Below are 70,208 nucleotides of genomic sequence, written 5' to 3' on the forward strand. Positions count from 1 at the left end.
TGATTCCAAAAGTGTTCTATCATCTTATTCGACATATGATGATCCCACTGCCTCTATTGTCTTGTCACAACCAAAGAGGTTAAATACCATTTAGTTTTCTTAGACATAATTCACGGTACCTTGTCGTAGTGGGAGAGTTTCTAGGAACTCACCTTCTCATGACTTGGGAGACACTAGTGATTAAAATCCATTGTGAGTTTAAACAAGTAATGGATTGTCAAGATAAGAAACTAAGAAGAAAAGCCAATAGAACTATGGTTTAATCCATTCACATGGAATAACCTAAAGTTTTCTATTACAAGGACATAAAAGGAAATTTTCGTTTATAAGTCCATTCAATGGACTTAACAAAACTTCCTGTTCCTAGTATTATAGGTTTGAGTTTATCTAAACCTATGGCTTGTGGTATACCTGGTAATTACTTACTCTAATGCAAGCAACTTACTTTAGTGAGATGCTGAAGCATTTTCTTTCTAATGACAATCTATAGAAGCTTCACAACTTCTTAAACATAGATTTTATTTATCTAAGGAAAAGTTTCAACTATTCCAGAAAAGATAAAGCCATGAAAGAATTTCTTACATCAACAGTGAAAGGTCTCAGATATGCTTTTGTATGCTTTAGACCAGACACCTGCTGTTGAGTGGGAGTAATGAGTAGGTATCAGATTAATCCAGGAGAAGAACATTGGACGACAATCAAGTAAATCTTAAGATAAAGAAGAGGAACTATATGTTAGTCTATAAGGGTGTGTTTAAAACTCTTAGACTACACCACATCAGATTTCGAAATTTTCCTTTGTGCTAGAAAATCTTTCTGATAAGATGGTGATTACTCTGGGGGTGGAATAGTGATTTTGGAGAAGTGTAAAAACCTATCTGAACTCTCTAGGTCTACCAGAAAGGGACTGAATGTTAAAGTTGCAGGAAAGGTACTTATTCAGTCTAAGGAAAGTTCTATACATTTTTGGCACCATTCCAAATTGCCTAAACTACTAGTTTTAATTTTCTGATTAACCAAAAGTATATCCCAAAGGTATGTATAGAATCCAGTATCCCAAGAGAGTAGACATATAGAGAGGAATTTCACATTATCAATAATTTTGTGATTAAGGAAGAGTAATGGTGGAGAAAAGGTTGTGGTTAATTCAACCTTTCAGATCCTATTACGAGGAGTTTACTACTACTACACTTAATTTGTATATCGAGGTGTTGAGATTATTTGAAACACGCTTTTTGTTTTATATTAGTGCAAGTGGGAGTTTTTTGGGTTTTATGCCCTAAATAAAACTCATTTCAATATAATCAGATTTACTTATTAATATAGATCAGAAATAACATTTAATGTTGCATGGTTCACATGATTTATTTCATGATTATATGTACATAATGTATAAATTTATCTGAAACCCTTTTCACATACTTGATCCTGTTTATTGTGCCGTCAACACATTGGAAAGTAAACATGACTATGTGAATAAAGTTTCCTAGATTTATCAGACATTGGGTTTTAATGATATGATAATCTACAACAGGGTTTACTTGCATTTGGAGAAATGCTATGTTCTTTCCAGAGCATTGGTTAAAGTAAAGCTCAGGTTGGATGCATGGAGTATGCATCGGAAGGGACCGATATTAAACTTTGACTTAGATTTATTAAACTTACCGTAATATCTATTCAAGTCAATATCGCCTAGTTGATCCTAGATTAAATGATCTTAATCCTGATATGATTAGGCTCAATCTCGAGAGGCTATTCGTGTTCTTTGATTTGTTAGTTAAGCCTACTTTTAGGTCAGGGTGATACGTACATTTTGGGAACACGGTAGTGCAATTGAGTGGGAGCGCTATCATAAACATGGAATCTATAGCTTCTATCTGGCGAATAGTAAGCAAAGGATGATCTCCTTCGAGCTTGACCAAACAAACATAAATGGTGGAGTACTCATTTCACATAAACTGAAATATCATTTATACGGGGTCAAGTGTTTTAAGGATAAAATACATTGTAGGGTGTAACGGTAATTTAATCCCTTTACAGTGTAGATCATTCATATAGAGGATCATTGATCAAATTAGGATTTAACAATGGATAACTAATGATGTGTCTATATGGTGGAACATATAGAGCATTCTATATACTGAGAGTGCAATTCTAAGTTCTATGCGTGGATTCAACGAAGAATTAATAAGTTTGTGAATTTTAGTGCTAAATTCTTGATCTACTTATTGGAAGCTCGGTTATATAGACCCATGGTCCCCCCACTAGTTGAGATAATATTGCTTGTAAGACTCATGTAATTGGTTTTGATTAATCAATTATAATTCTCAAATTAGACTATGTCTATTTGTGAATTTTTCACTAAGTAAGGGCGAAATTGTAAAGAAAGAGTTTTATAGGGGCATATTTGTTAATTATGATACTTTGTATGGTTCAATTAATAAATATGATAAATCACAATATTATTTATAGTTATTAAATAGTTAGAATTGGCATTTAAATGGTTGAATTAGAAAATTGGCGTTTTTGAGAAAATCAGATGCAGAAAAGATAAAACTGCAAAATTGTAAAAAGTGAGGCCCAAATCCACTTGTATAGGGCCAGCCACTTTTGTAGGAAATTTAAACTGATTTTTTCATTATTTTAATGCCAAATAATTCAAACCTAACCCTAGTGGAATGCTATAAATAGATAGTGAGGCTTTAGGAAATTTACACTTAAATTTTCTACTTTTTCATCCAGAAAAAACTGAGCCTTCTCTCTCCCTATCTTTGGCCGAACCCACACTCTCTCTCTTCCTCATTGAGATTTCGAAATCCTTAGTGTATGAGTAGTGCCCACACACAGCAAGTGATACCTCAATCATAGTGAGGAAGATCGTGAAGAAAGACTTTTAGCAAGAAGGAGGTTTCAGCATCAAAGATTCAGAGAAAGAGATCCAGGTTCAGATATTGATAATGCTCTGCTACAGAAAGGAATCAAGGGCTAGATATCTGAACGGAAGGAGTCATTTATATTCCGCTGCACCCAATGTAAGGTTTCTTTAACTTTATATGTGTTTATTTCATCGTTTTAGAAAGTTCATATTTAGGGTGTTAATCAACATACTTGTGAGTAGATCTAAGATCCTGGTAAAATAATTTCCAACAATGTCAACTTTCGACTATCTTTGCTGATTGAAAATTAGAATCAATACATCTAGTATGATTTTATTCTCCACCAAAATATACAAGCATGAGATCTCTCATTCTCTAAAGATACTTGAGAATGTGCTTTACAGTAATCCAGTGTTTCAAACCTAGATTAGATTGATAACGACCAATAATCTCTACATCGTAGCATATGTCAGGCCTTGTATATAACATTGCATACATCAAGCTCCTAACTACATATGCATAAGGGTACTTTCTCATGTCTCTTCCTCTTGAGGAGTCTTTGGATATTGATCATTGTATAGAGTAATTCCATGTCTAGACGGTAATTGTCCTTTCTTAGAATTCTCCTTTGAGAATCTTTCTTGCACCTTATCGATATAAGTTGCTTAAGAAAGTGCTAATGTTCTCTGTTTTCTATCTCTATAGATTTTGATCCCACGAACGTAGCTTGTTTATCCCAAATCCTTCATTTTGGAATTTTTCGGCTAACCATTTCTTTACATCTGATAATCGTTCTACATTGATTCCAATAAGTAGAATGTCATCAACATAATGAACTAGGAATACAATTGTATTACCTTTAATGTATTTGTATACACATGCTTTTTTTTTATTTTGTTCGAAGTCGTACTCTTTAATAGTCTTATTAAAAGAGATATTCCAAGATCTAGAGGCTTGATTCAATCCATAAATAAATTTAAGCAACTTGCACACCTTTCGATCTTTTCCTGGTAAAACATGCCCTTTCGGTTGTTCCATATAAAAGAATTCATCAAGATCGCCACTTAAAAAACGGTCTTGACATCCATGTACCATATCTCATAATCATATGCGGCAACTATGGAAAGAAGAATACAAATAGATTTAAGCATTGCCACAGAAGAGAAAGTTTCATCATAGTCGATGTCTTCTCACTATGTAAAGCCTTTGGCCACAAGCCTAGCTTTAAAGGTCTCTACCTTCCCATCAACATAATTCTTCTTCTTGAAAATCTATTTACACCCTATGGGCGTAATATCCTCGGGTGGAGTTTTATATTCCCAAACTTTATTGGTACTCATGGAATCTATTTTTGAATCCATGGCATTGCTCCACTTGTCTGACTTAGGGTAATCCATTGCTTCTTTATAAGTCAATGAATCGTCCTTGTCTGTCTCACAGATAAGAACATGTGTTTCATGTTCATAGCAGACAGGTGTTCTTATAATCCTCCCACTACGATGATGTATTGGGTTTCCTTTTTCAGGAACTGTAGTAACCGCTGTCGGTCGTTCAACTAATGGTGCTGAAATCCTTAGTTTAGAAATCTCATTTCTGATTTCCTTGATAACCACTTGATTGCGTGGCTTATGACTTTTCATATAGTTATGTTCAAGAAAAATAGTATTTGTTAATACAAATACTTTATTGTTTTGATGACTATAGAAATAGGCATCTCGATTCTCATCTGAATATTCTACAAATATACACACTTTAGTCTTGGGAGTAAGCTTCACAAACTTTGGTTTAAGAACATGAGCAGGACAGCCCTAAATACAGAATTATTTCAAACTGGGTTTTGTACCATTCTATAATTCCATTGGAGTATTGATTATGCTCTTTGAGGGTACTACATTCGAAATGTAAGTAGTTTCCAAAAGTGTGTATCCCCAGAAGTTTAGCGACAGTGATGAGTAATACATCATCGATCTGACCATGTCTAACAAGGTTCAGTTTCTTCTTTCTGCAACACCGTTATGTTGAGGTGTTATAGGTACTATGAGTTGGGACAAGATCCCTTCTTCCAAAAAATAGTCTTTGAATTCGAAATCCAAATACTTACCACCACGATCTGATCAAAGTATCTTTAATGATTTACCTAATGGCTTTTTCAACCATAGCCTTGAATTCTTTGAACTTTCTGAAAGTTTCAGACTTCTTGGCCATTAGGTAAGTATGACTGTATCTAAAATAATCGTCAATAAAAGTGACAAAGTATTCATAGCCATTTTGAGTTTGAATATTAATAGGTCCACACACATTAGTGTGTATAAGCTTAAGTTATTCTTTAGCTCTATTACATTTTACAGAAAAAGGTCTTTTGCCATCTTGCCTTCTAAACAAGACTCAAACATCGGAAGAGTTCCAACTTTTAGTTTTCTCAAAGGACCAATCCTTTGTTAATCGATTTATTCTGCTAGGCCAATATGGCCTAAACGTAGATGTTATAGATACGTTTCATCATTATCAGAAACTTTTTGCCTCTTATTTGATTGAGGCAATGCTACTCTAAACAATTTATTATTTAAAATTAATTGATCACTTGGATTGAGCACATAAAGTTTGTTACTCTATTTGAAGAATAAATAGGCGCACCATTCTTAGAAATAATAATCTCATTATTAATAAAACCAACATTGAAAAATTATTCATGCAAAAGAGATAAAGAACTAATATTCTTGGTACATTCAAGAATAAAATTAACATTTTTCAATAACAAAAATTTATTATTACCCTTGGCAGACACTTATGCTCCATTATCCACGCGCATAGTCACTTCCCCATCGGCCAGTTCCCTTAACGATTCAAGTATCTGCAGAGAAGAACAAATATGATTAGTGGCTCCAGAATCAATAATACATAAGGATTTTGTTGGAACTTATTTTACCAGGATCTTAGATCTACTCACAAGTATGTTGTTTAACACCCTAAATATGAACTTTCTAAAACGATAAATTAAACACATATAAAGTTAAGAAAACCTTACATTGATGCATCGGAATTAATGTCTCCTTCCACTCAGATCTCTAACCCTTGTATCCTTTCTGTCGCAGAGTATAATAAAGATTTGAGCCCGAATGTCCTTCTTCTTTGAGTTTGATCCTTCACAGTCTTCCAATCTATGATTGAGTTACTGCTTGCTGTGTGTGGGCACTTACTCTTTCACTAGGGTCAAAATTTAGGAAGAGGGAAAGAGAAGAGGGATTTCGGCCAAGGTATAGAAAATAAGGAAGGCTCAGTTTTTCTGAAGAGAGAAATTTCTGTCAGATAACTAATGAATGTGTTGTTTTGACTGAGCCATCACTTTCTATTTATAGGCAACTAATAGGCTTAGGTTAGGAATTATTTGGCATTAAAATAATGAAAATATCAATTTGAATTTCCACAAATAGTGGCCGGCCATGGTGTGATAATGGACCCCACTTGATTTTGCAGTTTTAACAGATTTTATTTCTATTTTCTCAAAAAATGCCAATTTTCCAATTCTAACCATTTAAATGCCAAAAGTAATTATTTAATAACTAAAATAGATTATTAAATAATATTCTCATTTAATTTAATTATTAACTAGACATATAAAGTCCATTAATAAATAAATAAACCTAGAATCTCTTTTCTTTACAATTTCACCCCTGCTTAGTGAAAATTCATAAATTAGACATAGTCTAACTTTAGAATTATAATTGATCAATCACGAATCATTTAATGAGTCTTACAAGCAGAATGTTCTCAACTAGAATGGGGACCATGGATCTATATGCTGAGCTTCCAATAAGTGAACCAAATTTACCAAGTAAATTCCTACTTATTAATTCTTCGTTGAATCCACTCTTAGAACTTAGAATTGCACTCTCAGACTTATATAGAGCATATTATATGTTCCACGATATCAATATGCTATCTCATTTAACCATTGTTATAATCTTATTGTGATTTAAAGATCCTCTATATAGATGATCTACATCGAGATGGGATAATTTCACTGTTCTCACCCCTCAATGTATTTTGCTCCTTAAAACACTTAGCTACCTGTAAATGGTGTTTAGTGATCTTATAATTAGTCAGTTAAACAAGAGCTCATCCATTTACTTCTATTTGCTAAGCTCGAAGGGAATCATCACTTGACTTCTATACACCAGTAGAAGCTATAGATTCCATATTTATGTTCAGCACTCCCACTCAATCATACTATCATGTTCCCAAAATATACGTATCACCCTGACCCAAAAGTAGGATTAACTAATAAACCAAAGAACATGAATAATACTCCTGAGTTGAGCCTAAACATATCAGGATTTAGATTCTTTTAATCTTAAGATCAACTACTGATATTGACTTGGAAAGATATATAACGGTAAGTTTGTTATATCTTAACTTAGTTGCAATATCGGTCCAGTCCAATGTATACTCTATACATTCGAATTAGTATACTTTACTAATGTCCTGGAAAGAACATAACACTTACTCCAAGTGTAAGTACACATCATCGCTGATTATCACATTAGTGTAAATCCAAAACACTGATGAAACAGGGACCTATTCTTTTAATTCATATGATCACAAACACATTCCACTGTGTTGACGATACTGTAATTGTGAATAAACATATGATCTGGATTTAACTGATTTTGTGTGTAAAAGTAGTAAACATATTTAAACCATTAGCATGTAAAATTCATGCAAACATTAATCACTTCAAATTTCTTATATTGATAACTAATCAGATTGTAAAGAGTTTTATTTAGGGCATAAAACCCAACAGATTTATCATCTTCCACTAAGTTAGCTTCAAGAAAAAATAAATCATATTTATGAAATTAAGTTCGGAGAGATACTTGTTACAGTTTCTCTTCTAGTGTCCCATTAGGCCACACTGGAAATAGTTGCCTTTAGCCTACTTGTTCTTGGACTTGGGGCTAGCTTTGTTCTTCTTGGCCTTAGGTGATTTCTTGCCTTTGGGCTTGCCACCATTGTTGTCCTTAGTGTTCTTCTTCTTTTGCTTACCAGAAGAGAAATGAGAGTTGGATTTTGCTTCAACGATGTTTGATTCCCCTTCTTTGGACTTATCCTTGTTAAGGTTCTCAAATACGGTAAACTTGTTCAATAATTGGGTCATGTTAAACTCGAGCATGTTCATCACATAATTTGTGGTGAAAGCCTTGAAGTAAGGAGATAGCGACTCAAGTATCATAGTCACTTGAGTCCTCTCGTCAATGATAGCTTCATGTGTCTATGCCTCATGCATTAGCTCAATCATGTGCATTACATGAGATCATACAAGGACACCTTCTTCATCTTACAATTCATATAGCTACGAGTAGCATCATATCGTGTTTGATTAGATTGCTGCCCAAACATGGCTTGTAGAGAATTCATTATTTGAGATGCACTCTACATGTTCTCATGCGTCTTGCACAGAACATCATCCATGCTTACAAGTATGAAACATTTGGCCTTATTTTTTTGGATTGAATCTAAGTATCATATTTATCTTGAATATTTTTTGGGGCATTGGCACCGAGCTCCTTAGGACGCTCCTCAGTTAGGAAAAATTTGTGATTCTCACAAACTACCATTAAATGCAGATTCAATTTCCATTAATAAAAGTTATCACCATTCATTTTTTTCAAGTGCTAGTAAAGTAGTAAGGGGATTTGGCATATAGACATGACTTAAATAAATAAAGTAATAACATAATGATTATGCATGAATAATAAATATCATTTTAAAATTACTGTAAACGTGATGCATGAGCGCATACAAGTAAAATACATAAAAAAAAAATTTAAGTTATTCCACGATAAAATTCTTTGACAATTGATTGTTGCCTTAGGGTCAGTATCGAGTCAATTTCATTGAGCCTATGAGACAACTGTAATATTCAGTTTATACACATATATTGGTATTCGGTATATGAAGTGTGATACAATTGTATTGTTATTATTATTATTATTATTATTATTATTATTATTATTATTATTATTATCATTATTAATAATATTTTTATTGTTGTTGTTGTTGTTGTGCGTGTGTGTGACTGGAAAAAAAAAGAAAAAAAATGATATATATATTAAATAGTGAGATAAATAAATAGTGAAGCATTAGATTAATGAGTTTAATATTTAAAATTTAAATTTAAATCATCATAATTTTATCTGATTAGTTAGATTTTTATTTTTAAATTTAAACCTATTATACGATATGTTATATACGTATATACTCTAGAACCCTAGCAGCCAGATAGTATCATATTCCTTTATTCTCATCATCTCTCAAATTTTTTTATCCTCTCTATTGCACCAAATCAATTGTTTTAATCTTAAGAGCTTCGGGGTCAGCAATCAACTGATCATCGTTCCGTGTCTTCGAAATCTTCAGGTAAAATTCGTAGTTGTTTTTATTTTCGTTTTCAGAGAAATAGGCTTTCATAAAACTATCATATCTCTCTCCCCATAGGTCTGTTTTCAGTGATCTAGGTACCGTTTTAAAGATAATTTAATGATATATATTTTTTATGAAGAAACTCTTTCCTAATTTTGATTATTTCGATGTCAAAAAATTCATGTTTTACACTAACTGTCGATTTACAGTTTTTTAAAATTTCTTTCCGATATTGCCTTAGTAAAAGTGTGATATCTCTTTCGATATCTATTATTTTACAGCGATTCTTATACTGTTAGAAATATAATTCAATAATCCATATTTTCTTTGAAGAAATCTTTTCCTAGTTCGGAGTTCTTACCAGTCAAAAGTTAGGATCTTTACTCGGTTATGGTATTTCGTTTTAAGTTTTGTTTCAGAAAAAGTGTCTTCAGTAAAAATTCAATATCTCTCTCACTTTTGATCTATTTTAAAAGATCTTTATCGCGTTTTAAAGCTTAGGAAAATAGCTACATTTGTTATGAAGAAATTATTATCTAGATCGGGGTGTAACTATTTTTAAAACTTTTATTTTTGGGCTGTATTCAGAAATCGGCATGATCCAGGATTTTAAAGAAACTGTTTTGAGCAAACATGCATAACTCCTAGGTTAAAGCTCCGATTTTGATGATCTTTATACCGTTAGAAAGGTCTTTCAATTAACTAAAACTTTGTGAACAGTAGGACTTCTAATTCAAACGTTTTATAAGTCAAATTCTAGGCTAAAGTTGCTGTACAGTAAGAGTAATAAATATATTGAGTTTATCGGTGGACTAAGGGTTTCGTTAAATGTTATAGGGCCTAGAAGGTATCTTAGGAGTTAATTACAGCGGAGTTGAGGTAAGAAAAAATAATTATACTTTATACTTGCTTTTTATATGGTTTGAGTACCTAGTATGACTGCTTGAATAAATTGTATTGAAACTGTAGAATGTGATAGTTTCGGTGAAATATTAGTGTTTTGTCGATGGATTGTATATGGGTGTTTAATCATATTCCAGGTACTTGGAAGTGGTTGGAAACCACACATGTATGGTGATGTGGTAAGTGAGGCAGTGTACGTAAGGGTGCACTGGTTATTGGTACTGCGTTCTGGTTAAGAACGTAAGACACTCCAGATTTGTATGGAAACTGGAGTGTGAGTGTGTGGTATTTCAGTATTTGTGTGGCTGCCTCTATTTATACTTTATGATTAGTTTGTTGTATGTTTGATGTATATGTTTGTGCTATGATGTGTGAATGCTGGTACATAGTATTTTGTTTTTCCTTACTGGGCTTTGCAGCTCACCCCTTATTTACCCCCTATGTGCAGATAAGTAAGCCTGTAAGCTTTCGGTGACAAGTTGAGTCTGGACAGCATGGGGTGTATCTCGTGTGATCATGTAACTGCGTGTGGTCTTGGCCATCTTCCACTGAAAGTTTTTTTTTTTTTAATTTATTAAACTTATCTAGGATGTTGTCGTTTAAATTTTCTATTACTTTTCCCTAAGTGGTAATACTTTATTTTCAACTGGGTACCCATGTTTTGAAAATTGTTATTTTTTTAATAAAGGCAACATTAGTATCTTAACGCCAATTTATTTATGGCATCTTATTTTACATAAGTAAGGGCGTTACAAATGGTACCAGAGCCACAGTTACATTGATCTTGAATTCACGCGACATACACACCATCGCTGCAAAGGATCAACTTGTCATCAAGTATGTATGCTTTATATATGTTATGTCTTATATGTTAAATTTGGTTTAGTCTTTATCTTTTGATTTTACTTTAGTTAGCTAGAAGTTTAGGGTATGGTTAATCAAAACAATTAACTGATTCTTCGGAGTTAGAATTTTAGTATAACTCAAACAATTTTCTTATTAGTGTAATTTTTTTATGAGTGAAGATTATTTATTTATTTATTTATTTTACATGGTGAATTGTTGCTTGATGATTTACGTTTTTTTTAAGTTTATATAATTTAGTGTATAGATATTTCCTTTTTGAGCGAGATACATCTTTGGTTATTTTTCTTACCGCAACCATCTCCTTTCTTTTGAAGAACAAGTTAAGGGATTCGATGGAAAACGGTGAACCCAGAAGATCAACCCGGTTGAATGAAAGAGCGGTTGTAAGAGACCGAGCTAGAGGTCGGGGGCGAGGAGGTGCTCGCGGTCGAGGTCGCGGTCGAGGCAGGGGAAACCAGCATGTCCCTGCCGAGGCGGTGATCCAGGAGAATCAAAATGCCTCTGTAAATGGACAACAACCAGGTCAAGGTGGGGGCAACCACGAAGTCCCTACTGGGGTAGTTGGTCAAGAACACCAAAACACCCTTGTAGTGGTGCCACCACAATAAGAAGATTTGGCGCAAGAAGTTGCTCGTCTCAGGGAAGAAATTAGGAAGCGAGATGAAGAGGCTCACAACCGTCAGGAATAACCCAATCAAGGACAGCATCGATTTTTGCCGGTGCAATACATGCCTGTGCCGGAGGGTCGATGGGAACCAATATATGAAAGGTTCCACAAGCAACACCCACCAAATTTTGAAGGGGGCTCAGATCCAATGGAAGCTGAGGAATGGTTAAGAACAGTGGAAGGTATTGTTGAGTACATGCGGCTCGGTAACGGAGATAGTGTAGCTTGTGCTGCTAGTTTATTGAAAAAGGATGCCCGCATCTGGTGGGATGTTATTAAACAAACACGGGATGTGGCCGCAATGACCTGGGCTCACTTTGTACAAGTTTTTAACAAAAAATACTACAGTGAAGCAATACACTCAGCTAGAGTTAATGAGTTCACGAACCTGAGGCAGGGTAAGTCTACAGTTACAGAGTATGCTCGCCAATTTGACAGATTAGCAAAGTTTGCCACAGATCTGGTTCCTACTGAGTTTCTGAGGATCGTTTTACTGAAGGGCTCAACTCCCGAATAAGTCGGGACATAGCGATGTCATGAGTAAGGGAAACCACGTATGCTGAGGTACTGGAAAAAGCCCTAGAAGCTGAGTTGTGTGAAAGTCGTATACAGAAAGACAATATAGCAAGGTGGGAGGCCAGAAAGGCCAGTAATGGAGGTGGTGATAACAAAAGGAAACTGCCAAGTAACCAACACAACGAAGCCGACAAGAGAAACAAGATAGGGTCCAATAACTACAAAGGGAAGAAGCCATATGTGGAGTACCCCCTATGCCCAACATGTGGTCGTAAGCATCCGGGAGAATGTCGACTAAAAGGCAAGACTTGTTACAAGTGTGGGCAACCAGGCCACTATAAGAAGGACTGTCCGTAAAAAGGTGATTAACTCAAGGATGACAAACTTGTCCCAGCTCGAGTATTTGCACTAACTAGAGGGAAGGCTGAGACTAGTAACACTGTGGTTGCAGGTCAGATTTCTATCTCTGGAAAACTATGTACTGTTTTATTTGATTTTGGAGCTACGCACTCATTTATTGCTTTAAAGATGATAGATACGTTAGAACTATCGTATGTAAACTTTAGTTATAAGTTCATGACGGAGTTGCCCTCGGGCGAGGTTATGATATCATCTAGAGGAGTGCGGGATGTGCCAATAACGATTGCAGACAAGGAACTTAGTGGAGATCTGATAGAGCTGGAGATGAGGGATTACGATCTTATCTTGGGTATGGATTGGCTATCACGACATGGAGCAACAATAGATTGCCGAAAGAGGACAGTGACTTTCACCCCTGAATCTGGAGAGGCATTCATATTTGAAGGAATCAAAGTCAAGTCAAGCTTACCGCTAGTTACAGCCCTGAAGGCACGAAGGATGATACGTGCGGGATGTCAAGCATACTTGGCCAGCATAGTAGACAAGTTGAGAGAAACCACCCTCAAGCCAGAGAATGTCCACATAATATGTGAATTCCAAGAAATTTTTCCAGAAGACCTACCAGGGCTACCCCCAAATAGAGAGATAGAATTTGTGATTGAGTTAGCACCAGGCACAGCACCAATCTCGAGGGCTCCATACCGCATGGCTCCCAATGAATTGGAGGAATTGAAGGCTCAACTACAAGATCTTTTAGACAAGGGGTTCATTAGACCAAGTTACTCACCTTGGGGTGTGCCAGTGTTGTTCGTCAAGAAGAAGGACGATAGTATGCGGATGTGTATAGACTATCGAGAGCTGAACAAAGTGACTATAAAGAACAAGTATCCCTTGCCTCGCATCGATGATTTTTTTGATCAGTTACAAGGGGCGATTGTCTTTTCAAAGATCGACTTGAGATCTGGGTACCACCAATTGAAAGTCTGAGAGGAAGATATAGCAAAGACGACATTTCGAACACGGTATGGGCATTATGAATTTCTAGTGATGTCATTTGGGTTAACCAATGCCCCAGCAGCCTTCATGGATTTAATGAATAGAGTATTCAAGGAATATCTTGACAAGTTTGTGGTGGTATTCATTGATGACATACTCATTTATTCAAGGACAATGGAAGAGCACGAGGAGAACTTAAGGCTAACTCTAAGTAGACTCAAAGAGCACCAATTGTACGCCAAATTCAAAAAGTGTGAGTTCTGGTTGGAGAAAGTGGCATTTCTAAGCCATATAGTGTCCAAAGATGGGGTAGAGGTGGACCCTGCAAAAATTGAAGCAGTGAAGAGCTGACCAAAACCAAAAACCGCAAGTGAGGTTCGGAGTTTTCTCGGACTAGTTGGATATTATAGGAGATTCATTGAAGGGTTCTCAAAAATAGCCACACCGTTGACGAATCTGACTCGAAAGCAACAAAAATTTGCATGGACAGATAAATGTGATGAAAGCTTTCAGACATTGAAAGATAAACTCATAACAGCACCCGTCCTGTGTGTTCCAACTAACAAAGATAAATTTGTAGTATATTGCGACGCATCAAAGCAAGGGCTCGGTTGTGTGTACCTAATAAAGCGGAGTTGCAATCAAAAATCTTGCAAGAGGCGCACACTACACCCTATTCTTTACACCCAGGATCAGCCAAAATGTACAATGATCTGAAAGGTAGGTATTGGTGGCCGGGTATGAAAAATGATGTAGCAGAATTTGTAGCGAAATGCCTTACATGCCAGCAAGTTAAGGCCGAACACCAGAGACCTGCAGGGTTGTTGCAATCTCTTGATATTCCTCAGTGGAAATGGGAAGATATTGCTATGGATTTTGTGACGGGATTACCGAAGAACAGCAAACAACAGGATTCTATCTGGGTGATTATTGACAGACTAACTAAATCAGCACATGTTCTGCCTGTGGGCACTAATTACAACGCAGAGCAATATGCTGAACTGTATGTAAAAGAAATTGTAAGGCTACATGGAGTCCCAAAGACCATTGTATCTGATAGAGGTTCAGTTTTTACCTCTAAGTTTTGGGAAAGTGTGCAAAGTGCTTTGGGCACAAAACTGAAGTTGAGTACAGCATTCCATCCTCAAACTGATGGACAATCAGAATGAACTATTCAAATACTAGAAGACATGCTACGAGCTTGTGCGTTGGATTTCCCAGGTATCTGGAGTAACTATTTGCCACTAATGGAGTTCTCGTACAACAATAGCTATCAATCTACAATAGGGATGGCACCCTATGAAATGTTGTATGGGAGGAAGTGTCGATCACCACTACACTGGGATGAGGTTGGCGAAAAGCGATACTTAGGCCCAGACCTAGTAAGAGAGGCCACTGAAGCAGTAGAAAAGATTCGAAATAGAATGGCAACTGCACAAAGCCGCCAGAAAAGTTATGCCGACGCAAAGAGACGGAATGTGAAATTTGCAGTGGGTGATAAAGTGTTCCTTCGAGTGTCACCTATGAAAGGGGTTATGCGTTTTGGAAAGCGAGGAAAGCTAAGTCCAAGATTTATAGGTCCTTTTGAGATATTGGACAGAGTGGGACAAGTAGCTTATCGACTGGCATTGCCACCAGTATTAGCTGAGACGCATAATGTGTTCCATATTTCTATGCTACGAAATTACGTGTCGGATCCATCACACGTGCCGAACTATGAAAGAATGGATCTAAAGCAGGACTTGAGTTATGAAGTGCGACCAGTTCGCATTATAGAGAGAGGAACGAAGGAGTTAAGGTCCAAAAGTATTCCTATAGTAAAAGTTCTATGGAGCAACCGTTCAGAAAGGAAGGCAACGTGGGAAATGGAGGGAGACATGAAAGAACAGTACCCCGAACTTTTTGGTAAGTCTAATTTCGAGGACGAAATTTCCTTTAAGGAGGGTAGAATGTAATATCCAGTTTATATACATATATTGGTATTTGGTATATTAAGTGTGATACAATTATATTGTTATTATTATTATTATTATTATTATTATTATTATTATTATTATTATTATTATTATCATTATTAATAATATTTTTATTGTTGTTGTTGTTGTGCGTGCGTGTGACTGGGAAAAAAATGATATATATATTAAATAGTGAGATAAATAAATAGTGAAGCATTAGATTAGTTAGTTTAAAATTTAAAATTTAAATTTAAATCATCATAATTTTATCTGATTAGTTAGATTTTTATTTTTAAATTTAAACCTATTATACGATATGTTATATACGTATATACTCTAGAACCCTAGCAGCCAGATACTATCGTATTCCTTTATTCTCACCACCTCTCAATTTTTTTTTATCCTCTCTATTGCACCAAATCATTTGTTTTAATCTTAAGAGCTTCAGGGTCAGCAATCAACCGATCATCATTCCGTGTCTTCGAAATCTTCAGGTAAAATTCGTAGTTGTTTTTATTTTCGTTTTCAGAGAAATAGGCTTTCATAAAACTATCATATCTCTCTCCCCATAGGTCCGTTTTCAGTGATCTAGGTACCGTTTTAAAGATAATTTAATGATCTATATTTTTTAATACTCTTTCCTAATTCTGATTATTTCGATGTCAAAAAATTCATGTTTTACACTGACTGTCGATTTACAGTTTTTTTAAAATTTCTTTCCGATATTTCCTTAGTAAAAGTGTGATATCTCTCTCGATATCTATTATTTTATAGCGATTCTTATACTGTTAGAAAGATAATTCAATAATCCATATTTTCTTTGAAGAAACCTTTCCCTAGTTCGGAGTTCTTACCAGTCAAAAGTTACGATCTTTACTCAGTTATGGTATTTCGTTTTAAGTTTTGTTTCAGAAAAAGTGTCTTCAGTAAAAATTCAATATCTCTCTCACTTTTGATCCATTTTAAAAGATCTTTATCTCGTTTTAAAGCTAAGGAAAATAGCTACAGTTTTTATGAAGAAATTATTGTCTAGATCGGGGTGTAACTGTTTTTAAAACTTTTATTTTTGGGCTGTATTCAGAAATCGGCATGATCCAGGATTTTAAAGAAACTTTTTTGAGAAAACATGCATAACTCCTAGGTTATAGCTCCGATTTTGATGATCTTTATACCGTTAGAAAGGTCTTTCAATTAACTAAAAACTTTGTGAACAGTAGGACTTCTAATTCAAACGTTTTATAAGTCAAATTCTAGGCTAAAGTTGCTGTACAGTAAGAGTAATAAATATATTGAGTTTATCGGTGGACTAAGGGTTTCGTTAAATGTTATAGGGCCTAGAAGGTATCGTAGGATTTAATTACAGCGGAGTTGAGGGTAGGAAAAATAATTATACTTTATACTTGCTTTTTATATGGTTTGATTACCTAGTATGACTGCTTGAATAAATTGTATTGAAACTGTGGAATGTGATAGTTTCGGTGAAATATTAGTGTTTTGTCGATGGATTGTATATGGGTGTTTAATCATGTTCCAGGTGCTTGGAAGTGGTTGGAAACCACACATGTATGGTGATGTGGTAAGTGAGGCAGTGTACGTAAGGGTGCACTGGTTATTGGTACTGCGTTCTGGTTAAGAACGTAAGACACTCCAGATTTGTATGGAAGCTGGAGTGTGAGTGTGTGGTATTTCAGTATTTGTGTGGCTGCCTCTATTTATACTTATGATTAGTTTGTTGTATGTTTGATGTATATGTTTGTGCTATGATGTGTGAATGCTGGTACATAGTATTTTGTTTTTCCTTACTGGGCTTTGCAGCTCACCCCTTATTTACCCCCTATGTGCAGATAAGTAAGCCTGTAAGCTTTCGGTGACAAGTTGAGTCTGGGCAGCATGGGATGTATCTCGTGTGATCATGTAACTGCGTGTGGTCTTGGCCATCTTCCGCTGAAAGTTTTTTTTTTTTAATTTATTAAACTTATCGAGGATGTTGTCGTTTAAATTTTCTATTACTTTTCCCTAAGTGGTAATACTTTATTTTCAACTGGGTACCCATGTTTTGAAAATTAACGCCAGTTTATTTATGGCATCTTATTTTACATAAGTAAGGGCGTTACAACAACTCTCATTTTTATTATTTTAAAACTTAAATATCTCATATTTTCTTTTCAAAATATAATGTACTGCTTTTTTACCAAGTTAACAACTAACCACTATGAAGTTTAGTTGCACTTTGTGAGTGTAACTCATTATTTTAGATTTCATGATTTAACTTAGTGTATCGCCTTAAGGGTCGATGCCACACTAAAATACATCATTTCCTCTTATTTTAGTTAAGAGATCAACATTGAGCAATAATATAGACACATACCTTCCTTAGGGGGACTAAAACAAAGTCGTCTCGATGCCAGTCTATACCCCCTCAGTGTTGACCAATAATGTTGGTCATAGATTATATTGACATGTACTCCTTCTCCCGCTCAATATTTTAGGTTGTTGTGTTTGTTTTATTAATTCTAAGAATTAATACACAAACCACGTTAATAATTATAATTAATTTATTTATAATAAAAGCCTCAAATTATAAATAAATTTCACGTCATAATCATTAAATCTGAATTAACTCTTTAATTCATAATTTAAAACTCTTTAAAATTAAGAAGTTAATTTTAAATTACCAAGTTAATTTTAAATTAATCTAGCCAGTTTACATGATTTAATTTCAAAAATGATAAACACATAAATACATAAGACAATTCTTATATCATATCTCTACTATGAGATAGAACTGTTCAAAAAAATTTACAAACCGCCCAAACCAAACCAAATAAACTGACAAAAATATAACCCGAATAACTTTACGAAAAATTCAAATCACCCAATGAATATATTGGTATTTTAACCCGCCCAAATAATCCAAATTAATTGGACAAACCGATTTACATATTTTTTACTTAAATTATTTATAATAAAATTTATAAATTATGTTTAGTAGCTAAACTATTTTACATTTAAAGATTGTATTTTTATAGTGTTTAATTTAAAATTTAGAATTTATAGTTGATAATTTTAATTGCATTTGAATATTGAAGTTGAAATTTAGAATTTACATGAGTATAATTTTTTTATTCTATTTTTTGAAAAATATTGTTTAATACTTTAATGTTTATTCAATTTATATTTATTTTTTAACATTAATTTAAACTATAACCCTTTAATCTTAAAAGGCTTATACTATACATTTATTTTGTCAAATCAATTATTTGATCACCAAAAACTAACAATAATGAAAAAAAAAAAGATCAGTTTAAACGGGTTAACCCGACCAAACTGACGAAAATCATTGAGCGAGTTACACTTTTTTATTTTTTTCATTAGATAGGTTATAATTAGATATTTCCAACCCGATATTGATATTTGGTTGATAAAAATATACTATAATCTGACCAAACCGATCGATGTACACCCTTACTATGAGATGCATGATAATATAATTGTGTGAGATTTTTATATATGATATGTAATTTACTAATGCATGAGCATGTTATTAATCAACTATTAATGAATATTTATTTAAAAGTAATAAATAAACAATGATGATGAATCGATTAATAATTAGATATTTCTAATTTTACAACCTTTAAAATTAGAAAATAAATTACAAAATTAATCTCCATTGCAGCAAGGGCGATTTTGTAATTTTGTAAGATCGTTGTAAGCCTCAAAATTAATTAAAACAATTTTAATTAATTATTATTAAATTAACTATTAATTTAATATACCTTTTAAACTATTTTAGATGATTAAAACAATTTTAATCAATTAATTGTTAAATAAACTCTTTATTTACGACAATATAATTATCTTTAAGTTTTGTCTTAAAATAATAATATATATTATTTATTTTTGGGTTAAAACAACTTTAATCTTAATTGGTTTTAGGGTTGAATTTAAATTTCAAATCTAAAATCAATTATATTTATTTTGATTCAAATATAAATTTTAAAAAATAAAAATCCCACAAAACTTTATTATTTTGACTTAATTATTAAAAGTAGTAAAACTGTTTTATTATTTATAAATTAATAATTAGGTAGTTATTTTTTTGAATTTGAAATTAAATAATAACTAACATATTTATTTGGAATCAAATCTAAATAGATATCCTAAAATAATCTCAATTATTTATATTATATAATTAATATATAATATATAGTGTATATATGGGGACTAGTAAGGTTAGAACTATATTTTACCAATGAATAGGTATAACAATTCTAGTTATTGATGTAATCAAATAATTCAAAATAAACTTTGAACTCTATTTATAATTAATAAATATTTTAAACTCTATTTATAAATATTTTGTTTATTTATAATTAATTTTAAACTCTATTTATTATATTCAAGTAACAAAAATTTCTAATCTAATTTTTATTTTATTTACTTATTTGATTTTATGACTAACTAAAATTTTATTTTTTTATTTAATTTTGAATATATAAGATAATATTTTTTTATTTAATTTCTTTTTCAAAATAATAATTATACCTAAAAAATACAACTTTTATTAACTTATGTTTATCTATATAATTTTATAATAATCATTACAATTAATAAAATAATTATAGTATAATTAGTAAGTATTCTTATCTTAATGATGAAAGGGCATGAGTTCAATCCTTGGCAATAGCATGTTTTTTTTATAAATTTTTATATATGCATATATATTTTAAGTATGACAATATAGAATTTAATTATTAATCTAAACTAAATCAAAATAATAATTAATTTGACTGGATGTTGGATGTATTGAATTTTTGGACATCTCATCCAACATCCTATCCGATCCAATTGAATATTCAAAAATAACACTCATTCTGATCCAATCACAATTAGATATTCAATGTTTGGCGGTAGATTGTAATTGGATCGGTAAGTTGTAATTGAATTGGATTAATTTATGCACACCCCTGCTCGCGACTAAGCTAAACATGTGGTTCTGAAAGGCAATCACACATTTAGTTGAAAATGTTAGCTAATTAAATAATTTTAAAATTTTTCAATGCACAAAATAAAAAAAATAATAAAAAAAAAAGATAAAAAAATGTGTATTATAACCTCACAAAAAATTATTCAAATAAAATAAAACAAAACTATAAAAATAATATGTAAAGGATTGAACTAATGTCACTTAACTAGAATTAGGAGAACTTACCAAATGTGCTACAATAACTTAGCTATATAAATAGATTCTTTTAAATTTATATTTTATTGTGTATGATATATAAATACCAATTATGAATAATTTAAAAAGAAAAAAAAAAGAATTTAAATAAAAAAAATGAATTATGTGTTGTCAGAATGTGATAGTTTATGACAAATTTAGATATTTATGAATAAAAAAAATACATACATTGTTAAGTTTTGTTGATAGGGTGATCCAAAAATATATTTGTTGATTGGTGAGAAGAAGATATAATTATATTAAGAATGTGTACAATTTTACTAGTTTACACATGATTTATATAGATAGTGTAATTGAAGTAAATAATTAATTCTATATCTACAAAATTTAAATACATTAAACATTATAATCGTGAAAAATAAAATTAATTTATAAGTAGACGTAGCTCCATTACTGTCACGATACAGGGAGTGAAGTACTATAAATTTGTTGTGTCTCTCTTATAATTACTTATAACTATTTTTTTATTCTTGCCAATCTAGCGAGAGCGTGTGACTTAGAAGTATTGTCCAAATTTTTGAGTCAACAAGCCACAACTTTTATGATTAGATAAAATTATGTAGTATTCATTTTGTGTTACTTTTATCTATAAGGTTTGTAAATTCAAACCAACATCTGTAAAATGATTTAAAATGAGAATAAATTTAGAATATTCATTTGCTTCTATTTTCAAAAGCCAAATGTATGCCTAAGAATTTGCATAAGAATTAACACTGTATTTTTTTTAGGAAAGTAAAGTAGTATCAAAATAACTTAAGTTTAGACCACTTTATAATTTTATACAACATGATGAAATATCTTTTTGAGATACATTTATTGAAATAAATTGACATTCTAGAAATATAGTTAACTACGTACTTACATTCCAACTTCAGTATTTATAGTATTCACGTAAATAAAAATTTGATTACGTCCTTTTTTTTTAAAAATAATTTTATTAAGGAATAACTTCAACCATTACAATGTTCTTTAAAAAGATAGGAGCATTCCGCTCATTAAACAGACAACCTGACAAAGAACAAGACGCCCGAGCAAGAGAATGGGCAGCCTTGTTAGCAGATCGATACACAAATAAAATAAAAACATTCTTTAAAGAGGACAAAATCAAACGACAATCCTCCACCAATAAGCTAAAGTAAGAAGGCATATGAACAGTATTGTTCATTGCTTGAACAACCATGAGCGAATCCGTCTCAATGAACACATCCTCCCATCCTTTCCTCTTAATCCAGCTTAGTGCTTCTTTCATACCAACAACTTCTGCAATTTCGGGCAGCACCCCTCCAATTCTTGAATCCGAGATTGCTTCTAAAAGCTGTCCTGTATGATCACGCGCTACACAACCAAAACCAAACATTCGTTGAGATTCAAAGATAGCACCGTCGACATTTACCTTGATCTTCCCACACAATGGTTTGCGCCAAATGTTGCTGTTAGAAAGTACACCAGTAGCAAATGTAGCTGCTGTGTTCTTGTTTGCAACGCGCCATTGATCAAGAGCCTTCCTTGCCGACTGAACCACTCCCAACGCTGTACAGTTTTTGTTCTGCCAGAAGACTTCATTTCGAGTCTTCCATATACTCCAAGAAATCATTGCTGCATCGACTATAACCTCCGGTTGCTTGCTGTCCAAAATAATGAAAAACCAGGTGATGAATTCGTCCACACCAGTAGCAGCAGTAGTTGCCGAGAGGTTCCAACAAGCTTCGACAAACCGACAACCAACAAGCACATGGAAAATCGTCTCATAAAAGACATAACAAAGAGGGCAAATAAGATCGACATTCACATGCTTAGTGCTAAGTTGAACCTTCGTTGGTAGAGAACCCGAACAAGCCTTCCACAAGAAATGAAGAACCTTCGAAGGAACATCAATTTTCCAAAGCCTTTTCCAGTAACTATCATCATCAAAATGAAGCCAATTACCGCTTGAAGATTGAAGATAATTATAGGCACTTTTGACGGTATAAAACCCAGATTGTTCCATCATCCAATGCCATGAGTCTGCTGTTGTTGAATCACTCAGCTGTATACTCAGAATCAGCTGAGCATCTCGAGCTTCAAACATGTCTTCAATAATCTCAGCATCCCACCCCTTCTCTTCCATCAACATCAGGTTGGAAACCAAAGTGCCTTCAAGACCTTGGTTGACCGTGAGAACATAAGGCCAACTATCATGAGGCAGCCATGGATCATGTAATACACTCACAGAGGAGCCATCTCCAATAGACCTTCTAGCACCCTGCCGAACAAGGGATTGAGCCTCCCAAATACTGCGCCAAATAAAACTAGGATTTTGTCCTAATTCAGCATTAAGGTAAGAGCCTCTCGGGTAGTATCTAGCCTTATAAATCCTTCCAACAAGTGAGTCTTCCTTTGTGAGTAATCTCCACCCTTGTTTACCCAAGAAAGAAAGATTATACTTCCTAAGGTCTCTAAATCCCAAGCCCCCAACATGTTTGTGTTGACATAACTTCTTCCAACTGACCCAACTAATCCCTTTATGAGAAGAGTTAGCTTGAGTATTCCACCAAAATTTAGCCATTAAACCCTCAAGACTAGAGCAAATTTCCTTGGTTAAGAGAAACACACTCATAGCATAACTTGGAAGAGCCTGAGCCACAAACTTAATCAACACCTTTTTTCCCGCTTTGGAGAGGAATTTGTTTTCCAACTGAAAATCTTCTTTTTCATCTTTTCCTTCAAAAAACCAAGAATAGCATTCTTGTTTCTTCCCATAATACAAGGAAGGCCAAGATAAAAACTATTTTCACTAGCCTCATTCAATCTCATCAGACTACAAAGCCTATCCTTGACGTCCACCGCCGTATTCCTACTAAAAAACACTGAAGACTTCTCAAAATTGATTTTTTGACCAGAAGCAAGCTCATAAGCATTGAGAAGACGAATCACATGTTGAGCTTCTCGTGTATTAGCCTTACAATAAACATAACTGTCATCAGCAAACAGCATATGAGAAACCGCAGGAGCCCCACGAGCCACTCTACAACCAGTGATAAGTTGAAGCCTCTCATAATTTTTCAAAAGGGCCGTCAGGCCTTCAGCACAAATCAAAAACAAGTATGGTGACAATGGATCTCCCTGACGTAAGCCCCTACCAGGCGTGATAGGTCCAATAGAATGTCCACCATGTACCACATTATATGACACCGTAGAGACACAACGCATTATCAATGCCACAAACCGACTACAGAAACCCATATGAAGCATCAAGTTTTCAATAAATTTCCACTCCACTCGATCATAAGCCTTGCTCATATCTAGTTTAAGGGTCATGTAGCCTTCTTTCCCTCTTCTTTTTCGCTTCAGGTAATGCATTATCTCAAATGAAACCATGATATTGTCTGAAATCAACCGCCCAGGGAGAAACGCACTCTATGTATCAGAAATTACCAAAGGCAAAATCCCTTTTAATCTATTCGCCAACACCTTAGAAATTATTTTGTACAGGACATTACATAAAGATATTGGCCGAACATCAGTCATCACCTCAGGTTGTTTCTTCTTAGGAATAAGAACAATATTAGTATGATTTACCTTGCTAGGAAAAGATCCTTCAAGAAAGAAATCTTTCACAAACTTAATAACATCACTACCAACAGTGTTCCAGCATTTTTGATAGAACCCAGGAGTCATCCCATCAGGTCCCGGGGACTTATCGGGATGCATTTGAAAGAGAGCGTGACGAACTTCATCATCCAAAACCGGTTCAACTAACATATCATTCTGAGCAATAGTGACCGTGGCAGGTGTACAATGCAAAATCTCAACAAAATCAACAGCAGTAGGTGTAAAGAGATGTGAAAAGTAATCACTTACAAGGGTATCAAGGCCATTTTGCCAATCAATCCAACAACCAGCCGAGTTCTTCATCTTTTGGATTGAATTTCGGCGCCTCTTTGAAGTAGCAGTAGCGTGGAAATATTTGGAGTTACTATCGCCCTCTCGGAGCCAAAGTTGTTTGCTCCTTTGTTTCCAAAAAATTTCCTTTTGAAGGAGAACATTGTTGAGTTGAGACACTGCTTGTTTATATTGCTCCACCGGAGCCGTATCTCTACCTTTCTTCCATCTTCTAATATTCTGCTTTCATTCCTTGATACGGTGTGAAAAATTGACGGTATAATCCTTTCCCCAAACAAGAAGCGAGTCTCCACAATTTTTAATTTTTTCCAACACTCACTACAACAAAAGGGACTTTTAATCCCACTTTTTACACTTGAAAAAATAAAAAGTGGGATAAAAACTTTTGATCCCACTTTTACATTTGGAGTCTTAAATATAAGTTTGGAACAAGGGCCTTGTTTGGAAAACAGATAAAAAAACAGTGTTAAAAATGCTATTTTTATGCATTTGCCAAACACAACTTAGCATTTTAAGTGGGACTTTTTATCCCGGTTTTTACATAATAACCGGGATAAAAGGTCCTCATATATTTGGGCCTTTTAATTGTTGGGCCGACTACACATATAAAAGGAACAATAACTTTTAGGGTTTTATTTTTATTAGGGTTTGTCTTATTTTTCCTCCCAGGCGATCTCTCTCTCTTCTATCTCTGTCTAAGCGGCTGCCCACATGGAGATCAAATAGGCTCTATGGTGTCTCTAAGCTGCAATCCTTCCATGTTTTCTATTTTTCGTGCATTATCACAGGCCAGCGGCCTTTTTCTGGCGAAGGATGAGTCAACGGAGTTCAGATCCGACCTCCATGCCTTTTGAAACTTCCAGGTACTTCTTTTTCTTTTTTGTTCTTGAGAGATCTATGCTCCACGTCCTCTAATCTTGTTCTACTTCTTTTTTTCTTTTTTTTTCTTTATTTTTTTGAAATGCCAATCAACTCTCTCTCCTTCTCTCTTTCCTCAGGTGTGAAGGTTCGTGGTCGACGGGTCATGGTTTTTCATGGTGGACAAAGCTTTGTGGTCGCTATTTTTGGTCGTTGATAATGACTCACTGTTGTCGAAGGTGGTTCGCGTGGTTGTCGAAGGTGGTTCGTGGCTTTTGTTGTACTGATATTTTGGGATTTATAAATCTGTACTGATTGTATATTTTACCAAAAATATTGTTAAGGAAAAAAAATCTCTGTAGTGGTTCATTGCTTGTTAGTTTTAGTATATTTTTTTTTTGTTTTTCTTAACCTTTAATCCCGGTTATTATAGAAAAACCAGGATAAAAAATTACTTTTTATCCCGCTTTTTAAAGGAAAACCGGGATTAAAAATAGTCTTTTATCCCGGTTTTTATCAGAGCTTTTATCCCACTGGCATACATCCCGGTTTTCATTTTAGCGAAAACCGGGATAAAATGCCCCTAAAAACCGGGATAAAAAGTATATTTTTGTAGTAGTGACTTCAAGATTTGGTAAAAGAGACCAACTTTCTTCAATAATCTTCAAACAAAGAGGTTCTTTGAGCCAAGAGTTTTCAAACCTGAACTTGCGATTGAAAGCCACTGTCATCGCATTACGAGTTGCAAGGTGAAGAGGACAATGGTCCGAAGTGGTTGCTTCCAAGTTATACAACTTAGCCGTGGGAAATAAATCCAACCAAGCTTGAGTTGCCAATGCTCTATCAATTCGCACCTCAACCCAATCGTCCGTACCACGATGTCTTTCCCATGTATACGCGTAGCCAAAAAGATCCATATCACAAAGTCCACAATCAACCAAGGCATCATTAAAACCATCAATTAACCAATTTGGATAAGGATTACCTCCTCTTTTATCTTCTTGAGAAGTTACATTACTAAGGTCCCCAATAACACACCAAGTAAGCCTTGACTTATCCCGAAGCTTCTTTAACAACTCCCATGTCCTCTTGCGCAAGCTTCGATTTGGTTCACCATACAAGCCCGTCAATCGCCAATCTCCAACATCACTATCTGTAATACGCACATCAATGTAGTCACCCCCAAATTCCATAACTGTAACCTCCTCCTCAACTCGCCAAAGTAAAGCCACTCCCCCACTTTTGCCTCTAGCATCAACTGAAATTGCACCATCAAAACCAATAGTCACACGCAACTTTTCAATAACTTCCTTCTTTGACAAAGTCTCACATAAAAACAAGTAATTGGGTTTCTTTTGGATCACAAGATCTTTTATGAATTGTTGGGTCCATGGGTTCCCAAGCCCATGGCAATTCCAAGAAAGAATGCTCATGATGACTGGTGGGCCTGAGAGACAAGGCCCACCTTCAAATCGTTTTTTGATCCAATACTGCCCATATTATCTTGGCCCAACTCACTCTCAACTAACTCTGAAGCACGTGAGGCTTGCACCATGTCTCTACGCCTCCTTTTGCTATCTAATAGAATTAACAGCTCATCATCACAATCAACCACCTTCCCATTATTCTTGCCACCTTTTTCTCCTTCAGAAATATCTTCATTATGGCCATTACTACCAACAATAACACTCTTATTTTTTCCTGCAATCATGGACGTAATCTCTCCTCCCTGATTGATAGAATCAATCTCCATGATTTTTGCCCCAATCGGATATGTCACGTTCACACCAGAGTGTCGTTCATCACCATCGCCGTCGATCGTTTCTTGCTGTTCAGAACCGGTCCGAAGCCATTGAGCTCCAATCAAGTAGTTCTTTCTCCTTGTCTGAGCACGCATACCGTTCCCATAAGGCTTGACGAGTGGATTGAAATCTTCATCGAATCTTCGGGGACAAAGTCGTTCTGCATGGCCAATTAAACCACATACAAAACAAAAAGTTGGGATGTGTTCATACTTAAAGTTTGCCCAAATCCAATCACCATTATCCTTACAGAGCTTCATTCTACGTTTTAATGGTTTCTCAATATCAACAGTCGCCCGTACCCGAAGGTATTCTCTCCAAATTCCATTAAAATTCTTAGGATCATTCTTAACAAACTTTCCAACATAATCCCCTGCCCTTCGAACCACTTCTTCAAGCATATACCCAGTCTTCAAGTTATGAATCTGAACCCAAAGATTAAGATGATGCAGCCGAACCAACTTCGGGTCCTCCCCTCTCTTCAAACGATGAAAAATCAGTGGAATCCTATTGAACGTCCATGGGCTACCATCAATAACTACTTGAACATCAATTTCATGATAAAATTGGAATAGATATCTATTGGTGTCCAATTCTTTGATATAGACTCCCTTCCCCGGTTGCCAAAGAGACGCCATCATGTGCCTCATAGCATCGAAATCTAGCGTTCTACCCGTCAAGAACTTACCTACTAGGCACCATCGATCATCAAAAGCCACCTCTTCTCCCTCATTATCATCCCCAATCAAGATCCCCTCCTCCTCTTCTTCCAAACTTATATGGGCATACTCTTTATTTAGATCAAATCCTGTATGGCTACTTGAAGCCATAACACACACCAATCAACAAAGCCAAACAAAAGAGCAAAACAGAAATCCCAGAAAAAGACTTTTAAAACATACAAACACTAGTCAGCAGACTAGACATTATCATAAAACAAGTTGATCTATATATATTAATTTGATTACGTCTTTAAGATTACTAATAAGTTGTAACGTGGAGAACATTAATTGTTATTTCTATTATAGAAGTGAGATACATTTACTGTTTTGAGAATACGTCTCGTATGGTGTTCATAGAGTTTCATACTAGGCTTAGAGTTCAGAATTTTACAGACCATAAGAAAATTTTGTGACAAATTCAGCTACGGTGGCTAAGAAATATAAGAGTTTTAGCATATCGACATTAAGCCATAAAGAGGCGTGATAAGTGTTCATTAAGTACGCAACACTAAATTAAATGATCGCAATATCCTTGACTAAAGGCATGTCGCAACCTAAATTCAAGGATCATAAAATAAAGATGAGATTCAATCTTTTCGTATACAGGTTTTTTGTTGTACAACTAAAATATTCAATGAAACTCTAATTTCGATATTTTCTCATATTCATGTGTACTTTAATTTTATCTGAGATAAATTATCTTCAGATGACTAGAATAAACATAAGATTTAAAGTTTATTTGCTCAAGTACATTGCCACATTAAGTACATTATTATGTAATACATTTATCGTAATAAATGGAAGATAATACTCGTCATATAATGAAAATATATCACCATGATTCATATGTTTGTTATATAGCAAGGATAATCATTAATTTTTAAGTGGTAAATTAATTTAAATACCGACCAAATCGGAGAATGTTATAATATTTTATATACAATAATAAAAGAGAAAATGTTAAAATATTTTATATAATGTAATAAATTAATAATTTGATTTATAAAATATAATTAATTGTTTAATAAATATTTTAATTATGGTTATTATTTAATTATCAAATATTTCAATTATCCAATTTAATTGTTTAACTATTTTGATAATTAATGTATCACAAATAATGATGAGTACTGGTCCCAAGCTATAACTACTCATTCTATGAAAATAATAAATCCATCTAAGAAAGTTAAAAGAGAGTTTGGAAATCCAAATACCCACACTAACTTAGATTTGCTTTTCTTGTAGATCTAAAACTCATGTATAATCAAAACTCAAAGAATTAATAGTTAGATATGTTTAGTTTATTTTTTTCCAAATAAATTTATGGATAATGGAGTCACAAAAAAACGTCTGTATATAATACATTTTTTTTTATTATGTGTCAAACTATTATTTTATACTAATAATAAATTAATTCCTTTTATATTATTTATTTATTTATTTTGAATATTTTAGTGACCCCTAATAAGAAAAGTTGCTAATATTAATTGAAAGCCATACTAATAGAGTAACACGAATTGTGGTAAAAAAAAATTAGTATTATTTGGTTAATTAATTGTACAATCAAATATATTTAAAATCTTAGTTTTATATGTCCAATGTGTTAATCATAGTATTTAATATCTAAATTTCACTATATATCAAAACAAAAATATTGCATAAGTGTTTCAATAAAAAAAAATTGCATGTAAAATACCTTATTTGAAGATTTTTTAGTAAATGAGGTTTAAGGATCCACAATGTTAAATATTAGCTAACTTTCCTTATCAGGGTTCACTAAAATATTAAAAAAAAGGAAACAAAATAATATTAAAGGAATTAATTAATTATTAGTATTAAATAATAGAGTGACACATAATAAAAAAAAAAAAATCTGTATGTAGAGACATTTTTCGTGACTCTAACTAACCATTTTCCTAAATTTATATATGTTCAATTCATTCTGAACTTTATACAGGATTTAATAGTGATGCTCAATTAAATTGGTTGGATTATATGGGGGACGCGTTGGGTTTACTACTATCAAATAATGACTTCATCATAGGTATAGTAGTCCTGCACATATATAGGAAATATATTCATATATGCACAGTTATAAATTAAGCAAGGTGACAAATTTATAATAGAGCGGCTGTACACAATATTTTGATGGGCCCTATTTAAGTAATGATCTGTTTCTTGTCTGGGCTAGGTAGGTAGGTATATAAAAATTAGAGAAAATTACACTCAAACACGTAAAACACAATTTATTTATAAGGATACCCATATTAATTTAAATAGATAAAAGTAACGAAAGTTATTTACATATACATTCTCTCTCGTTACTGGTGCATTATTCACCATTCCTTTTTTTTTTTTTTTTTTGATAAAATTCATTATTCTTTCTTTCTTTCATAATTTTTTATTATTATTTAAAAATAACTCTCATTTTTTTTATTCAACTATCAATCTGACTTTCATTTATTTATTTTATATTTTTTCTCTTAATACATGGCATCTAAATATCTCTTTCATTTTATTATTTTTTTAAAAAACTTTATAATAAATTTCCAACTTCATGTATCTCTCTTTTTTTCTTTTGCAAGTTTAAAAAAAATTATTTTTTACTACACAAATAATTGTTTGATTTTAAGAGTTACATCATTGTAATTTTTTTTTTATGATGATCATTTTAATATGTGAGAAGTATATATCTTTCTCCTTCACCAAAGAAGATTTCCAAGATCAAATGTAGCATTTTAGTTTCTTTTATATTTTTTTAACAAATAAATAATTAATCTTTAAATTTAAATAAAATTTGATGTATCAACAACTTAATAGGTTACTAAAAAGTTTTTTTTTTTTTTTTATTTTATATGTTACAAGATTAAATTATAAATAAACATATGTTATAAAACTATTTTCATAGATGTATAAAATAACTTGTAAATAAACTAAATAGTATCTTAAACATCATATAAGTTACATTAAGTCAAACATTAAATTTAATTAGACAAAATTAAATATACTAACCAATTCCATAAGTTACTAAAAAAATTATTTTTTTAATTATTAAAAGTAAAGTTTACTTGTTAGTTTCTTTTTAATGATGTTATGGGTGAATATTTATTTGGGGATATATCTATGATTATGTGTTTTTGATTTGATTAAGCACTTATATATGTTATTTTCTGAGTTTTGTGCCTTAATGCCCCTTTTCTTGACACCATAGAAACTATGTTGGATTTAATTTAATAAAGAAATAAACAAAAGAGATTCTATGTTCATAGAATATTCATTAACATAATGATGGTTTTCTATTTGTTGCAATTAATTGTTTATTCTATTTTGATTTCATCATTCTTTTTTATATAGCTTTATATTAAAATAAAGAAACTGCTTTATTGTTTTTAATATTATGAAAGTAATACTGATGTATTATTTTTTATTTTTAAGTTCATTATTTCAGAATACAGTTTACTTGTTAGTTTCTTTTTAAATGTTTTATATTTGTTTAATTTTAGAGAATTGAAGTTTTTGTGTAGCTTTAATGGTGGAGAGCTTCGACGAATTTTAATGGTGGTCCACTAGCTTCAACTGAGTTGTTCGAAGAGCTTCAATGGTGGAGATTCGAACAGTACAAAATTCTAGTTTGAGATTGTTTAAATTTGTTTGATTTCAGAGAATTGAAGCTTTTGGGTTTTAATGGTGGATTTAGTTGCCAGGTTCCACATACATGATTGGAGAGCTTTGACGATCGATCGAGTTATGATTTCGAAGCTTCGACGATAGAGTTTGGATTTGGTTGATCGAAGCTTTTCTTTTTTTTTTTTGGGATGAATATATATTGCTCGGTAAGGGTGTAATGCGCACCGTTTTGGGCAAACGATGGTTGCCTGAAAATTCTGGGTTGCCATTTTTTTCGGTTGGTTATGAGTTTTTTTCAAATTTTCGGTAAGCATATACATATATAGAATGTTTTATTTTTTTATCGTTATATGTAAGATATTTTTGGTAATTACGTATATAACTAAAAATTACCCTAAAAATTAATGATTATTTTATGTCGACTACGAACCAAAGAAATTAGGGAAAAAAACAAAAAAATACAAAAAAGGAAAAAAAATTACAAAAATACTTTGGGCCGGCCCATTAAATATTTATACAGTCCACATACAAATATTTACAAAAATACCACATGCACTAAGCCTTCCGCTGTACAGAGCGAACCATGAAGATGAAAATACGCGCTCGTTTCAAAACCGCAAAGCAACCAAAATGAAACCAAAACGAGAAAAATACAACTATTAATTCTGGCAAAATCAACTGGAAAAGAATACCTGCAATGATCTAAACTGAAAATGACGAAAAAAAAATCAGAAAAACTGTGAAGAAACTGAAATTACACATTTGTTTTCTGTTTTATTCGATCAAAACAACTCCCCCTAATATCGAAATCCAGATTCATGAAATGTAGATCTGTAACAAACAGATCTGGACCTCCCACCAAATTCAAAACAATGTATGATGTGAAAATTTTTAAAAAAACCTCATGAATAATACATCTACGTTATATACAGTTACATTTTGATTTATTTTTTGTTTTGGTTGCCTTATAGTTGCATTATCGTTTTATGATAGTTTATATATTATGCAAGAATTTAATTTGATGGGGACTAAGAAATAGTAGTTATACATAGTAAGTTTTGTGCAAATAGTTGCATATTAATTTTATAGTGAAATAACATATGCAAGTAGCAAAACTATAATAAAACTACAAAACAACTGTATGCAAGTGCAAATAGTTGCCTTATAGTTGCATTATCGTTTTATGATAGTTTATATATTATGCAAGAATTTAATTTGATGGGGACTAAGAAATAGTAGTTATACATAGTAAGTTTTGTGCAAATAGTTGCATATTAATTTTATAGTGAAATAACATATGCAAGTAGCAAAACTATAATAAAACTACAAAACAACTGTATACAAACTAAAATACAGGAAAAACTCTTTGAACATCAACATCTATGATAAATCTCATTGTTACCCATTGATGATATAAAAATGGACAGGAAACAACTAGATAAAAAACATATTAAAAAAAATACATACAGAAGGTGTAAAATTTCAAATATGGGAGAAAACCAAAAAGAAACCGAAAACAAACCTCGGTTCGAACATCAGCACCAACATTATCTTTTTTCCCAGAAACGTTGACAATGAAATCTCTGCACACTATTCTCTAATATTGTTGCACGTGAATGTTGTATATCATCAGTTTTTTCAATAGCAATGCTATATATGTTCATCACTCTTTCAATAGTGATTTTTATTGACTTAATTAGACACACTAACATGCGCGTTTTTAATTTGTACAAATAATATTAGACTGATTTTGAGATATTTCAAAAATAAAATCTTAGAATCGTGGTGCTGTTGGTATTGGTATACCTAATTTCCTAATATCTACTATATATGTTGACAATAATATCATTGTGTACGTCTCAAAAATCTTCACTACGTGTGCATATCATATATGTATATATATAGTTCTCCCTTGATTGATAGAAGTCAATCCTAGACCTAAGCAACAATATATAAGAAACTAGCTTTACAATTAAAAATTAAACATAAAAAGAAAAGAAGAATTGTTATGGAAAAAAAATTAAAAATTAAAAACTGAAAATAAAATTAAAAATTAAAAATTAAAAACTGAAAATAAAATTAAAAATTAAAAATTAAAAACTGAAATAAAATTAAAAATAAAAAGAAAAGAAGAATTGTTATGGAAAAAAAATTAAAAATTAAAAACTGAAAATAAAATTAAAAATAAAAAATTAAAAACGGAAATAAAATTAAAAATTAAAAATTAAAAACTGAAATAAAATTAAAAATAAAAAGAAAAGAATAAAAAAAGAGAGAGTGAAATGATGGATTGATTGATAGAAAATGAAAAAAGAGATGGAAGAGAGTAGGATTTGATTGATGATGGATGGAATGATGACTAAGTGGTATTTGTGTAATAAAACCAACTTTGTAAGTAAAAATGTAGACATAGGCGTGTATGAGTAATTGTGTAATAAATTGTGTAAAATAGATTTTTCATGTAAAAATTTCAAGAAATTAATCATACTTTATTTATGTAATTAATCATACTTTATTTATGTTATAATATCCATACAATTGATGATGATATACACCAAAAAGTAGGACAAATATTAGAAAATTTATATAACCCATAATATTATATAGCTGGTGAATTGGGAGATTATTTGTCTTCTGCAAAGTCTCTCGGATATGATTTATGAGAAGTGATAATCTCTCACCACATTAATATTTGTGCTTATTAGTGATGTTTTATTTCTCTTTATTAATTTACTAAAATAAACGTTCAATTAACACAGAACACAAATAAACACAAACACTAATATTTTTACTAAGTCTAAAAATATGGCCTTGGTGGCACACACATCCCCATCAATTATGACAAAGGATCAATGGTACATTGATAGCATTTGTTCGAGACATATGATTAGAAATTTTAAAGTCTTGACCAACTATAAGGAGGCTAAAGAAAGAATGGTACTTTTTGGAGATGGAAATAAATCACAGATTATAGGAAAAAGAGACCTTAAGTTAAATGGCATCCATAAATAACAGATGTACAAGGGCTCAAAGCCAACCTCCTAAGTATCAGTCAACTCTGTGATGCTAACTTCGATGTAAGTTTTTCTAATACCCAATGCTTAGTTTCATCTAATGAGTGTTCTATGCTGACAGGTAACAAATTTTTTGACCATTGTTATGCTCTTTGCAATAAAGTGGTTTGTCATCGAACATTCTTGGACAAACCAAATCCGTGGCCTTCTTGAGCTTAAAGTATCAAAGGATAGGGTGTGTGTGCTTGGTAGATTTTGTTGTCATCATTCTTGTTGATTTTTCACACCCATAGGCATTAAAATTGTATTTAATAACTCTATAGATCCAGTTAAGTTGAGAAGGATTTTAGGAATCACTTTGTTTCTGTTTGCATTTTTTGGTCAGTTGTGGGTCTTTATTTTTGTTCTCGTGTTAATTCCAATCATTGTCATTTTATTTGTGTGGTAAATAGGAGTCCGGGTCTTGGTTATCTTGTGTTTGTCTTATTTCTTAGTTTTTAATAACTATTGTACTCAGCTGATTTAGTTTAATGAAATTTCAACAAATTGTGTTTCTTTCCAAGTGTCATTTTTCATATAGCTCTAGTGCCATCAAGATTTCAAAAATCTAGTACAACACTCTTGCACTAAACACATTGATATACGATATCATTTGACTAATTCTCATGTGTCTACAGGTGCTCAACTTGTTAACTTGTTTATGAAGACATTAGATGCCCACACTTTTTCTCATCTCAAAAATTGTACTGGTGTGTGCACCATCTATCCTGTTCACAGTTGCATCTGGTATTCAACACAGTTTTGTTTCTATGATTTCTTTTAGCTAGTGTTTCATTTGTTGTTGGCTTTTGTTTCAAGTCTAATCACATATGAGCTTCACATGGTTTTCCTAGTTGTGGTTTGAACATTTAGTCGTCCTAGTTGAAAAGACTACCTCCCATAGAAGTAATGGGAAGAGCTTCTTTTGGACCAATGTATGGCTCATGGAGTTTGCTCCTTCTCTTGTTATAATAAATAAGGCGACGACTACATCTCTATGGGGGTGTGAAAGCCACAACTGGTTGGGAAAATTCATTGAGTGTTGTTGCAAAATAGATCATGTATTTTCAAAATTGTGAAAAATAAAAATATTGCTTTGAGAAGAGTGAGTTGCCTTGATTCACCTCTTGGTGGCTCACATGAGGATACTTTCACACACTAATGATAACTTAAGTGTTCAGATCTCCGGTTGAGTTCTTTTGTGAGCTTCTATGTGATTTTGACTTATTCTTGAGCAAACTACAATTAGCATTCTAGTCATTTGTTCTAATCTCACCTGTGTTGATTACTATATTTTTTGGTTCAGATTTAGTTGAGCTTTATGTTGGGTTTTGTGCCCTAAATAAAACTCATTTCAATATAATCAGATTTACTAATTAATATAAGATCAGAAATCGCTTTTATGTTGCATGGTTCACATGATTTATTTCATGATTATGTTTAATGTATAAATTCTATTAAGTCCAGAACATATGTAAATATATGTATATATATTTGTTCATGATTATAGTGTCGTCAACACAGTGGAATATAATCATGATTATATGTTCAAAAGTTTAATTCCCATGATTTATCAGTTCACTGGATTTAGACTGACATGATAATCAGCGATAATGTATACTTATACCTTGGATAAGTGTTATGTTCTTTCTAGGGCATTGACAAAGTTTACCAGTATCGGATGTATGTAGTATACATTGGAAGGGACCGATATTGATCTTGGATAAGATATCATAAACTTACCGTTATATTTTTCTAAGTCAATATCAATGGTTGATCTTAGGTCTATGGATCTTAATCTTGATATGGTTAGGTTCAACTTAGTTGTATTATTTATGTTCTTAGAGGTGTTTGTGGAAGCTAACTTATGGTTCTGGCGGTTCTGGTGGATATTTATATATTTGGAACATGACAGTTCAATTGAGTGGAAGCGCTGATCATAGATATGAAATCTATAGCTTCTATAAGTATTTAGAGGTGAAACGATGATTTCCTTTGAGCTTGGCTTGATAGAGATAAATGATTAAGAACTCATTTCAGTAATTATATTAGTTTACTGAAATATCATTTATAGGTAGCTAAGTGTTTTAAGGATAAAATACATTGAAGGGTAGAACGGTAAATTTGTTCCTAATTAGTGTAGATCATCTATAGAGGATCTTTGACTATTAAGATTGTAACAATGGATAAGCATAACGTATCTATATTGCGGTAAATATAGAGCGTTCTATATAATTGAGAGTGATATTCAATTCCAAATCTATAGTGGTGCAAGGTGGAATTAATAAGTTAGAGAATTTACTTGGTGAATTCTAGATCTACTTATTGAAAGCTCGGTTATATAGGTCCATGGTCCCCTCACTAGTTGAGATACTGCTTGCAGACTCAGTTAATTTATTTTAATTAATCAATTATAATTCTAAAATTAGACTATGTCTTATTTAAGAATTTTCACTAAGCATGGGCTAGATTGTGAAGAAAATAGATTTTGGGATCAATTTATTAATTAAGAGACTTTGTATGGTCTAATTAATAAATAATATAAATGAATATTTTATTTTATAATTAATTATAATTATTAAATAAGTTTTGGCATTTATAGGATTGAATTGCAAAATATAGTGTTTGAAAGAAGAATAAGTGGTTGAAAAAATGGTAAAATTGTAACTAGAGATTGGTCCTTTAAGTGGCCGGCCCTAGTGCTGATTTTTACCCAATATTTTATTATTTGTTAATCCATATAATTCAGCCCTAAGCCAAGTTGAAACATTATAAAAGAAACATGATGCTCTCATCTCATCCTCTTGTCAACTGACTATTCAACCAACCTAGATGAGAGAGTTCCTTCCTTAGTGATTTCAAACCTCCTTCATTGTTCTTCCATATTTGAACCCATAGTGAAAGAGTGTCATGCCCACACATAGCAAGGCAAGTACTCAATCATAGTGAGTAAGAAGGTGGTAACCAAACCCGAAGGAGAGAAAGAGATCCAGGTTCAGATTTTGATAATGCTATGCAACAGAAAGGAATCAAGGGTTAGAGATCTTGAACGGAAGGAGTCATTATATTCTGGTGCAACCAATGTAAGGTTTTCTTAACCCTTATGTGTTTATTTCTTATTTTAGAGATATTCATAATTAGGATGTTAATTCAACATACTTGTTAGTAAGTCTAGTTCCTGGTAAAATATTCCCAATACTTTAGTGTTTATTGTCTAATATTTTTTGTAAATTTGTCTTGTCAAATTGCTCATCTTGTGGATTGTGTGTATTCTTGCATGGTTAGATTTTGTTATTTGTGTTATTGTTTTTACCGTGTGTCTTTGTTATGATCTGGAAGAGCATTGTTGTACTTGATTTTTGTTTATGTTGATGGGCTTGGGTTATTTCTAAATGGGCCAAGGGTTATTTTGTTTTTTCATTTCAGTGTGAGTTTCACCATTTTGGTTTTTCCATCTGCTTCTTCTCTAGTTCTCTCTGCTAGTCGCCACGGGGAATCTTCCCATTTGAGTGTTAACAGTTCTGATCAGGTCTAGGGGGACATCTTAATGTTGTTCTATTTTTATCCCTCTTGCGGAGTCCAATTCCCAAGGGGAGTTTTCATGATGGGGATGTTTCATTATGCTCAATGAGGGGGATATATTGTATATTGGTTGGTATATTGATGACTATTATGTGACAGCTTAGCATCTTAGTTTTTATTAGTTTCTTTTTTATGTTGTTGGTTGCATTGATCATAATTTTCCAAGGGAGAGATTGTAAGAACTATATTTTTGTGTTTGTCAAATTATGAGTTTTCTGCCATCTAGACAGTCAGTAGTTCCATCTGAGTATGTCTATTACTGGTTTATGGGTTAATTTTGACAGATCAGCATTTTCATATTAAAATATCTTGGACAGCTATCAATGAGTTGTTAGTGAGCTGTCAAAGTCAATTTTGTATGAGTTGGTATTATACATAGTTGATTCTTGAATATTCTAACCAACTCCCACTCATTTTAATTCTTTGATAAAGGTTTTTCTCTGCTAGGGCAGAAATCTTTTTCTTCTTCTTCTTTGTTTCTTACAGGTTCCTCTATTGTTGAAAAGTTCAAGCTTCTATGATGAAGTGATAATGGAGGTTGTTTCATCTGAAGGGAGTTCAGAGTCATAGCTAAAGGGATTTCAGCTCAATCGAAGCAAGGGAGCTTGTCTTCGAATCTAAGGGGACTTAGATTTGAATCTTGATTTGTTAATCAAGATCTTAGGGTAAATTTGTTGTAAGAATCTTTGATGTATTTTGTTACATACATTTGATTTATAAACTAGAGTTTGTATCTTGACATTGATTCTTATTGGAGGTTATTTACCCAAGTTCGGGGAACCTAAGCACTAGCCGCCTAGAATGTGTTTCTAGGGCAGGTGAAACTTGTAAATCTGTCTTGATTTAATTTGTACATTTTAACTTTATAATCCTTGCAAATTTATAGTAAAACTACTAGATTTTATATTGTGTGATTGAATGTTATTATTTTAATTAGTAGCATCCGATTAGATCGATTTTACATATATAATGTATAATATGTATGTATCATATACATACTAGAATAATATAATCCCTATTATACGTTAAAAATGATAGTAAAGACATGTATTATAGGAGATGACATATTATAATTATTATAATACATAACATGACATATTATTTAATATTTATAATATACTATGAAAATAATTATTAAAATTTATTATAATGTTATAATTATGAAAGATGATACATGTCATGAAATATTATAAGGGAAATATGAAAAAATATATGCATAAAATACCTTAAAATCTTATGCATAAACTAATGCATTTCAAAATTTTAAAAATATGACCACTTTATAATAAACCCGAAAATATTCTTCTCATTTTCAAACCTCAACTCTCTCTCTTCCTCTATCTCTCTCGGTTCTCTCTCAACATTTTACCCTCACCAAAACCGAACCTACCCCTCACCGCCTACACAGATCACCTAGCCCTCATCGCCTACGCAGACGACCACCGTGAGACCCGACTACCTCCGAGATAGCGAAGGTAAGCATTCGACCCATTTTTTATTTTGTTTTTGTCATTGTTTTTTTTTTTTGGGGGTGATTTATGATGGATAATGTTGTCAAAGGAATAAATTGTATGATTAATGTTTGTTCTCTGTGAGTAGATGTTAGATTTAGGGTCGAAAATGGCCAAATTTGTGTTTTGGGCAAAAAACTAGTTTTTTTGTCAATTCCGATGATGGTCCGATAATGGTCTGATGCCTTCCTGTTGTTAAGATGAGTAAAGATTGAAGACGAAGGTCCGATGGTAGCCCGATGATATGGTCTGATGGGGTCCGATGATCATTTGATGCTACATTTTTTATGTACAAAAACATAAAAAAATTTGTAGCAGATATGGTCTGATGGTGGTCCGTTAGTGGTCTGATGGTCACCTGATGCTACTTTTTTTATGTACAAAAATATTAAAAAAAAATGGTAGCAAATATGGTCCGATGGTGATAGTGGTCCGATGGTCACCTGTTGCTAACTTTTTTATGTACAAAAACATTAAAAAAAAAAAAATGGATAGCATCGGGCCACCATCGGACCCCATCCGTTTGCTAGCTTTTTGTGTATTATTTATTTTTGGTCCGATATGATGTAAATGGGGAGGGTAATTTGGAGATAACATTAAAGTTGGCATAGATTACAAATATTAGTAATTATAAATTTAGGAGATTTTTTTTTTTTTTTTTTGATAAATTAAAGAATTGTATTGCTCAAAACCAATTTGAATACACACTAAGAGCAACCAGCCGGTCCTCAATCTATACAATACCAACTGCACTATACTGCTATGTTTTTCTAATTACAAAGTCAAGAACCATTCTCTATCTACACTTGAGATTTTCTTTGGCAAAACAACATGAATCCGAGTCCTTAGACTCCACTTAATGTCACAAATCACCTGCTGTTGATTAATCTGCTCTTGCTGCCATATGATTTTGTTTCGAGCCTTCCAGCAACTGTATACAAGTGCAGCAACTGCTGCAGAAAAAACTTGTTTTTTGAATTTCGACATCTTTGCCTTCTCAATCCATCTAACCAGCTGCTGAACGTTTGTTGTTCTTGCTTTCCAACCCAGCCAGCTCTTAATTTCAACAAGCCAAGAACCAGATACCTTGCACTCAAAGAACAAGTGCTGAGCACTCTCCTTATATTCATCACAAAGACAGCAGTTCTCGGGAACCTTAATTCCCATCTTCACTAGCCGATCTCTTGTTTTTAATCTGTTAAGCATAGTAAGCCAGAAAATAACACTATGTTTTGGAATATTCAGACGAGCCCATACCTCATTACACCAAGGTTTCTTTGTTTGTGGGTTGCTGAACATTTTATACCCAGCAGCTATGGTATATTTGCAGCTTTGAAACTCAGCAACATCAGTGACAGAACTGAGGCAATTCTTGAGGTTAACCAACTTCTTCCAATACCAACTAGAGTGTATAGAAGCGTTGTAACCCCACCAATCTTGATCTCTTATGTATACACTATTCACCCATCTAAGCCATAAGCTTTCTTGGTTATTTGCAATAGCCCAAATGTACTTGGACATTGCAGCCTTGTTCCATAGCTCTAGTTTTTTGATTCCCAATCCACCTGAAGTTTTAGTTTGACAAATATTGTCCCAAGAAACAAATTTCACTCGCTCCATGGAAAACAGCCTGCCCTTTCCACAAAAAAGCCCTGCAAACATCTTCAATGGATTTCAAAATTCTTTTTGGCATAATCACAATCTGACTCCAATATGCTTGTATTGCAATAAGCACAGAGTTAATTAATGTGATTCTTCCCGCAAAAGATAAGTTCCTTGAACTCCACGTCCTTATTCTAGCTGTCATTCTTTCAACCAGAAGCTCACACTCTTTCCCTGAAATTTTCCTTGCACAAATTGGGATTCCAAGATATGTAAATGGAAGCTCTTGTCTCATAAACCCAGAAAGTTGTAGAAGCTTGTTCACACTCCCCTGCTGCATATTACTACAATATATAGCCGTTTTGCTAGCATTGGCCTGAAGTCCCGAGGTAAGAGAGAAAAGCTTGAGTGCCTGTAGCATGTATAGGACACTTGTAAAATCTCCATGGCTGAAAAGTAAGACATCGTCAGCAAAAGCCAAGTGATTCAACTTAAGATCCGAGCATCTATCATGGAAATGAAAATCTTCCTTCTCCCCAATCTTCACCATTAATCTAGAAAGATATTCCATACCCAAGACAAATAGAAGAGGAGACATAGGGTCCCCTTGCCTAAGTCCTCTTCTAGATTCAAAGAATCCATGTAAGGATCCATTGAACATAAGAGAGAACTTAGGAGTAGTGATGCAATTCATAATGAGCTGGATGAAGCTTCTAGGGAAATTTAGGCCAGTTAGCATTTCCTCCAAAAAGTCCCACTCAACCGTGTCATAAGCTTTCTGGAGATCAAGTTTGATCATACAACTTGGTTTGTTTGCTTTCCTGTGATAATGCCTTACCAAATCCTGACATATCATAATGTTGTGCCCTATGAATCTTCCTTTAATAAAACCTCCTTGTGATTGAGATATTATTGAAGGAAGAATTTGACTAATTCTAGAGCTCAATATCTTGGTTGCAATTTTATAAATCACATTGCAACAAGAAATTGGCCTAAAATCCTTAACCGAATTAGGGCACTTGCATTTTGGGACTAGAGTAATTATTGTTGAATTGATCTCTTTGAGGATGTTACCTGTTTCCAGAAAAGACAGTACTGCACCACTAATGTCTTCTCCTATGATATCCCAATTGTCCTGATAAAAGCTACTTGAGAAACCATCAGGACCAGGGGATTTAGAGCCAGGAATACTAAAAGCAGCTTTCTTCACTTCTTCATGTGTGAACTTCTGGGTTAGGACATTTGCAAGCTCTGGAGATAGCACAGGTCCTCTAGCCAAAACTCTTGCCTCAACTTTCCTTCGATTTTCTAACTTGGACCCCAGTAATCCTTTGTAAAATTCAAGGAAAGCCTCTGTAATCTGATCCGGATCATGTACTCTGCTTCCATCTTGTCTTTCAATAGATAGGATACGATTGTGCCTCAGTCTCTGCTTAATGCAAGCATGAAACAGACCTGAATTACAATCCCCTTGTTGAATCCAGTCTGCTTTAACTTTCTGTTGTAAAAATGACAAGTAGTCACCTTGCACCTTGATGAGCTTTTCTCTAAGTTCTCTTTCTTGTAGGTGAAGCTTAGAATCAAGAGGCTGTTTGTGTATTTGACTTTGAAGAAGATCTAAGTTCTGCTTAATGCGAATGACAGCACTTTGTAAGTCAGAATACCCCTCTTTATTAATCTCCTTGAGTTTCACTTTAAATTGCTTCAATTTAGTCACTACTTGGAACATTTTGGATCCCCTTTCATGTTGCTTCCACACTTCTTTCAAGCTAGTATCATACTGAGGATGAGATTTCCACATCCTAAAGTACTTAAAAGGTTTCTTTCCGCTCACCACATGAGGATAAATTAATAAGATACCCGGAGTATGATCAAATAAACCTTCATTGAGAAAGACAGCTTCAGCAAACTCATATTTGTTAATCCATGTTTGATTAGCCATGATCCGATCAATTTTTGAAAAAATTCTGTCATCCCCGTGCTGCTTATTTGTCCAAGTGAAGAAATTCCCACTTGATTTGACATCTTCCAATTGACAATGATTAGCACATTGAAGGAATTTAGTGTCAGGATAAGCCTTGGTCCTAAGACCAATCCTTTCCTCTTTAGCCAAAATATCATTGAAGTCTCCCATTACCACCCAATTACCACTTGTTCTCAAATCACACAGATCTTTCCATAAAAGTTTCCTTGTAGCTCGATCATTAGCAGCATATGCCACAGTAACAAAACTGTCAAACCCATCTACAGTTGTCATCCTTAAATGCATTAATTGACTAGTGCATTTAAGAATGTCAACTGTAAATCTCCAAGGGTTCCAAGCTATGACGATCTTCCCACCTGCGTGCCAAGCTATATTAGTAGAGAAACACCAATTTGCAAACACATTTGAGTATAAGGTTCCAAGTTTTGGAGCCTTAACTCTTGTTTCGAGAAGACCAACAAAATCAACTTTTTGAATATTGATAAATTGCTTTATCAATTGTTGTTTTTGTTGATTGTTGGCCCCTCGAACGTTCCAACAAAGTAACTTATCCACTAGACAGAGAGGGTGCTCCCCCCTCTCCTGTCTTGACTATCTCAGTAGGCATATTCTCCTCTGCAATTTCTATAATTTCATCTTCTTCGAGTCCCTGGAATGAGTTCTTCATTATCACCCCATTAGTTTCAGTTGTTCCAGTTGTTCCCTGCTCACGGGTAGCAGTATTTTTCCAGCTATGAACTTTGGTAAAGCCCTCTTCATCAACCTGTGGCATCTTCCTGTTGTCCTTTTTAATGATCCATTGTTGCTGCCCCCCCATTTTCTTTTTACAATCTGTTGCAGCATGACCTATACCAGAACAATGTGAGCAAGAAATTGGCTTCCATTCATATTTTATTCCTACTGAAGTGATCGAACCAAATTCATTTTCAAACTCTAAGAAAGCTGGCAAATCTTGGTCCATCTGTACTTCTATTAAAACCTGAGGGAAGTTCAATCTCTCCCTTTCTTTAGTCACATTATCTACCATGATTGGCTTCCCCGTCTGACCAACTATCTTAAACAATGACTTTTGGCCCCAATATTTCAGTTCTAGTTCTTCTAATTGGATCCATATAGGAACACTCTTCATATCATCTTTTTTGAATGATTCATTTGGGTCCCAAGGCCTCATAACTACTGGTCTTCTGTTAAAGAAAATGAAACCCCCATTCAACACTTGATCCCTATCCTCAATTGAATGAAACCGAATGATGAATATACCATAGGATAACACCTTCACTCTGTCCACTTTACCCTGCCAGATTCTATGAACAAAACCATCCAAAATATACAGAGGAGGATTTTCTCCTAATACATACCATAGGAGAAATTTTTTAATGTTATGTAAGTATATTTAGTCAAATTTTCTTATTATAATTACTATGATATATATATACAATGTAGGTATGTATCACACTTATTATAAATGACATGGCATGTTAATTATAACTATTATTTTAGGTTTAAATTTATATTAGCTGGATGTTTTTAAATGAGTCTTAATTTATAATAATAGTAGAATTTATTCGTAAAAAAAGTACTAAATATTAATTGCGACATAATTGCTCACTTTAGGTATACTTGTTTAGGGACAAAAAGTAGAAGATGACTTAAATTCCTCCACGAACTACAAAGGTTAGTCGAATGATCAATCACCATCACCTCTGATAAGAAGAGACAGTAACCATATGATTCATCGACACTGTGCCCCAATACATAATAATAAAAAATCAATATTAATTAAACCATATATTATCTTCAATGCATGTATGTTTGTCTCTATATCACCTCCAAGACTACGGCTGAGCGTGTTCTACTCTCTCTCTCTCTCTCTCTCTCTATATATATATATATATTTCCTTCTCAGCAGATGACTATATACCAATCTGGAGCTTCCATTGACCACAGGCAGAAAACTGCCCATTTCTAGGTATTGTTGATAAACATTGAACTGTCGCTCTCTTGATCTTCACTCAGTTTGCCCTCATTTTATTTATTTGTCCTAAGAAAAGAAAAAGTCTTTCACATTAAGGCTTTGACATTTTATTATATAGAGATGTCACAGTACTGTTTGTCAGTGTCAGCTTAGCATGTTCCATTGGCTGCTTCCACTACAGATGATATGGGTCAGGAGACTGAAACTATATATGATCCCCTATAGCTAGCTGCTTTTAATTAATTTAATGTTATATATATTTATATAACCAAGCTGATTAAATTGACAAAGAGAACTACATAAAGGGATTTTACACCATATCATATAGCTAACCACATCTGCCTTTCATCACCAATAAATGTTTTTATGATATGTATAGGTACAAGACAATTCGTGGAGATATATATAAATATATATACGAGGTGTAAAGCACATTCAAGGTTCAAGGTATGTGTTAGTGTTTTTATTTTATTATTATTTTAATTAATGACAAAAATATATTGGATTAAAATCTTGGTTTATATGTATTAGTGTATTATTATTTAAAGTGTGATTATTTTAGTAATTGTAGGTTATTAGGTAAGAAATTATCATGTGCTAAATATTTTTAATTTATTAAAGGGCTACATTAAATATACTTAAAATTAATAACCTATCGGTGAGATTATAGTGGTCTCCACGAAACAAGAGTAATTCCTCCATCAAGAGAGAAAATTAGAAAATTTTAAGTCTTATTTATTGGAAGATTATTACCTAAAATCACTATAAAAATCATTTCTACAAGATAGATTAAGGGGTTGAGATGCAAAATGAACCTAAATTTAGAAACTAAGTTAATAAATGTCCATTTTTTAAAAAAATTAAGAAAATGGCCAAATCTAATAAATTAGCTAATAAAAATTATAAAAATATGTTGATCACATATTTTTAAAAATATATATATAATAATAAAATTAAGCTACATAATTTTTTAGTATTGCATATTATTATATTGTAATAAAAATAAATAAATATATTAGATCATTTAAATATATACAGCAGTATTAGATATATCGTAGTACTGAAAATTAATATACCGTAGTAATAAAATTATATACCACAAAGAAATTATAACAATACTAAATTAATACTCAAAAAATATATATCATGCTAACAAATTATATATACCACCATTAAAATATAAATACATACCAAAAAATTTATATATAATAAAATAGAAACTAAATATCATATTAAATAAATGATATATTATAAACAACAAAAACCATATACCATACAAGAAAACGTATATACCTACAATAAAAAATAAAACAAAATAATATAATATTATTAAAAAAAAAATTATATATATCATATTAACAAAATTATATATTACTTTTATGTATACTAAAATAAAAACTAAACATGCATTATCAAAAATAAAATGAAATACTATACAATAAAACTTATATACTATATAGTATAAAATGTATACCTTACAATAGAAATATATGTAATAATAACAACAAATAAAAATAAAAATATATAGGATGCTAATAAAATTATATATCATGTCAACAAAAGTACAATAGAAAATAGATCTTAAATATAATTTAAAAAAATTATATACCGTATAACAAAAAATACATATACCATTCACCAAAACATATATACAAAAAATAATAATAATAAAAATATAGATTACTAATATATAAATGTATACTATACTAACCAAATTATATACCACAATTAAAATACATATACCATGACCATTATATAATAAAATAAAAACTAATTAAATATTATTTAAAATAAATAACCATACAATCAAAAAAAATATAAAAATAATAATTAAATATATGTAGCATGACAATTGTTGACCGAGGTTTTCAACAACTAATAAAATGTTATAAGATTATAAAGCTGTAAGAAAATTAGAGAAGGATTTTTACGTGGTTGGGGCGTTAATGAGCCTTAGTCCACGAGTCTTTGTTATTTATGGATGTATTTAATACAGAGAATGTATTTGGTGAGTGTTTCACCCATATAAATACAGAGAATGTTCTTGGTGAGTATTTACTCTTCTTGCTCTTATGCAGCCCAAGATTCTCGACCCCATTTAATGAGCTTTGAGGGGGTATTTATAGTGTTTTTGGTGGGGTGATCCCCAGAACTATCTTACAAGTGTATCTGCAAGTATCCATAAAGTTGGGCATTCCCAATGAATATACCATGAGTAATGCATGGTCAAATCCCTAGGTGCTGTAGGGCTTTTATGTGGAATGTCCTTATTGTTTTTTGACTGATGTGACTCTTCACAGTGTAGCCGCCGTTAGACTTAAATGATCATTACTTTGTAGCTGTTGGTTGGAGGTTGTGCCGTCAGACTTTATTGCGTGTAGCAGTCCCAACACGCTTCCTCCCATGCGGCATTAAATGCGACTTGACTGCACAGAAGAAACTTAACACCCCGCGGAGATGCTTTAGCGTTACTCGAGCTTCTGGGAGCATATGGGGTTCCATATGCCTTCTCCGGGAGCTACGTCCTGGACGCTGCCTTATAGCATAAAGACTTAGCAAATATTTTGAATTATTAGTTGCTTGATCCACGTGTCCTTGTCTGGTTGGTCCACGTATATTGGGCAAAATTAGGGGCAACATTTACCCCCCAAGCCTTGTAAATAAACAAGGCTTGCTCAAGTGCTTCCGGTTGACTCCTCGGTTTCCTGGCACGAGCTTCGAGCGCGTGAGGGTGCATTTAATGATGGCTTTTAATGCAGCGATTCACTTTTTGCAGGGGTCGATTCGTTTCACGCCCATTGATTGATACGGCGCATTAATGGTGTCAGACGGATACTCAAACGTTTCCACCGCCTTAATTAAAAATCAATCTGGTCCGTTGATCTTTGAGAATTTGAATCGTGCGTTTCCCCCACCGTTTGATTGGTAGGTGATAGTGCCTGTTCCTCATGCAGTTTTGCCTATAAAAGCCACCACCTTTCCTTCATTTCGGTTACTTCCCATTTCTTGCCAACTTTGCTCAAATTTCCCAGAGAGAAAAAATTCTCAGACCAAGAAAAACATTGTTGAACACTTTGCAATTTTTCCCAGTTCATCTTCGTTCACTACTGTCAGTCCTTCTTATCTTCGTTCGATTTATGGCAGGACCCCCAGTCTTAACACTTCACTGTAAGTTTCTTGCACCCCTTGCTTTATTGTTAATGTGCATGGCATGCTTTTACTTATCTGCTTGTTTTTTCTGGGTTTTGTACTCGAAGCTTCTGGGAATGCAAACTTTTAGATTCTTCACGTAACAGGTCTAGGTTCACCATTTCTGGTGATAGGATTACTCTTGTCACGCATCTATTACTGTTTTTGCAAAAGACCATACGTTCTTCGTATACTGGTCGTTTAGGGCATAGGAGAGATTACTCTCGATTTTCTACCCTTTCTTTTTCTCTGGTGCGCAATGTCGTCTTCTGTGAATATATTACACCCGACTCTTGTCCAGGGAATCCTTCTAGGGTTTCCTATTTGACAGGTGTCCGGAGGGGGCCTCTTTCCAGCGGTTAGGGGACCCCCATTCCCTTTTTCTTGGTTTAGGGTTTGGTATGGGGCCTAACTACTGGAATCTAAATTCTTTTTACAGAATCGAAACATGTCTGCTTCTGGTTCAAAGTCATCCAAGAAGAGTGGTAAGCGTATGGCTACCCTCGAAGACGTCTCGCTGGGTCCCGTTAACCAGGAGGGGTACAAGTCTCGGGCAACCGGATGGGAGGCGGCAGAGCTTCACTCTACTCTGACTTGTCCCCATCAGTTGGAGAATATCGTGGAGGTAGCCGGAATCAAGCCTTCCACATCCAAGACGTACCACCGGCCACCTCGTGATGCGGAGACGCCCAATCACAACTATGGCGGCTTCGGGGCTTGGAGCTAGACGCACTTGATGGTCGGGGCCATCCTTCCTCTCCAAGACTATTTTGTTAATTTTTTAGTTTTTGTCGGCCTTGCGCCATACCAACTTATTCCTCAAGCATACCGCCTGCTCTCAGGCTTATTTATTTTTTACTCCGCCCGGGGATGGGGCTCTCCCAGCCTGGCGGAGATATTGTATTTTTATGAACTTATTTCTGTCCCCAAGAAGGGGGACAAACTTAAAGACGGTTTTTATGGGTTCTGGGCCCACCCTGCCAATGATGGGATGGTCCCGTATAATAGGCAAACTCATGTTAAGGAGTATCGCCATCGTTTTTTCTTCTCTTCCGGGTTCCGGGCAGTGGAACATCCGGAGCTCCTCACGGAGTGGGTTAGGATTCCCCCTTACGAGCGGACCGCGCCTACTCAGGTCTTTCTTCGGAGAGCCCAGGCCTTCGCCTCTTATGACCGGGCGGACCTCGACGTCGGGGGCCTGGTTACGGCGAAGAATTGCCGGAAGGCAAAACTCATCCTGCCGCACCAATCCGTGGAGGACTCTAACCTTTCCCGAGTTATCTATCCCAATGTGAGGGTGCCTGCCGCGGAGAAGACCTTCCGGGAAGAGATTATCGCCACTTCCGAGAAGAAGTACCAGGACTATCTCTACCGGAAGGCTCGGGAGAGAGCCTACTCTAAGGCTCAAGCAGCTTCCGGGAGGCCACTTCGCGTGGGGAGCCCGGTCGAGAGGAGAAGCCAGGCAATCGCTGGGAAGCCCCTTCATATCGGGGACTCGGCGGAGAGAAGGGCTCCTAGGTCAAAGCCTTCGGCTCAGGAGCCGAACACTGGGGCTCGGGGCGCCAGCACTTCCAGCTCTGGTGGTAAGTCTCCTTTAGCAGTTCATTACGTCCCTTCTGTTGGAGAATATGCCAGTCTTAGGCCTGTAGGGTTCGATGAGCGTCTTTATAGGTTTAGGATGCCCTCGACCCGGTGGGAAGACCATATGAAGGAGTTTTATTTTTCCAACTTAGGAGATTTCCTAGGTCAGTCCCGGATGGGTTTTGGTCCTCCGGAGCCCGTCCCCTTAGACCCTTCAGCTTATATTTCATCCAGCTGGTTCCGGCCTTCGGACAGCTATCTCGGAGACGATGCTGCCAGCATTAAGATTCGAAACTTTGCTAGGGCCGAATTTGTAACGCCCTAAGATTTAGGCACGCTACCCAATATGATTAAGAAACCCTAATCCCCTAAACGGGATTGGTTTTAAAATAAGCGCGGAAATTAAAACTTTAAACGAAAACGGAATGAAAATAAACTTGTAATAATTTTAACCTTACAAACAAAAGTTACATGTTTCGGGATCCCAAAAAAAATCATTTTACAAAATATTACAAGTCTTTTCTCCTTAGCCGACCTAAGCGGCAAAAATAGAGTTACAAAAGTTTCAACGCTGGTAGACCCCAACCCGCTTGGTCTAGTGTGGCCCGAACATGTACATACATCGCCCAATTCCCATACTCATGGCTGATCAGAGATAGATTTACCCTTTCCTGCACAGTAGAGCACCCGTGAGCCAAGCCCAGCAAGACAGTAAGATATATCGTTAATCATATATAACTCATCACATAAATAATAATAATGCCATTTCATATTTGTCTGTATGACACAGACCTGCGTGTTACGCTCACACGCCTATTTATGTCTATGTGGCATAGACCTACATGTTACGCTCACACGTCTAATTACAATAAGGCCTTAGAACGGTTCACCTCGGTTCTAGTTACCGAGTCCAACCCGATTATGCCTTGAACACATAACCCTTTACTTCAATATACAGCTATATACATCATGGCATAACAATTACATATTACCAATTCACTTGGGTAATAACCCTAAGCCAATAAACCGCTCACTTTAGAGTAATAACTCTAATCCCGGTTTCTAGTTTCTCATATAAATCACATTCCATATAAGCGCCATTGTGCACATCTCTACGTACTAACTACTGTCTTACCTGATTTCCCACAAATATGGAGATTCCAAATCCCCGGGTGCTCCTGACCAAGTGCCGGTAATCCTAGTCACAATTCCGGGATACACAAGTATAGGGTTAATCCCAAAATCTATTTCTACAAATTAAAAACTGGGCACTTAAATTCCAAATATTCAGACAGAGCTCGGAATGAGCTTTCCAACGATATAAAGAACGTCCCAAACGGAGTCCCGAGTAAAAAGTTATGACCAAAACAAAAACCCAAAAAAATACAATAAGCTACCGAAAATGGCCGCGGCTACTGGGTTTAAAAACCCAGGAAACCCAGTTTCCAGCCACGAAAATGCATCCAAAAATACCAATTTTCATGCTATATCAACCCACAATCATACCAAACTTTCACCTAACATAAACCAAGTAATTAGAGAGGAATTACACATAATTCACTCTCCAACAACACCAAAAACCAGCAACTAAAAATCAGCCTTCAACAATGAATTTCAGCCCCAAAACTCATCCATTTCAACTCAATTCACAACCAAAACTTAAATCCATTAAATATATTTTTCAGTAATTAAATCAAAAGCTTAAAACACAATTCATGCATTAAAAATTCAATGGTAAAAACCCCAAAAATTCAGATTAAACATCATAAACTTCAAAGCTCCAACTTAAGCAAAATCACCAAGAACTTCAAGCTCAAGAACTTGAACTTGAACAATTAATTTCAAAGTTCAATAACAGAATAAAAACACAATAAAATTCCTTTTAAATTCTGTCTAAACCTAACCCAACATCAATTCAAAAGATCCAAGTACAAACATGCTCAAATCAACAAGAAAACACGAACATGCATCTCAAGACCATCCCAACCTATTTCATGCTTTTCAACCATAAAATCACAGCAGCAAATTCATTAAATTTCAGCAATAGAAAAACTACCTCAAGCTTCAATGCAATGATCAAGCCACAACTCCTCAAACAATTCTTCAATTTCAAGCTTGAATACCAAGCAAATCACCAATTTTTCAACCAAATACAAAGAGAGATAGAGAGAGAGAGAGAGGGAAGGGGGCTGTTTTAGGGTTAAGGTAAATGCAGAAATGAATTTCATTTTTTTACAAAGAATGCCTTTAGTTGAAAATAAATCCAAAATACATATTTACCATTTTGCCCCTAGGGCCATTTCTCACATACTCAAACAATCAAGGGCATTGAATTCATTTCATATATAACACATATTTAAATAATTTCAGATTATTCACACATAAATAAAATGCCAATAATTTATCCCAAAATTATATTTCGGCCCCGAACCCGGTTCGGCCCGAAATACCCGATTGTGACTATACTGCGCCAACTTGTCAGAACACACCTGAAAAAGGACACACCAGATATACTATATAATAATATAGTTCATAAGCACATAAATAAATTAAATTCATAGTTTTACCCTTCTCGGGTCAAAATTACTAAAATGCCCCTAACTCACCAACGGGGTCTTAACATGTCATTTCTCATATTAATTCGCATATAATAAATTATAATATAATATAATTCTACAATAATACTCAATTAACTAGTTAGGGCTTTGCTAATCCATTTCCTTAATTCCAGGGTATTACAATTACCCCCTCCTTATAGAAATTTCGTCCCGAAATTTACCTAAACAACTCTGGATATTTCTGCTGCATATCCGTCTCGAGTTCCCAGGTTGCCTCTTCTACTTTACTATTCCTCCATAACACTTTCACCAGTGCAATTGTCTTGTTTTTCAAGACTTTCTCCCTTCTGTCAAGTATTTGCACCGGTTGTTCCTCATATGATAAATCTGGTTGTAGTTCTAATGCTTCATAACTCAGGATATGGGACGAATCTGAGACATATTTTCGAAGCATCGAAACATGGAATACATCATGTACAGCTGCCAGCGTTGGGGGCATAGCCAACCTGTACGCTACTTGCCCTATCCTCTCAAGGATTTCAAAAGGTCCAATGAACCTGGGGCTAAGTTTTCCTTTCTTACCAAAGCGCTTGATGCCTTTCATCGGCGATATTCGCAGAAACACCATGTCCCCGATCTGAAAATCAATATCCCGTCGCTTTGGATCAGCATAACTCTTCTGTCTGCTCTGAGCCGCGAGCATTCGCGCTCTAATTTTATCAACTGCCTCACTTGTTCTCTGAACAGCCTCGGGACCCAAGAACTTTCTTTCACCTACCTCATCCCAGTGAATAGGTGATCTACATTTTCTTCCATATAAAAGCTCATAAGGGGCCATCCTGATTGTTGCCTGATAGCTGTTGTTGTACGAGAACTCGATCAGGGGAAGGTACTTTACCCATGATCCTTCAAAGTCAAGCACACATGCCTTCTTTCTTTTGTTGTAGCAGGCGTTTCTATGGACGCCATTTTGGCCGAACTTGTCGGGGTTCACACTCCTGAAGCTCCCCCTCCCTTTACTTCTTCCCAGATGGCCCCCCCTCTAAAGGCTTCTTCCAGTGCTCCTCCAGACACTATTGACTTAGTGGATGAGGAGGTGCTCCGGGGAGAAGGTCAAGAAAAGCAATGGGGCTTTTCTGAGGAAGTTGAAGAAGGTGAAGGAGGACACCGGGCTCTTCCTGAGGAAGTTGAAGAAAATGAAGAAGAGCAAGAAGTTGCTCTAATTCGCAAACGCAAGGGCAAAATGGTTGCCCAGGAGGAGCCCAAACGGCAACAGAGAGCTGACACTCCGGCCCACGGTCTTGATGGCGGGGTCTCTCCCATGGAGGAACACACTGCCCCTCCCAATATTGTGCTGACTCCGGTTCCTGGAGATGAGGCAAGACAGGAGCTCCGGATAGCTAAAAACAACTATGCCATGGACGAATACTCCCGGGGGTATGTTGAGGTGGAGGCCCTTAAGAGGATCTTACGAGTTGAGATGCAAAATACTCTCAACAACCCGGAATACCAGAATTCGTGGGATCTAAATTTGGATCCCTTGTCGGACTGGTTCGGTCGTTTCCTGGGGCCCACATTAGCTCCCTTTGCCGCGGAGATGACTGGCGAGTTTGCGTCCCAGCTTACCCGGTGTGCACCTAGGCGGTTCGCTGCTTGTGCATCCTTGAACTCCATCTTCCAAATCCAGGATCTCAGACACTCCCTCACTGTGGTAAGTATTTTGTGTTGGAAATTATATTTATCCAGGATCTTAGATCTACTCACAAGTATGTTGATTTAACAACCTAATATTGAACTTCTAAAACGATGAACTAAACACATAAAAGTTAAGAATAACTTACAGTGATGGCAGCGGAATTAATGTCTCCTTCCACTCAGATCTCTAACCCTTGATTCCTGTCTGTAGCAGAGTATAATCAAGATCTGAGCCCGAAAGTTCTTCAGTTGGATGTGATCCTTCACAGTCTTCCAAACTATAATGAGGTACTGAGTGATGTGTGTGGGCACTTCTCTCTCACTAGGAATTTTGAAATTCTCTCTTGTTTTTCTCTCTTGATTTCGTGTGACACAATGCAAAGCAAAAGCTTTTTCAAGCCCTCCAATAGTAGAGAGAGGGGCGGCTATAAATAGGAAAGGGAAGAGCACAACTTTCCAAATAAACAGTTTCCTCTTTTACTGTGTAATTGAATAACTGCCTTATTTAGTGTGATCCACCACTTTCCTATTTAGGCTAGGCTTTGATTAGCAATTATATGGCAATTTAAATTGAAAATAATAATTGGGAAACATGCAAGTATGTGGTCGGCCATGGTGTGTATGGGCCTCACATGGATTTTGCAGTTTCCTCAATTTTATTTCTATTTCTCCAAAAAAGCCATTTTTCCAATTCTAATCATTTAAATGCCAAAACTAATTATTTAATAACTAAAATAGATTATTACATAATATTGCCATTTAAAATAATTACTAATTTAGACATGCAAAGTCTCATAATTAATAATTAAACCTAGAAACCCTTTTATTTACAATTTCATCCTTAAACTGTGAGAATTCGCAAATTAGACATAGTCTAACTTTTAGAATTATAATTGATTGATCATAAATCAATTATAGAGTCTTACAAACAGTATAGTCTCAACTAGAATGGGGACCATGGATCTATATGCTGAGCTTCCAATAAGTTGAATCGATTTACCAAGTAAATCCCTAACTTATTAATTCCTCGTTGAATCCACTCTTAGAACTTGGAATTGCACTCTCAGACTTATATAGAGCATATCATATGTTTCACGATATCAATATGCTATCTCATTTAACCATTTTTATAATCTTAATGTGATTTAGAGATCCTCTATATAGATGATTTACATCGAGATGGGATCAATTTACCGTTTACACCCCTCAATGTATTTTGCCCCTTTGAACACTTAGTTACCTGTAAATGATGTTTTAGTGATCTGATATACAGTCGCTGAAACAAGAGCTCATCCATTTACTTCTATTTAACTAAGCTTAAAAGGAATCATCACTTTACTTCTATACACCAGTAGAAGCTATAGATTTCCATATTTATGTTCAGCACTCCCACTCAGTTATGCTATCATGTTCCCAAAATATATGTATTATCGTGACCCAAAGGTAGGCTTAACTAATAAATCAAAGAACAAGAATAACACTCGTGAGATTGAGCCTAAGCATATCAGGATTTAGATTCTCTTAATCTAAGATCAACTTCTGATATTGACTTGGAAAGATACAACGGTAAGTTTACAATACCTTTGACCAAGTTCAATATCGGTCCAGTCCAATGCATACTCCATACATTCGAAACCAGTATACTTTGCAAATGTTCTGGAAAGAACATAACACTTACTCCAAGTGTAGGTATACTTCATCGCTGATTATCACATCAGTGTAAATCCAAAACACTAATGAACAGGGACCAAATCTTTTTTAATCATATAATCACAATCACATTCCACTGTATTGACAATACTGTAATTGTGAATGACTATATGTTCTGGATTTAATGATTTTGTGCATATATCAAGTATATATATTAAACCATAAACATGTAACATACATGTAATCATAATTCACTTCAAAATTCTAAATTGATAACTAATCAGATTGTAATGGGTTTTATTTAGGGCATAAAACCCAACAAACTCCCACTTGCACTAACATAAAACAAGTTGTGCATTACAATCAATCTTTCGCCTTGATCCTCTGATCAAGTGTAGTATATTTGAATCCACCCATATATCTGGAACCAGGTTCATAAGACTCATGAAACCTCTTTAACTTATGCTTTACTCATCAAGGGATACTGAAATCCTTACTGCCCATTAAGTATATCTGAACAACCAGAAGACATATCTCTCAAATTTTAAAATTTGGAATTGAGATAATGCAGTGTAGAATTTTCTTCAGTAAAATAACTTTCTGGTAATTTCGAATTTACAAAGTTATATCTTCTCTGATGAAGCTTAAATTATTATAGATGGGTTTTAACACTCTTCTATAATGATTCCTCCACCCCCAGAGTAACCACCATCTCACGATTTTAAATGAGTCGGTGTGCATATAGGGATCACTAATGCATAGTTCCTTAATAACATATACGTCACTTTTATAAATCTTTCTTGATTGTCCCCAAATGTTCCCCATTTGATTACATCTCAGATGGCTCCCACTCAATAGCAGATGTCTGGTTAGAAACTTTTAACCTTTTACTATTGTTTCTGGGAACATCTCATTATGACTTATTATCTTAAGCTGAAACTGTAAGTTTCTTTAAGACTAGGTCAACAGCATAGTAGTCTAGTATTTGAAGTGTAAAATACTTGCTAGAGATTTAAGCAATCAAATCAAGATACCATAAAATGTTATGATGAATAGACATCTTGAATCAAGTCTTTCGAATAGACTATGCAAAAATTCTTCTATCTTACTCTCATAATTCTGATAAGTTATTTCTATCCATGTGAATGGTTAGACTTGTTTTTATCAGAGGCGTTCTTAAGTTCCTATCACAATTATCAACCAAGCGAAGATGGGTAAAGAATTTTAATATTCTCCCACTCAGCCAAGGTAATGTGATATATTATCAAAGAACTTTAATGGTATCAATAACTATTACAACAGTAAATCTAAACTGGAACATATAATCAAGATCACGAATTTATTCTGATAATAGCTAATTTATTATATTATTTCCATGTTTAAAATTATGTGTCACAAAGGGTACTGTAGAATAAAGTCCACCCCTAAGTTTATAGAGATTATGGTCCACCCCTAAAGGTTGTAAATCTCTAAGTGTGATAGAGAGTCTGTGGAGTTGAATATAATCCAGAGTTCATTAGATATAAAAGATCGTTTGAACTGCATATTATTCTTAACTTTTCTCCACCCCTATCAGATCAAAAGATCCTTTTATTAAACAAATTCTAAAATAATTGTTTTGGAACTAACAATTATTCATAAACATAGAAATAATTTCTAGTGTTTATGTAGTAATAACTCTGTAAGGAGTTTAAATACCTTTTAGAATTTGTATCAATAATAAAATCACATACATATGCAAACATAATAAATATAACAATTGGTAATAGATAAGATAAAGTACTGAAGCTCAACTCATAAATTGCAATTTATTTGAAAAAGATACTTTATTATAAACCAAAAAATTGTTTGCAATATTATGAGAACCAAACAGGGAATTAAGATCCCAAAACTTGAAATCCAAATTGTTTGAAAAACTAAACAATTAATTCAAATGAAAGAGCTTCTTCTTTATTGTAGACGATCTCCATCCACCATCCAGCTTTCTAATCCAACTCGCTAAGACAGCACCCGAGTTTAAGAAGCTTTAGCTATAAGAAGAATAATAAACAAGGTTAGTAATCCAGAATTAATAATCCAAAAGGATAATAATTCACTAAAAACACATCAGTTTATAAAGAAAATACCTTGTTTCTTTGCGAGATACTTAGGACATTGGGATTTCCAATGGCCTTTCTCATTGCAGTAGAAACACTTTCCTTTTGGTGTATTACCAGAAGCTCCAGCATTTTTGTTCTTAGCTGCATTCACAGCTTGAGCTAGCTTCTTGGCATTTTTCCACTTCTTCTTATGATTGGATTTGGAAGTAGAAGCAACATGTGCCTCAGGATTACTCGTCTTATTACCATTTCCAGAATTCTGAGGTTTATTCCCTCTTTTCTTGGGACCTCCAATCAAATTTTCATATGTCTGAAGGTCATTGACTAAAGTATAAAAGTCTTGTTCCTTCTTATTCATGACATAATTTGATGTGTAGGGCAGAAAATCTGGAGTCAGACTATTCAAGATGAGACTCACTTGAGTAGTCTGATCCATTTCAGCACCATGATTCTGGGCTTCCTGGAAATAACTAGCCATCTGGAGAAGGTGATCACGCACATTCTGATGCGGTTCCATCCGTGCGTTGATGAATTTCTTAGTCGCGTCAAAATGAGACTGGATAGATGCCCTACCGAATAGCTCAGTTAACTGCGTCATGATTTCTGTAGCCGTGACAGTGTTTGCAAACCTTGTTTTCAAGGTGTCAACCATGCTGGAAAGCATGAAGTAACGAGCTTTATTGTTAGCATTCTGCCAACGCTCGAACTTCTCTTTCACAGTTTTGGTTGCATTGTCACCTGGCTGCTCAGGGGACGGCTCAGTCAACACAAACGAGGCACTTTCACCTATGAGAGCAATATGAATGTTCTCTCTCCACTTTGGGAAGTTAGACCCATTTAGCTTATTTTCAGTTAAGAGTGACAACATGGGATTTGACATTGCAATTCAGGATACTACAAGATAACACATAGATATCAATTATGGTTTATCACAAAATCTTATTCAGAAATTATTAGCACACACTAAAAAAAAAAATCAATCCTAAATAATTTCCAAGGTTTTCAACAAACTGATATCAGTGTCCCGTTTAGGCGAGAGTCAAAGCTATCATCCATTGAATAGAGTTGTCAGCTCATCTAAAATGGCAAATATTCTAGCAACCTTTTATTCGATCGGAAAAAGAATCCGACGTTGTCCCGTTTAGGCGAGAGTCAAGGTCATTCTTATTTCATGAGCTTCTACCATTGTTTCATACGTTTGTAAGTCTTATACAGTAGTCACCATTAGGGTGATCAATACCAATATAAAACACTTACAAACATACTTATCTTTCGAGATTAAACGGCGCTAACTTGCTAATGAACGTTCCTCCATTAGGGAGGATTACTCACTAAAACAATAGCTATGTAAAACCAACAATGGAGATCGAATATCTTAAAATAATAAAGCTCATTATTTAAAATTGTATTTTCTTCTATTATTTATTTATTTTAAATCCATATATATATTTGTTAAATTTTAAATTTAGAATAAAATCTAAATAAAATTTAATTTAATATCTGTAAAATTAAACTTAGATGGTTAAGAAAATAAAATGAATTATTTCCATCTTAGTATTAATTTTCCAACAAATATTAAGAAAATTACTTAATTTAAGTTGTATTAATTTAAATTAATTTGCAACTCAAATTAAAATTTTCTAAATATATATTGTATTTCCAAAAATATACAATTTTCGAAATACATTAAAATAAATCAAACTTTACTTAGAAAAAATACTTCAAGCAAAAATATTATCTATCTAGATTTTCTTGACTAATTAATCCAATTTCTAATAATATATTTCAGTTCCTTTATTTTAAATTAATCATTAAATGAAAAGATCATTGATTTAAGTTGATTCAAAATTAATTAAAATAATTAATTTACAACTTCAATCTATCTTTCAAGATAAATTCAAAATCATCTTGCATAATTAAATGCAATTTTGAAAAATGATTAATAAAATAAATAAAATATATTTTGAAAATTATTCAAATTTAAGTTGTTATGGAAATACCCAACTTAAAATAATTTTCTTATTTAATTAAATATCATGAAAATAACAATATCTAAGTATCATTATGAAAATCAACTTAGATATTTAATTTTCAATTTAATTAAATGTATTAAATTCAGGAAATAAATAATTAAGTATAGAGAAGGCTCAATCATTAATTTCCAATTTAATACAAGGAAAAATATCCTTAATTGAATTGTACCAAAATTAACTATTAAACAATTAATTTTACAATCAATGATATTTTCCTATATTAGAAATAATAATTAGTATAGAAATAACTATCTAGAAAATATCTCAATTCTACTAAGTATCTTTTCAAGATTTGGAAAATATCTGATTTAAGTTATTATAGAAAGAATCTATAATTTACAAACTTAAAATTTTCCAAACAAAATTTAATTAAATATCAAAATTAGGTGGTAACTACCTAATTTAAAGATATTCCCCTTTTTAAGTTTAAAGCCAACTTAAAATAATATCTTTTAAGAATCTTCAATAACTAATTCCTAGAATTCCTCAGCTTAATATTATAATCAAGATATATTCAAATTTAAGTTAAAAAGGAAAATTAGTAATAACTAATTCATAACTTAAATAAGAATATTTAATGAAATAATAAAAGTAAGTTTCAGAAAGAATCTAGTTAGTTAAAATTCTTTATTTAATTAAATACAAGAAAAATACAAATAGTTTATCTAGAAATGAAATTCATTAAACTATGTTTTTCTTAAATTAATTTCGAAGAAATTAATTATGTTGTTATTCAATTTTATTAGGTCAAACTAGTATAATTAACCTAGCACAGTTATCCAAATCAGGCAAATGGGTCTTCACAATTGGGGTTGTTCATGTGAGGGGGGGCTGGGTCCAGTATGTCGTACCCACTTCTAAGGCTCCCAACTCTCACACAAGGCCCAAAAGAGAGGAATTTAACCTTAAAATGAACAACTGTTATTAATTGAATAGGCCCATTAACTAAATGAGCCTAAATAAAATCTATCATGTTATGACATTTTATTTAGCAACAACAACCTATATGTATCTATAACAGAAATTAAACATATAGGCTCACACAGGCACACAGATTAAACCATAAACACTTTGGAAAAAGGATTATGACATTTTAAATTCCTAGTTGACATTATCAATTTACAACAATACTCACCCCAAACTTAAAACTTTGCTTGTCCTCAAGCAAAAAGAAAAATAAAGAAAATAAAACAAGAGGCAATATGACACTAAAATTGGTGATCTCCACATTTCCTTAAAGGTTGATTAATGAACATAGCTTAGAGAAAAATAAAAAGATTGTCCAGTGATTGTGAAAAATTCAAGCACAAGTTTTATTCCAATTTTGATTACTCCAAGTGTGTGTGTGAAATGCCTTTTATCAAAATATTACTTGCAATTTAGATCAATTTATGTAAATATGAATTAAGCACAAAATCTCTAAAGTGACAAAGTCTCATAGGTTTATTTTTCATCTCTCTCTCCACTAATGTAGACAAACACAAACCAAAGATCAAAAGGACTTTTTCAAGCTTGTAATGTAAGGCTTAGGTGAAGGTGGTTAAGAGAAGTCATTTTTGGCTCAAATCACCTAAAAACACCTTAATTTTTTTAAGACCAAAACGAGACCTCACACTTACTTCCTCAAAGAATATCCCACAAAAAATTTGAGTATTAATATTGCCATTATTTATTGCCCCAACATTTTCCAAAATAATGTGCTCCCAGGAGTTATAGCAATGCTTTAGCATAGCATTTTTTCGTGTCTCTCGCGAATCTTTGAAGCAATGCTATAACACACAGGACTTCAAGCTTCTAAAAAAATCTTGCTCTTTTTTTTTTTTTTTTTTTTTTTTGCAAGGGGTGGCACACCCCAAACTTAATTTTAAACACACTTTTTTTTGCAAGGGGTGGCACACCCCAAACTTAATTTTAAACATTCTTTCTTTTTTTTTTTTTTGAATAACTAACAATACAAATATAATAATGGCAATATACACAAAATATGGTAATTCTCCCCCAACTTAAAATTCAACATTGTCCCCAATGGTGAGAATAATAAAGTACCACAATGAAAACACTCACCCAATTACCACGCTACAAAAATTGCACCCCTCCCATCCCCTTCATGACACAACAAACAAAATCTTGGAATAATAAGGTGCTCAAAGGGTATATGATGAGAAGATTTGTATTTAGCTAGGCTTACATGTGGTAAAAAAAAAAATTAAAGGGATTCAATTATGCTCAAAGAGGGTGACTAGGGATAAAATAATACTATGGTTGGCTTGAAAGGCTCAAACGGTCCGAAAATGGCCTAAATCATGTCTTTGGTTAAGCATTGTCTAGGATTTCGCCTCAAGAGAGAATCAAACAAAATTCTAAGACTTGTGAGATCACAAAATCATATATTTACACAAACTTTCACCAAATCACACACAATAAAATGATTAAGGCATTCGTGCTAAAAATTAGACATATCTCAATCAAAATGAAACTAGCACAAGAATTAGTCACAAGCTCAAACAATATTTACATTTTTCAACAAGCTATGCACCCTATCAATCATGTATTAGAATGTGGAAAATTACCAAACCAAAGCACATATGCCTAAAAAAAAAAAAATCAAACAAGCAAAATAAAAGAAAAGAAAAGAAAAAAAAAATATATATATATATATTTAGTTTCCCAAAACATGTTAAGCACAAAATTCTCAAATATGTGTGAGCAAGTTTAAAAATAAATAAAGAAGAGTTAAAGAAGAACTCCCCTAGTCAATGATGTGCAAACTTGCTTGTGTCAACCTCCATAAGTGTGTCCAATTCCATTTGACTTTATACTTGCACCTACAAGAGAGAAAGAGAAAATAAAGAGAGAGAAAAAAAAAACTACAATGCACTTGTCAAAATCATTTAACATTGCATATTTATTGAATTTAAAATAAAACAAAGACAAAGTTTAGAAAGCTCGGGTTGCCTCCCAAGAAGCGCTTGATTTAAAGTCGTCGGCTTGACTTTTTGAGAAGCACTCATCAAAGAGCGGCTTCCGCCCATAGAGAGTGGCATATGCCCTCACAAATGGGTCTTTGTCATGAACGCCCTCAAGCTTGGCGAGATATTGAATTGATGAGCGCAAATATTCAACTTTTCTTGAATTCGATGAATGCACATGATGGATGCCAAGGTACCATGCCAATGGTGGAGGAGGAGGTAATGGCCAAAAAGGATCCTCATAAACATAGTATTCCATTACCATGGGCTCTTGGACTTGAGGAATGCAAAAATGCTCTTGCTGAATTTTTTCAAAAACTAGGCAGTTTTGCTGTGATAATGCTACAGCATTATGAGCAGCAATAAATGTTGACCAACTTGGAATGCTTGCTTCCTTATCTTTTTTTTCACTACTTTGGATTGAAGTGAGCTCTTGTAATTGCTCAAAATTTTCCCCAAGTATCTCCAACTCATTACCATTCCTCAAAATGACATTTTCACTTTCTTCTTTCTCCCTTGAATTTTCCATATCAATACCCAAAGTTTCATGGGATTTATCATGCAACTCATTCACCAAAAGCTCAAATTGGTTCTCCAATTTCCTCAAGGATGAAGCTTGGCCTTGAATTAAGGCATCATTTTTAGCCATGAACTCCATCATCAACACTTCAAGTGAGCTTGATTGAGCCATTTGATGAAGATCTTCTTCTATGTTGAACTTTTGTAAATTTTCTAAAATCTCATCATTTGGTCCTTGAGTGTAAGTGTCCAAATTTGGCTCCAAATTGTTGTAATTGTCCTCCCAAACATGGTCATTGTTTGGACAATTACAACACCACTCATTGTACTCTGCCATGTCTTCCAACATCCAATAGGCTTCATCAATTGATAGTTGGTAGAAATTGGTGGTACCATTTCCTCTTTCTACCCATTTTCGTGTGCTTGGATTCAACCCATTTAGGAAGATTTCTAGTTGACACTCTTTGGACAACCCATGATATGGAAACCTCATTAGAAGTGTCTTGTATCTCCACCATGCTTCATACAAGAACTCCAAGTCATGTTGAACAAAATTCATAAGGACTTGTCGATGAGACATCCCAAGTACCTTGAAAAAGGAACCAAGACAAACAAACAAAGCGTAAAATAGAACAAGGAAAATAAAATGAAACAAATGAAAAACTAAAAAAACCAAATTGATAGTAATTAAGTTCCACAAACAAAATTTCACTAAATCAATCCCCGGCAACGGCGCCAAAAACTTGTTGTGAAAAATTGTATACGCAAGTGTACGCAATCGTAACAAGTAATAAAGTGATAAATCGAGTATCGTCTCCACAGGGATTGAAAATTAGAAATTGATTTATAAAACTAATTACTCACAAATTGGTTTCAATAAAAAAATAAAATTAAATAAAGTGATGAGAATACGTTAAAAAAATTAACAAACACAAACTATGAATAAAACAAGCTAGAACTATTAGATTGACCTAAAAAAATGCAAAGTTGATATAATGGTGCTAATGAGTATTGTTGTAAATTGATAATGTCAACTAGGAATTTAAAATGTCATAATCCTTTTCCCAAAGTGTTTATGGTTTGATTCTCTAATTAATTAACATATTCCTATGCCCAATTAATTTTAAGAATACCAATTTAAGCACAATTCCTTCAAGTCATACAAGGTAAATAACACATTCCTATGCTATTTACAAATCACACTTTTCCAAGTTGATATTCATGCATCATTCAAGCAATTCCACTAACCCTATTTTTTTTCAAAATCAAGATTAGCTACTACTTACTAATGGTGATCAAGCAAAAGTAAGCAATTGCACAATAAACACTCTTGAATGAACAAAACCAATTCACTAAACATAGCAATAAAATACCAAATCACAATTTAAGTCCACAAAATAATTCTAGCAAAATAAAAATTAACTCATAATAGATTGTGCAAAAATTACAAAGTTTAAAATAAAAGAAAGAGGAAAAGAAAAACCCATATTGGAGTTGTCACAATACTCCAAGCTTTTCCTTGCCAAAATCTTCTTCTTCTTCCTTTGAATATTTGCCAATCTCTAAAATAAAAATGCTAAATTAAAACCCTAAATAAAACTCTCTCTCTTTTTCTTTTTCTTCTTTTTCTTCATTTTTCTCTTTGGTGTGAAGCTGCAGCAACGGCCTTCTCTTCTCCAATCTCTATCACGCCTGTTTGTTGATGTTATATATATTTAGATCATATAGGTAATACCTTGCAATATCACGTTGCCTATTTTTTTCCCTTCATTCTTTGTTATTTTTTCTTTTTCTTTTAGTGAGCCCAAATCTCATTCTTTTGTACAATAGCCCAATTAAAGTCATGATAATATTTCTTAATAAATCAAATGGGCTTTTAGTAAATCCATGGATTTTAACATCATTTCTCTCAATTTTGACAATAAGTTCAAAATATACATTTAATCTTTTTACAAAAATACACAACATTAAGAATTACACTTATAAAAAGGGAAACTAAACTAAATTGATAAAATATTATAAAATTTAACCAAAACTAATCTAAAAGGTATTAAAATTAATATTTATTTAAAACTAAACAAAACTAATTAAAATTCACTAAAATAAGCTAAAAATACTTGAGAACAAAGCTACTTTAATGCCCAAAAAGATATAAATAACTCTATTTTCATAGAGTTATCAAGGCACACAGATTTGGATGGATCCTATCATGTTACTAGGTCATACACAGATGAAAGAAGTTTGTAAAAATTACCCGTTACAAATTATTTACTTGATCTATCATCAATTGAACCATGGGTTAAAATCAGATCATTTGATCTGTCAACAAGTTAACCCTGGCAATAATAGGTTTTAGAAAACTTACAAACAACCTAAAACACATACTCCTCCAACAAGGTTAGATTTGGATAGTTTGATGTAGGATTTATTTAATTTTAAGACATTAATCTTTATTTCGAAATTTTTAAAAAAAAAATCGGTTTTAAAGAATAAATTAAAAATAAACCTACAATCTTTGAAAAAATTAGGTTTTGGGTAACCTAAATATCATTTCAAAATAAACTTGCTAACTTTCCCTTTTAAATTTCATGTTATTTAATAAATTAAATATTCAATAAACTAGAAAATGGTAAATACATACCCTTTTCTCATTTTACAATCTAATTTAGGTAAAATAACAAAATTTAAAAAAAAAAAAAGTTAGCAAAAATATCTTATTTCCTCTTTTAAAATACCATGATTATAGTAATCTTATTCTAAATAAGGTCAATTTACCAAAATCAATTTTAAAAAATTTCTGACCTTTTATTCAAAAATAAGATAAAATAATCAAAATTTAAAAGAAATAAGAAAAGAGGTAAGCAATACTTGATTTTATCCTAGTTTCAAATTCAAATTACACTAATATCTAAAATTAATTTTAAAATTAAAATTAATTTATTTCTGATAATTAGATTTGAAATTTGAAAAACAAAAATCAACATACAAAACTACACAAAAAATCGGAATTTAATTCCATGAAATAGCATGAAAAATAGAAAAAAACGAAGAAAATAGCAGGTGGTACGGACAGCATGCAAAGCATGCTGTCCGCGCGCGTGGAAGGGGAGACATAGCCCAGAAAACTGGGCGCAAGCACCCCTGCGCATGATTTCCGCGCGCGTAGGGAAGGTGCTCACCACCTCGATTTTTTCCGATTTTCAAAAATTCATAACTAATTCAAATTATATCGAAATCGAGTTCTGTAAAAAAGTAAATTGCTTAGAATTTTCCAAACTATCCAATAAAAATAATTCCAGATACAGACAATCAATTATTTTTCCTAGAATTCACAAACATCAATCAAACATCAATATGACACATCATGAAACCATCCAAATCACAAGCAAATCGTTTTAAGTCCAAATTTCTTGCAAGCAAATCAATTACTATGGCTCTGGTGCCAGTTGTTGGAAATTATATTTATCCAGGATCTTAGATCTACTCACAAGTATGTTGATTTAACAACCTAATATTGAACTTCTAAAACGATGAACTAAACATATAAAAGTTAAGAATAACTTACAGTGATGGCAGCGGAATTAATGTCTCCTTCCACTCAGATCTCTAACCCTTGATTCCTGTCTGTAGCAGAGTATAATCAAGATCTGAGCCCGAAAGTTCTTCAGTTGGATGTGATCCTTCACAGTCTTCCAAACTATAATGAGGTACTGAGTGATGTGTGTGGGCACTTCTCTCTCACTAGGAATTTCGAAATTCTCTCTTATTTTTCTCTCTTGATTTCGTGTGACACAATGCAAAGCAAAAGCTTTTTCAAGCCCTCCAAGAGTATAGAGAGGGGCGGCTATAAATAGGAAAGGGAAGAGCACAACTTTGCAAATAAATAGTTTCCTCTTTTACTGTGTAATTGAATAACTGCCTTATTTAGTGTGATCCACCACTTTCCTATTTAGGCTAGGCTTTGACTAGCAATTATATGGCAATTTAAATTGAAAATAATAATTGGGAAGCATGCAAGTATGTGGTCGGCCATGGTGTGTATGGGCCTCACATGGATTTTGCAGTTTCCTCAATTTTATTTCTATTTCTCCAAAAAAGCCATTTTTCCAATTCTAATCATTTAAATGCCAAAACTAATTATTTAATAACTAAAATAGATTATTAAATAATATTTCCATTTAAAATAATTATTAATTTAGACTTGCAAAGTCTCATAATTAATAATTAAACCTAGAAACCCTTTTATTTACAATTTCATCCTTAAACTGTGAGAATTCGCAAATTAGACATAGTCTAACTTTTAGAATTATAATTGATTGATCATAAATCAATTATAGAGTCTTACAAACAGTATAGTCTCAACTAGAATGGGGACCATGGATCTATATGCTGAGCTTCCAATAAGTTGAACCGATTTACCAAGTAAATCCCTAACTTATTAATTCCTCGTTGAATCCACTCTTAGAACTTGGAATTGCACTCTCAGACTTATATAGAGCATATCATATGTTTCACGATATCAATATGCTATCTCATTTAACCATTGTTATAATCTTAATGTGATTTAGAGATCCTCTATATAGATGATTTACATCGAGATGGGACCAATTTACCGTTTACACCCCTCAATGTATTTTGCCCCTTTGAACACTTAGTTACCTGTAAATGATGTTTTAGTGATCTGATATACTGTCGCTGAAACAAGAGCTCATCTATTTACTTCTATTTAACTAAGCTCAAAAGGAATCATCACTTTACTTCTATACACCAGTAGAAGCTATAGATTTCCATATTTATGTTCAGCACTCCCACTCAGTTATGCTATCATGTTCCCAAAATATATGTATTATCCTGACCCAAAGGTAGGCTTAACTAATAAATCAAAGAACAAGAATAACACTCCTGAGATTGAGCCTAAGCATATCAGGATTTAGATTCTCTTAATCTAAGATCAACTTCTGATATTGACTTGGAAAGATACAACGGTAAGTTTACAATATCTTTGACCAAGTTCAATATCGGTCCAGTCCAATGCATACTCCATACATTCGAAACCAGTATACTTTGCCAATGTTCTGGAAAGAACATAACACTTACTCCAAGTGTAGGTATACTTCATCGCTGATTATCACATCAGTGTAAATTCAAAACACTGATGAACAGGGACCAAATCTTTTTTAATCATATAATCACAAACACATTCCACTGTATTGACAATACTGTAATTGTGAATGACTATATGTTCTGGATTTAACTGATTTTGTGCATATATCAAGTATATATATTAAACCATAAACATGTCACATACATGTAATCATAATTCACTTCAAAATTCTAAATTGATAACTAATCAGATTGTAATGGGTTTTATTTAGGGCATAAAACCCAACATTTTGTAGTTTACTTTTCTCCTTATTATTTTTTTTTTTTGGAGATCCTTACTTATACTTGTATCCTTTCCCAGCTTGCTGCTGAGGCCGGCCGCCTTTCCAAGAACATAATCAACCATGGCTTCGTCCTGTCCGATTTTGGGGACATTGATGAAGTTAGGAAGATCCTTCAGGATCTTACTGCGGAGAGGCAGCTTTATCAGGAGGCTGCTGAGCGCCGGGTGGCCATTGCCAAGGCTAATGAGGAAGAGGCCAAGCGGAGGGAAGTGCAGGCGGAGGCAATGATCCGGGAGGAGGCCCTTCGGAGAGACAGGCTGGAGGCCAAGCACCAAGAGGAGCTGAGGACGGAGGGCGAAGCCACTGCTAAGGCCAGACGAGAGCTTCGGGAGGCCAGGGAAGCCTTGGAGGAAATGGCTGCCAAGGTGAGGTCCTTAAAGGAAACTCACCAGGCAAACTTGGAATCCAGGGCCACCCTGGCCGCGGAGCTGAAGGAGCTCAGAGACTTCAAAGACCAAGCCTCAAAGAAGGCAAAAAGAGATGAGCTTCTTTCTCCTATCTCCTGCATCCGGTGCGCCAAGCATTTTGATGATGCCGTCTTCATGGCCTGGTCTACAAATGACCAGAACATAAAGCTTACCTTCTACCCAAAACCCGAGGAGATGATCGCAAAGTTCCTGGAGAAGAAGAAAAAGGTTGATGCCATGGTGGAGGCACGCATCGGACATCGCCTTCCTCCTCGCATTGATTAGGCCGCTTCGAGTTTGACCCAGTACAACCAGGATTTCACTCTACTTCTCTCTTTTTTTTTATTTACAGCTAATTTTTTTGTATTTAAGACGATATTTACATAGCTGTTTTTTCTTTTTTATTTAAAGGGGAGACAATATCCAAGGCCTGTCCCCGGGCCATTTGTATATATTTTGACCTGCCCTTAGGGCTAGGATTTTTATATTTATATATGATCTTTTTTGATGCACATATCTTTCTTTTGGACCTGTCCTTTGGATCAGGATGTTTATACTTATGCTTTTCATTTTTTCTTTTTTGTGCATACTCTTTTTTGACCTGCCCTTTGGGTCAGGATATTTTACTTAGTTTGTTTTTTGTCTGTCCGTGTGGTAT

General features: G+C 33.7%; 2 protein-coding genes and 1 long non-coding RNA gene across 3 annotated transcripts; all 3 read right to left on the reverse strand.

Annotated features, from left to right (window-relative positions):
- Window positions 1–26,974: 26,974 nt before the first annotated feature.
- On the reverse strand, window positions 26,975–28,177 carry LOC115713529 (uncharacterized). The gene has a single exon (XM_030642010.2). The coding sequence runs from the start codon at window positions 28,175–28,177 to the stop codon at window positions 26,975–26,977; it is 1,203 nt and encodes a 400-aa protein (XP_030497870.2).
- A 15,798-nt stretch (window positions 28,178–43,975) lies between these two features.
- LOC133037096 (uncharacterized) lies at window positions 43,976–45,391 on the reverse strand. Its single transcript, XM_061113914.1, has 2 exons — window positions 45,350–45,391; window positions 43,976–44,722 (listed from the first exon to the last, which is right to left on the reverse strand). The coding sequence occupies exons 1-2, from the start codon at window positions 45,389–45,391 to the stop codon at window positions 43,976–43,978; spliced, it is 789 nt and encodes a 262-aa protein (XP_060969897.1).
- A 5,205-nt stretch (window positions 45,392–50,596) lies between these two features.
- Window positions 50,597–52,642, reverse strand: LOC133036548 (uncharacterized). Its single transcript, XR_009687153.1, has 3 exons — window positions 52,230–52,642; window positions 51,309–51,371; window positions 50,597–50,844 (listed from the first exon to the last, which is right to left on the reverse strand). It is a non-coding gene; the product is annotated as an uncharacterized LOC133036548 (long non-coding RNA).
- Window positions 52,643–70,208: the final 17,566 nt, after the last annotated feature.

The sequence above is a fragment of the Cannabis sativa genome, chromosome 4 (genome assembly GCF_029168945.1).
Source record: "Cannabis sativa cultivar Pink pepper isolate KNU-18-1 chromosome 4, ASM2916894v1, whole genome shotgun sequence".
Taxonomy (NCBI): domain Eukaryota; kingdom Viridiplantae; phylum Streptophyta; class Magnoliopsida; order Rosales; family Cannabaceae; genus Cannabis; species Cannabis sativa.

Coding starts and splice junctions, on each gene's coding strand:
- LOC115713529 (XM_030642010.2), bottom strand. CDS start 28,177: ATGGCTTCAAGTAGCCATACAGGATTTGATCTAAATAAAGAGTATGCC.
- LOC133037096 (XM_061113914.1), bottom strand. CDS start 45,391: ATGGGCAGTTTTCTGCCTGTGGTCAATGGAAGCTCCAGATTG. Junction 44,723..45,349: donor TCAATGGAAGCTCCAGATTG/GTATATAGTCAT, acceptor AGAATCTGGCAG/GGTAAAGTGGACAGAGTGAA.